At 37.0% G+C, this 72,089-nt stretch overlaps 1 pseudogene; it reads right to left on the reverse strand.

Annotated features, from left to right (window-relative positions):
- Nucleotides 1-578: 578 nt before the first annotated feature.
- LOC118602961 lies at nucleotides 579-32,679 on the reverse strand (annotated as a pseudogene).
- Nucleotides 32,680-72,089: the final 39,410 nt, after the last annotated feature.

Below are 72,089 nucleotides of genomic sequence, written 5' to 3' on the forward strand. Positions count from 1 at the left end.
GTGGCAGCTGCACTGACTCCATCAGTCCAACAGAGCACTTATTACTTAGTAGGCTGCTTTCCTAGCTGTGGTAAAGAAGTCAATCAGGATTCTAGTGTTACAGAATCTCACTTTCAGTTCAGAGAAGATGTACAAAAGATCCTAGATAGTAATATGGATTTAATGTTACCTTATTTTCTTCTTCCCTACCTCATTATTCCCAACATCCTTACCAATTGAGATCTGTGCTTTGACTCATTAATGCATTTTCTTCCAATATATTATAGTAAATAGAGCTCAGAGTATAAGTGGTTTTGAGGCCTTGATAGAGGTAAAAATAGAAGAAAGCAAGGTTGAGATCAGGTATTAATGACCACTCATGAGGCTTGTTAGGTTGTGGGGGATGGGGAGAATGGTAGATGGAAAGGAGTTTTGGATACCTAGGATTAGTGGCAGGTGTTTACAACAGCCACTCCAGCGGCTCACTGGTTCCATTGCAGGAAACAGTATATAGTCTGATGTGGGCTTGAGGAGTTTGAGATTAACCTGAATGTGGCTCTAAGAATTTTTCCTGGTCTTTTCTGTTGCCTTGCTGTGTTTTATTGGGCTACGTGCTTATAGAGCAGTTTTACCCTGGTACTCTCAAAGGTGCCATTGACTAAAAAAGAAGTAATTATTTTATACATTCATTCTGTTATTCCTTAGGTGTCCCTAAAGTGTCTGCTAAGTATCCTCAGTGGGATGGAGGGAAGGAAACACTAGGAAAGAACATGGTGGCCATGGAGGAGGGCACAATGTCCTGCCTGTGTGGTTGGCACTTTATAAATACTTACTGCTCCAGGGTTAACAGTCTGTGATTTAACAGACTGAATTAAATTAAACCAAACTTGGATTCTCAACACGATGGGAGGACACATAAGAACAGTGGATACCCTCATAATTCGGACAAAGAAAAATATCTCATTGTTTTATTTGGGGGAGTAATAAAAATTGTGCTAATCTTTCAGTGAACAAATGGCTACGTGAGTGAGGTCATGTGGGCAGCCAATGGTTTCAAGAACAGATTTGCAGGAATTCACTAATGAAGATATGAAAATGTCAAAACATAATTGAAATATCGAAACATATCCCAAGGCATGGATTTGTAAAAGTGCCTTCTTTAAGAAAATGCCACAGTACATGTATCTCATAGAACTAATCATTACTGGAATATGAAAAATGGTCCCTGGTTACAAATTCAAGGTTGAATGTTTACAATGGCATCGAAGGGCACTGTACATCCTATCAACTAGCTAAGTCTTCCTATAAAAATGGAAAAGATTTTTGGAGTTAATTCTTTATGAAGAATTAACGTAGAAGAAGAGGGATAGATGCCCTCCCTTTCACTCTTGTAAGTAAAAACGTCAGAGTTTGTGTTAATGAAAGTCATTTAGCCAAGCTACCCATTTGAAAAGTGGATTTCTCAAAAGACATTCCAAATGGTAAACTATCCAGTACTCCATCAGTTTATATGATTTCTATAGATGAGTTAGGGTATACTCTTTGGGGAGGTATATAACTTGGTATTTCCATTGAATGGTTCAACATGTCCCTGTACCCTGGAGCCTGGCTTAGTGAGTGAAGGATGGGAATATTAAGCTTCAACTCCCCTCTGCCCATGTGGGCGGACATTCTTGTGCAGTGACCAGTCATCAGAGCAAACAACACACTGGTTTATATATCATTGTGCCAGGCAGAGAATCAGATTCATTGTGGGAGGTGACTGCAGTATCGCGGCCCTGCTAAGATTAGGTGAGACAACGTATGGCTGCAATTACTGTGTCCTGATTCCTTAGAATATTACACTTGATAATTTCTTTCTCTCTACTGGTCACTGAGGGTGTGACAGTGATTTTAATGTTTCTGTCAGTGATTCTCCCTCCCTACTTTAATTATTCTCATCAAAGCTTCAAGGAGGGCAGACAGAAGCTCCTGGGTGCCTCTTTATAAATTCAGAAGAGATTAAACCATTCTTGGCCAACTCATTTCTCTTTTCATGCTTTGGGTATTCTTTTCGATATAATGAAGAGTTTACACAAATAATTTTTAAGGTCCCTTCCAGTTCCAAAGTCTGAGTTAAGCAAAGCCACATTTTCCATGACTACTTTCTTATACGAAAACTCCCAAGTAAAATATAAAACTGCCCAGAGAAACACTGGCACATTTGTTCACAATGTTTTATTTATTGTGAAATATGGCAAAGTTTTTGTTGTTGTTGTCGTCGTTGTACATCTCTTAAAGTAAACTCTAAATTTCTCTAAAAATACAATTTCTATTTTTGCTTGAATTTATAGGAATCCGAACTAAAAGAAAAAGGCATAAATTATTTAATTTTCAGTCAATCCTCAGAATAGCCCACAGTTAACATCGCATGTATAAACATTCCTATAGATTTTCAAGAGGTAATGTTCACACTAGCCAAAAATGAGTGAGTGGCACGCCCTCGGCCTATGAGTCATATGTTAGAAAGTTCTGAAATAATAAGTACTAGTTTTTAAATTACAAGCTTATTCTTTCAATATTGTTGTTTAAGGAAAATAAAGAGCCCTTGCCATATCAAAATTCAGCAAAACATGCATTTGAAAATTTCAGATTAACCGTAGATTGGTCAAGAGAATGAGGACCAATTTTAGAGTGAAGGGCTCACCAAAAGGCAGGATTCTGATAACAGCAATATGAAAAATATATTTTTCTCTCATTCTAGAAAGTTCAATTTAATGTGATCTGGGTAAAGTCCTCAAGGCCTTAAAAATCTTGCCATATGAGCATATTTTCAGAGTAATACACTGTGATGCGGAACTCCAATTTGTGCTTGTCTATACAGAGTTGTGAGGTGATAAAAATATTCTAGATATATTTGATGCTACAACTATTCACACTATTTAAGAAAACTAGTATGTATTTTTCAGAAAAGTAAACCAATCTAGATGAATTAATATCAAATACGATAAATTATTTACTTGAAATTCTATTCCCTAGGCCCAGTTTTGAATAAATGTCTACAGTATGCCTAGCAGGACCTGGAAAATGTCTCTCTAAGCAACCATGTTAAATTAATTATATTCTTTCAGCCATAAAAAATTAAAGAAAAAGAGAAACCAAAGAAAAAAGAATTAGAAGGAGAATACATTCAGCTCAAATACGAACTATTTTTTAGTCTCAAGCAGCTTTTTGAAAAACTGAAAATAAATATATAGCTTAATGTGAAGATAAAAAATTGTAGTTATATGTGCAGATAAACCATATCTTCAAATATTGGGAATCTTTGGTCTTTATAAATTTGGAGTTGAGGATTTAGACTTGTGCCAGAGAAGTTGGCATTGTTTCCCAGAATCGGCTCTGTCTCTTTCTGCATACTCCCTCTACTCTACCGTGAGCTGCTCTTCTCTCTGACCTTCTCTCCCATCTCCAATGTCCCTTTTCTTGCTCTTTGTCCACATAATCCAGCTCACTGTCCTTTGTTCTCTGATGGCTCTTCTCTGTTTCGTTTTATTTTTTTTTTTTTTTTTTTTTTTTTTTTTTTTTTTTTTTTTTGGTATCCAAGCAATCAGGAAAAAAATAAAGAATCTGATTTGGCTTGCAGGTTGTCAGAAATACGTGTTTATCTGATTTTCTGACTTTTAATGTTCTTTGGTTTAAAAAAAATCATTGCCTCAGAGAGGACTTCTTTGGCCACATTGCCTAAAATTGCATCCCATTATTTTATAATTAGAATCCTAATTACCAAAATGTAGAGAGAGTTGAGTGGAATGAGCTCAGATCCACTTCCCCACTGGATAGGAAGGAGTGGGAAAGAAAGCCCATCCCCCACCCCCACACAAACACCCTTTTTTCCTGTTTTTTCCTTCTTTAAAAAAATATTTATTTATTTATTTATTTTTATGGTGACATTGGTTAACGAAATCAATACATTTAGCTGTACATTTAACAGTAAGGCATGTATATATATTCACATGTGTGTTCACCTCCCATAGTTAAATTTCTTTCTGTCACCGCTTTTAACCCCTTGTACCCCATCTACTTTCCCCACCCCACTCCACCCTCCCCTCTGGTAATCACAAGTCTATTGTCCATGTCCCTGAGTCTCTGTTTGTTTGTCCTGTTCGTTTGTTGCTTTTAGGTTTATATCCCACGTATAAGTGATATCATGTGATTTTCAACTGAATGCCCTCTTTTTCTAACCTTCCATCCCCTGCCAGAGACTCTCCTATGTGCCCAACCCAAACAGGCAGATCCATGTGAAAAGTATTCAACTGGACCTGGAAGGAATAGAGAATATCTTCTCATACCCACGATACTCTTTGTCTCTACCTCATTTTATTTTCTTTAGCACCTCTGATATTATATTCGATGTTAACTTTTGCTAATGTTTTATTATTTTTGTGGTAGGCAGGAAACTTATGGAAACAAATTGTAGCTTGGATACTCTCTAGTTTTCTAAAGTGCTACTTTGCACCTATGAAATGCTCATTAAGTATTTGTAAAGGGAAGGAAAAAAGGAAGGAATGAAAAAAGAAAGGTAGAAAAAAAGAGAGAAAATAAAAAGAAAGAAAGAAAAAAGAAATTTTCCATATCATAGGAAGATCTGACTTTCTCCTCTGGTGATATATGAGATGATTTTAGGTGGTATGTGGATAACTGCTTTTATTTATTTTAATGATTATGTATTTATTTTAATGATTATTAGATGACTTTGTTTTTCATGAGGGGTCTTAAACAAGTATTTAAATATAAGAAACTAAGTTACAGATATTAAGTATATATTATTTTAAAAAGTTTGAGAAAACATAAAGTAAAATGTTCCCCATGATTCCATGTTTTTATACACAACAATAACCAGCATGACCATTTGTACCTTTCTAGTGTTTAAAGCTCTTCAAATAAATTTCACACCTACTGTGTGCTGTTAACACTGTTTGCCAGAGAGTTCAAAGACTTTCTCCAGGGTCCTGTATTGAGTTGGTGACAGATTCTGAACAGGGTTCAGATGTTCCAATGTGCCGATAGTTCTCTCATGTCATGCTTAGTATGGAGCTCCCCAAGTAGATGACTAGTGAGTGTGCCGTGCGATGTTTCTGAAGGATAGAGGTGCTAAATGCACAGGCTCTGAAAACAGATTGCCTTGGCTTAGGCCCAGCTCCACCGATTATTAGAGGTGCCCTTGGTAAGTTACTGATTCTCTCTGTGCTTTGGTTTCTTCATCTGTAACATGGCATAATAATAACTCCTTTCATGCTGGTGTGTTGCGAGGACTAAACGAATTAATGTAAGCACCTAGAAAAGTGTCTGGGACATTGTTAGTGTGATGATTTTCTTGTGCAGGAATATTTATAACCAGCTGGAATTATAGCTTGCTTCCTTCTAGTCTATTTTTCTCTGTGCTATGTGTGCAGAGAAAGAGTCAAGCAGCATGCCCTGAACCAAAAATGGATCTGTTCGAGGTACCCAGCGTTAATTTATAGCTACTGGAGTACTGACAAATGCATTTTAATAATTATACTCTTATTGAGTGTACATTTCATGGATGTGGGAGATGACAGGAGAATCTACTGAAATGAAACAAAATGTGCATGCTATGACTATCAGCTCTGGGATAATGCAAAAAATATATATTTTGATGTGAGCCATAAAGTTATTCTATTAATAATAATGAGGTCTACATTTTTACTTTTTTCAGCAAGGGCATGCACTTGAATTCATTTGCAATATAGAATATTCTCCCATGTGTCATGCACCTGGTGTTGACTGAGCTTGCCTAAACCACATGTTGTATTACATACTGTTAAGTCATTTTTATAAATTTGTGTAAATTTACACACTGCTATATGGAATCTCTGAACAATGTTCCTACCTGACAGAAATGGCTTTCTCAGGGCTGCAAGGACGTCACTCAGCTCCTCTCTCTTCCTCTTGGTGTGGATGTGTGTCCCCATCCTTTTTTTTGATGAACTTCAGGGTCCCTTGACCTTAGAGACCTTGAGCAGCTCCATGGCGCGCCGCTCCTAGTGGGCAAAACCGCACACCTCTCCAACAAGGTCCTGCACAGATTTGGTGTGCTCGGGGAGGCGCCCATGGTGGCGCCTATGTCTCTGCAGTGGCTATCCCTTGACTTCCTCACATCTTTGGTCACCTCGTGACCCTCATTGAGGCCCATGGCCAATGGGTAGCCCAGAGCTATCACTGCTGCTCCTCAATAGCTGCCCTGGACTCTCATCCTGTTAATGGGAATAATAATAGTACATGTTTCAGAGGGCTGCTGTGAGAATTAATTGGGATAAATAATTAAAAAGCTCTTAACAATGTGCCTATAACTCAACAATAGCAGCTTTGCTTTTATGTTTACAATAATTAATAATAATACATTGATTAATATTATTATGAGTGAAACAGCACAGAGGAGGAAAACATCTTACCACTATGATGTATTCCAAGAAGTATTTGTAACTTATTTAAGGATCTCACACATATCTAACCTTGAATGTCTCAGGGAGACTTTGGCAAATGGCAAAAGGATTTTTAAAAGTCTTATTTTCTACAATAACACAAGTGAGTTGGGAGTAAAAGAACAGACAGAATAATAGATGAAGAAATTTCAATGAGTCAGAAAAATGCAGCTCTGAAGAGCACCTCCAATTTTATGGTAGGGATGGCCTGCATTTCTTCTCAAATTATTGTTTTTGTCACCTGTAATGCTTTATAAATGGTCTCATTAAAAAAGATGTTACTTGGCATATTCCTCTTAAAAAATGTAAAGTGAGTTAAGCTTCAAATCTGGTCTTTTGTTTTGTTTAGGAAGAGATAGTGACTATTGCTCTAAACTGGGTAACTACAGAATGACTTAAATAAGCATATCATTGTCAAAACATGGATCTCTGAAGCTATTAGTCCCAGGTAGGATAAAACTTTGATAATGATATTTGTAGTGATCTCCATTCAAGAGACTTTCTATTATGTGGAAGTCCCAACCCTCAGTATCTCAGAATGTAACCACATTTGGAAGTAAGGTCTTTAAAGAGTGGATTAAGTTAAAAAGAGGCCTTTAGGGTAAGGCCCTACCTATAATCTCACATAACTAGTGTCCTTATAAGAAGAGGCAGAGACACCAGGGCTGCTCCCAACAGAGAAAAGACCTTGAGAGAACAGAGCAAGAATGTGGCCATGTACAAGGCGGGGAGAGAGGCCTCAAGAGAAACCAACCCTGCTGACACCTTAATCTTAGATTTCCAGCCTCCAGAACTGTGAGAAAATAGATTTCTGTTGTTTACACCCCTCAGTCTGCAGTACTTGTTTATGGTAGCCCTGGAAAACCAATACATATGTCTTTCCTGGAAACTTCAGCCTGACCTTTCACACTATGTGGAGCTCCACCTCTCTTTATTCATGTTTTATAGTAAGAAGCTTGGCAAAGCAGTGGCGTTTTCTATAGGTGACACATGTTAAATATCTGAGGGGTCCTTGTGGTTAGGCCCAGGCTGTGGTCACTGAAATAGATGATGCTACATTGTAACTTAAACACACAGAAATCTGCTGTGGGAAAATGATACAACTGCTTGTAAAAATCCTTGATATTGCTCTCACTGATAAAGATGTGCGCGCGCGCACACGAACACACATGAGTATACATAGATACATAGTATACACAACTTTAAGGGGGAACAAAAACTCACACAGAGAGAACACAATGCAACCTCTCAGAGTCACAGAGAGTTATTATCCAACAGAAATAAGAGGAAGTATGAGAAAACCACAGAGAATATGTGCAATCAATCTCTCTGTCTCTTTCTCTTTTTTCACTGGACTGATGCTGTTATGCCTGAGCATACTACTGACAGATGCTGCTACAGGCCTCGGATTCTTCTCAGAACTGCAATCATATTCTTTTAAAGCCTTAGGAATGATTTGAAGAAGCTTCCTGTGCAGCCTAACATTAAGAAAAAAAGTCAGTGACTCTAAGAATTCCAATAGTTCTTTCTATCTTCCTAGAAAATCCACCCCGTGGCTTGTGAAATCTGCACTATCTCTCTGCCTAGTCACCAGTGTGGTCATGATAGTGGTTGCAGCCCAGGCAGGCAGAGAGCTGCTGGGCATGTGACACTCGCTGTCTCTGGGGTGAGGCACTGAGTAACACCTAAGTCAAGTGGGGCTCTCCAAACACAGAGTCCGGATGGAAGTGCAGCTGGTCTGGAAAAGAGCATGGCACTTCATCATATGTTTCATTGCTATTAATGTGGTGAAAAACATAGTCAGCTCCTCTCTTAAATCACAAAAGTCACAGGCAGCAACAGTTAATAGAGAATCCACATGTCATCTCATCTGGGCTGTGTGCTAAGGGAAGCCAGAAACAGCTCTGCTTTTCAATTAGGTGAGAGTGAGTGTGGTCTGAACGGTGTACAACCACCCCTTTCTTCCACCCTGACACTCGCCTGCCCTGCTTCTCTCATTAACATAAGCTTGCAATTAAGACACGATGCTCTTAAAAAGCAAGTGCTCTTTCATGCCGGGGACGTGTCTGTGCCTTTTCCTCTCGTTGTGGAAATGCTGCTGCCCATTTGAAAACTCCAGAAAATAAAGCTGTCAGTTTAAGCACATTAAATCATGAAATGATGAGACCAAAGCCACTAACCAATCCTGAATCCCAATAACAAACCTCTGGAGGGGAATTTTTCTGTCAGGGAAGCTCTTTCTGAAAGTGTCCACCTTTGAAAATATTTTCCGCTCTTAAAAGATGCATTACATTTTATTAAGTCTAAATGAAGTTTATTTTACTTTTATGTATTTTAATCTATATTTTAATGCAATGTGGGTTGTTATTGATGGACACATCTCAGTCTCGTTTGAGTGTGAGCCAACAATGCAACTTATTGCACAGGCTTCTTAAACATTTTCCATTAAAATGCTGAAGGCATCTGAACAGTAAAACCATCCAGCAGATATTTATGAATGCGAGGCTCTGTAGCCGAGATGTCCATGCACAGCAGATCTATGGAGGGAGAAATTAAATCAAAAGATATATGCATCTGGTGAGGCCGAACTAAATGCATGAATGTGTAAAGAACATAATAAGGTAGAGGGAGAACAGGGAAGCGACAAGTAAGAGATTAGGAATTATAGCAGATATGCAGGCAATCATATTTTGTTTGTAAAGAATCTTGTTTCCAAGGAGTTCAAGCTGAATGTTTGACCAGTCATTTATTTAACAAATATTTATAGTATACCTACCAAGTATGAGACACTCATCCAACACTTGGGATATAATAATATGTGCCCTGTCTTTGAAAATATCACTATCTATTAGGCAATAGGATTCTGACTTCACTCTAAAAACTATAAAGATGTGAAGAAAAGCACTCTGGCTAAAAATGAAGCTTGTCGAAGCTGGGGATTGGTTTCAAGTCCTGGAGGTAGTGGAGAAAGTTTTCCCAAGTGGTATAGTCTGATCTTAAGGAAAGGAGAACATAAAGAAGAGGATGGACTTGTGAAGGGCACAGGGAAGGAGAGCTGTGGGGCAGAAGTGTGGTTCAGGGTAGAGAAAATGGTCTGTGTAAAGGCGCCAGATCAGAAAGGGTCTGACGGCGCTGGGCATGATCGAAAACCCCATAGAACAAGAGAATGCTGCCATATGTGATGCTGATGAAGCAGACGATGCCAAGGAGGTGGCCCTGTCTTATCCTCTGTCTCATAGTCATGGTACACTTACTCCAGTTTTTAAGTAGACACGATCTGCCAAGCAGCACGGAGGATGGGCTGGAGCAGGCGAGTGGCACCAAATGGAAGATTTCACAATTGTCTGAACCAGCTTAACACCCTCCCCTTCTCCGTCTTCACCGAACAACATAAGTGTGCAGCTGTACACACTCTACCCCTCAGGAAATTGTTCCAGGTTCCCACTTCTAGTTTCTATCCTACTGTGTTCTCCGGCTCCTGCTTCTTTGGTTTAACCTGTGTTATTTCACTCTGTCCTGAGGGAAGTGGCTCTGCGGGTGGAAGAAGAGGCAAGATTTGACAGATGCTTTTGAGGAGCAGTCAACAAATGTATTTATTAGCTCAGTTCACTCAGACCACATACTGAACATTGCTTTGGTAATCTACTTTTATTTTTTTCTTTCCTATTTCTCCTCATCCATGCCCAAACCCCTGGAATTTTCATTTAGTCTGATGTTAAGGACATTTCTCTTGTCAGAGAGTGTTCAGATAGCTCAGGTCTAATCAATTCAAGAATTCAAGCTTTTGCTCCTTCCCCAAACAACTCTCTCTCCTAGGGCTTGAGTTATGATCGTGTTAATATGCTGTTCACCTAAAGAGTCCTTTAGAGTGTAAAATGAACAAATCCTATTTCCCAAAGCTACCATGAATATCTACTGGGTACTATTCTAAATGCTTAGCCTGCGTTAACTAATTGAAGCCCAAGGTAAAAGGTACTTCACTTCATATCCTTAAAAAAACATACCTCATGATATAAGTATTAATGTTCTCATTTTATAGATTCAGGTAGTAAGATCCTTTGAAATTTCAAGATGAGAAAGAGCATTTATGATGGGATCCTCCTTTATACTCCTCAGATCACTCTAGCCAGAAAGTCTCTATTAGAATCATATATCTGTAGAATTCTAGATTCTCAGAATGAGAGGAATTTTATAGGTAATTTTTTTCAGCCCCACAGGCAAAGCTTCAAAACGCATCTGGTTCTTGTTTACACTGAGGCCTTCAGTCATTCCTTCATTCCTCATTGTGGATCGACTACCTCTTTTTTGTCTCGTCACCACAGTTAGATGTGCTCTGCCTATATTGTCATCCTTCTAGCCTTGGTTCAACACTTCTAGTGACAGAGAATTCACTGTCTTCCAAAGCAGCCTCTTCTGTTGTGTATTTAGTTTGTGAGATTTCTTATATTAAGACAAAACCTTTTTCCCTCCAACTTCCAGTCGCTGGTCATAATTTTATCTCGTGAGACCATCTAGAACAGATTTAATTTTTCTCCTACATGACGATCCTTCAATTAATTCAGGATTTTTTTTTTTTTTTAGAAATTTCCACTCCCCTCTACAAACCTTTCTCTTTCCTAGCTATAGATTCTTGGTTCTTTATGTGGCCCAGTTTCAAATCTCCTTAGGATCTCAATGACTCTCCTCAGGTTGCTCATATCTAAACACGTCCCACTTCATCTCCATGAACCTTCACATTCAGTGCTCAACACTCGGTGCAACTCTCCAACCCCGCTTTGTTCTGAGAAGGGTAGAAAGGAGTTATTCCTTACTTTCCCCTCACTTTTTATTAACTCATAACATTAGTAACTATATGCTTTTATTGGTGGCTGTATCCCCTACAAGAAAGCAAGAAGGACAAAACGGTTTTGTTTTTATCAGTATCCCCAGTAGACAGCCTGATATAAGTATGCGATATATGTTTGTGTGATGAATGAATGACTAACTGAAAGAATGAGCACACAGCTGCTAAAATACTGAACGAGAGTGTGCTGGTTTTTCTAAATGGCGCAGAATTAGAATTAACTCTGGAGACACTAGCCCCATCAACCCATTTTCAGGGAAAAAACTGAGACCAGAGAAGTCAATTACTTGCTGAAGGTCACACAGCAGAGCTAAGACTGGAATTCAGGCTGACCGATTCCTGCAACAGAGCCAGGAAAGGACAACTCCTGCTCTCAGTGGGGCATGGCGGTGGCGGTGGACATGAGACAGCAATTTTACAATCCCTGAAAGCCAGGCATCTTGGGTCCTTTTGGGGAAACCATAAGGAAGTAGTCTTTGCAGCCTAGCCTCACTTCCAGATCAGGAGCTAACTCAGTGGGACAGGTCTGCATTCACAGCAGCTTTAGGCTCCAGCTGTGTATTCAGGGCTTTTCCAGGGCCCACATAAAGCTCAAATATTGACTCAGCATCTCTCCTTTAAGATCTAAGCTGTGCTGGGAAAGGACTAACAAATAAAAAACAGCCAAGGGTATACCCAGAGAATTAGTCTAGAGAAATGAAATGAAGTGTTGGCAGTGCAATGAAATAAATTCTGTTTTTGTTCTGCTCAAGCTCACTGAGAGGAAGGAAGGAAGCTAAGGCCATTACCATTCTTAGCAAACAAAGCAAAACTGGATGTCAGTTACAGCTTTCTCCTGTATGTGTTGTTCATAGATGTGTCTGGCCTGATCGCAGGAGAATTACGGCTCTCATACCATAAACAGCACTGATCCATATCCTCCCTCTGAGACTATGAGTGGGGTTCTGCAATAGTATTTTGTGGCTTGAAACAATGAATGATATAAGCCTCTAATCGGATAGTAACGGTCAACTCTGTCACCCCTGTGCTATAGAAGTGCCAATAACAACATGAATACTGCTTACCATTGTTAAACTCTGTGGGTATGCATGATTTTATTTATTCTTCATAATAGTCATCATTCCCATTTTCTAGGTGAGGGAACCGAGGTTTAGAAATTGCCAGTTTTAAGATCACCTCTTAAAACACTGGCAATACGAAAGCCAGTGTTGCTAACCCTGTGCTCAGGGCTTGCCTGATGCACTAGAAAAATTCGTATTAAAGTAGGCATGGTTCTCCTTTTGTTTTAGGCAGAAACTTTCTCTTAAGGGCCTTTGGACATTGCTTTCTGCCTTGAATGTTCTTACAACCCATGCCCAACTTTACCCTGTTTCTATTCACCCTTCTGGGTTCCATGCAGGTGTCCCCTCTTCCTAGAAGCCCTTTTTGGCCTCTCCATCTTATCTGAGTTTGCACAGCACCTCCTTCTTATTTCTGCCATTGCAATAATAATTCTGTTTGCTCAAAATCTGTTTTCCCACTGCTATATTATGAGTCACTTGAGGTCAAAAGCCGTTTCTTATTGAGTCTGTGCTCCCTGCGCCTGGTGTAAGTAAAGTGTTCCTTATGGGTTTTATTTATTAAATGAAAGACAGGTTCTGGAACACTTGATAATTAATAGGACCATTAAGATGGTGGGAGGGGGTTTAAAAGATTAAATTCCTCTTTGGACGGAGGATTTGTTTTTGTCAGTACCCCCAGCAGAGAGCCTGGCAAATAAATATGCATTAATGTGAATGTAAAGGACCCAGAAGAATCTTGCCAATAAAATAATAAACTAAACAAAAGAAAATACAAAGCTCAGAAAAAAATGAAGAAGGCTATTCAAGGTGGCAAAGCAAAGCAGGAACAATTAGGGGCATTGGAGTGAGAGACCTGCGTTCAAATACCAGCTCTATCATTGCCTGGCTCCTGATCTAGCAAGCTGAGAATTATATCTAAAACTCAGATTCTTCATCTATGAGAATTACTGATAATACTGTGTATAGGAGTCAGCGCAAAGCTCAGTATAATGTTAGCACCAGTAAAAGGCAGCTAGTTTTATACAGATGCATACTCCTCTCTTTTCTAAAAGACATGTAAAAGCCTTGAAATACACTTTTCTTGAAAAATTATTTGCCATTAAGATATGTCCAAAATGTTGCTAATCCACATAGGTGGAAGTGACTAGGTATCTGTGATTTTACATCAATAGTGTATAAAACATGGAACTCATATTTTCAAGTTGTATTCTAGGCCTATGCAAAGTCCCTTCCACATACCATCCAAAAGAAGAATCAATCACTTAAATATAGTGTATTTTATAATTTATATCTTATGGTAATTTTTTACTATATTTTCTTTCTACAGTGTGAGTTACTTAGGGCAAAAGTTATCTCTACCTTTCCTTGAGCTTTGTGTATAACACAATGCCTGGCATATAGTAAATTTTTTTTTTTTTAGCACTTAATCATATCTGTTCTTGAAAGTTTTAAAAAATATAATTATGTGTAATCCATGTCTCTCCTAAGAGGTTGTGAAAATCCAAGAGAGAGTTAAGACGGGAAAGAAACCTGCCCCACTATTGGTCCTTATTTAATTTTATTATCTTCAGATACTGGACCCTCTACGAAAGCAACATTTTTTGGGCCAGGGGGAACTGTTGGACACTGGAGACAACTCCTGTACATAAGCTCACTCTCTGGGAAGAGCTGTTCTAGGGCATGGGTCACAAATGTGACTGCAGAGAGACCCAGGAGCGGTGCAATCACTCACCATTATCTCCCCCATATCTACCACAGTGTCAGGTACATAGCAAATACTCAGAAATTATTGACCTTGAACACTTTCTATCACCAGAAAGGGTGAAGGAAGAGTTATGGGAAAGAATTCCAAAGAGCTGTTGTTTCCAAGCTGTGGTTAGGGGCGTCACTTGCCTTCTTTATGGGTGGTTCTCAGACTTCAAAACAATAGTTTGCATAAGGATCACCTGGAAAAGTTGTTAAGATATGCTTGGAGGTGGTGGTGAGGATGGAAGCCACAACTATAAATGCTGAGAGAAATCCTATTCTGAAATAAGAGCATGCACTCATTCCAAAGTAATTCAGTTTATATCTCTGTCTCCCTTACTCAATGGTGAGCAGTCTGAGGGCATGGTCCATGTGTGATTACTTTTTATTTTCGTGTCTGTAGTACTTAGCTCACAGCCTGGCACATGGTATCTATCCCTTAAATGTTTACTGAATGGTGGCATGAGTGGATGGATGGGTGGATCTGTGAATGATTTATTTTTCTTCCCTCCTCCTACCCCAAGTTGGAGAGAGGTGTTTAAATCCCTCTGGCAGAAAAAATGGGGCACACTTATGAGCTGGAGCAGGTCTGAATATGCATGTGGGAATTAAGTGGTCCCAGCTGTCAGGAAAGGTGAACCAAAGAGGCTGTGGTTCACCTATCCAGAAGAGGAGAAACTTTGAATTGCTAGTCATTAGTCATTGACAGCTTGCTGTGGCTGAAACTGCCATTCTAATCTTTTCTTCTTAGCAGGATAACTTATCAAAAGGGTGAGAGACGTAGCAAGGAGCGAGAAAAATTTACATTATGTAGTTATTCTATTCATATTTTCATATTTTTAAGTTAAAACCTTAAACAATTATTTTGAAATAGATTTACTATTTCCCCTTTACAATGCAGAAACAATAATTTGCTTAAAGTCCCACAGCAGTCTAGAGCTAGAGGTACTTGCTATTGAGTTCTTACCTTAATTTGGGGCACTAGGGATAAAAAGGAAGAATGTTATAAATGCATTGAATGCCCGGGGAGAGGGAATCTGGACTCATATTTTACTTCAGTAACCTTGACACACATAACAGGACCACCAAGACCTGAAAAGCCTCTCGAGAGAGATTTCATCAATCCTCAATATGTTTTCCACCAATAATTGGTTATTTACGATGTTTTCTGTGTAGTATTATTATATTGATTAATCTACTTATTAGCCAAGGGAAAATGGTATTCATTCAATTAAAAACCAGCATTGTGTGTGTGTGTGTGTGCACGTGTGTGTGTGTGCGCATGTGGGCACACATGTTTTGTAGCACTTGGCGTTAAGGACCTAATAATAATAATAATAATAATAATAATAATAATAATAAATAATTACATTTGTTGAGTGACTAGAATTGTGCTAACATTTCCCATATATTCTCTTAATTCCTCCTTATGTGATCTCTAATAAATAGATATTATTATCACCTCCAACTGGCAGATGAGGAAAAGAAGGCTCTAAAGGTTAACTATCTTAGCTCTACCTTTTTCAACTTCTGACCTTGGATAATTCTGTCTGACTTTAGCATCCATATTCTTTTTATTATAGCATGAATGTATCAGGGGCTAATAATCCATTCAGGAAGGTAGATTGTAAATGTATAGTTAAGTATAATAATTGTTATAAGCTCTTTAATATAATTTACAAATTACTGGGGGACTCATCAGTTCTTTAGCCAGAGAAGGACTAGTATGGAGATAATGTTTAAATTGGGCCTTAAATGAGGAATAGTTTATAAAGAGAATGCTCTTCTGTCTTGTATATTAAACTAATTTGAAATTCTCAACAAACAATCAGGGGAGTGAAGAAGTAGGTTGAATGTGTGCAGCGTCCCTTAGCTCCAGTACCCATCACCTCCTACTCTCCCTTGCTACTTATCTTCTTTCTATTCTGTACTTTTGGCTGCTATGCCTGGGTTCATTTTCATGGTTAAACTGATGGTCCATCTGTTCCCAGTGAAAAGTACAAATATTCTGATGCAAACCTTGAATATAGAACTGTCACATAGTTAAGGCAAAGCTGTCAAACATCTTTTCTTGTGAAGGCTAGAGTACATTTTTAGCGATGTGTTCGTGTGACTGTGTTACTCATTCTGGGCCATGGTATAATCGAGAATATTTTGGAAGATTTCCTGCTGGCACTGGAGGAGTTCATGCATAGACCTAACTAATAAATGGGAAATCATTACACATATGAGAGGAATATTCAGTATCCTTGGGTGGAATTTATAATTGACTCTTCATACAGTACCATCTATACAAGTTTTAATTTCCTCTTCCTTTGCACTCTATCTTTTTTACTGATCTCTCTTCTTTCAAGTTACCAAAACGTGCATCAATGTCTCTTCTTTTCGTTTTCTTTTCTCAGTTTTTTTTTTCTATTTATTGCCCAACGAGATCTTAATTGTCTGTCCTAGGCTGAAACAATGGAAGGTAGTCCATTGTGTTAGTGTTAGCTCAGGGTTTTGGAGCCTAACGGCTGGTTTGAATAATTGCTGCATAGCTAACTGCTGTGAAAACTGTTTAATACTAGTTTCTTTCTCCATAAAATAAAATAATGATAGCACTGACTTTATCGAGTCGGTGTGACATCAAACGAGATAATGTTTATAGAAGGCTGGGTATCATTTCTGGTACATAGGCAGATCTCCATAAAATGTTAGCTCCTATGATGTTTTCTAGCACAGTTCTTGGTACATGGCAAATATCTGAAATGGTTTTTTTATATGTTTGAAGAAGACACAGTTGTGGGGAAAGTAAGCGACTTATTCCAAGGGCCACAGTCAGTGGCAGAGTTAGACTAGCGAGTTAATCTATCTTTCTTCTTTTCTTTTTTAAAAAATTGCCATTTCCCCACATTTTAATTTTTGAAGAGAGTTTTGTGTTATTTCTATTTGCTTCTATTTCTTTTTATTTATGTTCCTAAACACCTTTTACTTAAAAAAGAATTGTTTCACTAAAAAACCATTAAATATTGACCATCACTTAACAGGTATTGAAAAACAATATATGTCATCGAAAAACAGTGAGAGAGGATAGGGAATTATATACAAAGCGATAAACTGAGTGCAGAAATAGTGCTTGAGCTCAATCCTTGGCTCTGTCCTCCCTAGGAGTTAGGCACATGCACACATTGCCCAGAGGTGATCCAAGTTGCTGTTGCTGCTGCTTCTATTTTTTCCTCCTCCTCCTCCTCCTCCTCCTCCTCCTCCTCCTCCTCCTCTTCCTCTTCCTCTTCCTTCTTTTTCTTTTTTGGCATTGTCTCTTACTGATGCCATCCTGATAGGTATGGTCAGATTCTCCAGCTTTGAGTCCTTAGAGTTCAATACGGAGCTCCTCCCAGAATTCTAGTAACATCTCCCTCACTGATATTTCCATATTCCCTCTTGAGATGTTTAATACATCTAAAGGATTAAACTCAACGACTGGGCAATTATCGGATGGTCCCTCAGCTGCTGAGACCTTGGTTAGCAGAGAGGATTGTAGATCAGCATGCTTAGTTTTCACCAAAGGAGCTTACTAGTGGAAATGCCACTAGACTACAGCATGATCATAAGCCTATGTTCCTTCCAACTACTCAAGTGAAAGGTCAGGTGGGAGAGTAGCCTGAGTCTGATGCTCAAGCTGGACACATCCTTTACACAGACTGCAGATGGCCTGTGGTTTAGCCTGTCAGATCAATCACTGCTTGCAGTTTACAAATGATAGTCCAACCAAGGACATTTTTATTATCATATTTTATAACTACACTTTACCCTCCAGGCTCCAACACGATCGTAGATAATTAGAAGCTAGCACGGCAGTATGGCAGATCCTGTGATTCGGTTATGTGTCCTGCTGACTGCAAAGTGGACCTCCCTTACTCTAAGCCAATGCCTAGGGTGTTAATTAGTATTGGCCAAGAGGAAAAGAAGTCTCCAGCCACTGTGAAAAAGAGCATGCATTTTCCATTTCACATGACATGAAGAGAAAATGTTATATTGGTGAATTATCTCCTGCTCTGGAGGACGTGTGGAGAAATTATTTGGAATCCAAAGATTGCAGCATAATGTCAGAAAGCTATTCTATTTGACTGCATCTTCACAGGACCACCCTTTCAAATATTGTGGGAAAATATATTTGCTTCTGAATTCTTCTGAAACAGAATTATTTTCAAAAGCTAAAAAAAATCAATCACCTATACATCTGTCTATTCAGCGATCCATCCATACAGTGAAGACTGGCTTCAGCCTACCACATGCTGAAGTGTTTGGTAGTCATCAGATGACTATGGTACCTAAAGTCAAAGAACTTAAAGCAAAGAAATATATACCCTTTAATTAGGAAGGAAACTTAAATTTCTTTAGTCTAGCTTTCCATATAAAAAGTTTGGTGGAAAAGCTTTCCTTTGCATAAAAATGACTACCTTTAAAGGCTAAGGAATAAGAAGGTATTTCAAGATGTGAAGGTAAAGTGCTATGAATTCTCAGGTTGTGGAAAGACTTCAAGCTGGAGACTATCAGAGAAAGCTTCATGCTGAAAGTGGTGTTTATTTGGTTCAAGAGATGGTCTGGTTGGCTGAATGGTAGCCCCACAAGATGTGTCCATTTGCTATTGACTATTTGCTATGACTATTGCCTTATATGTTAAAAGAGTAAACATTACCTAAAATAGCAAAAGATATAATATAACCAGGTGAAGAATTTTGAGTGAATGAGATAATCCTAGATTATCTAGATGGGTCTTACTCAATCTAATGCCAAGTATACTTGTAAGGATGAGGCAAAGAGAGATTTGACAGACAACAGAAGAGAAGGCAATATGACCACAGAGGCAGAGATTGGAGTGGTGCGGCCACAAATCCAGGAATGTGGACGGCCACCAGAAGCTGGAACAGGTCCCTCTGTAGCCTTCACAGGGTGCAGCCCTGCTGACACTTTAATTTTAAACTTCTGGCCTTCGGACCTATAATAGAATACATTTCTGTTATTTTAAACCAACTAGTTTACAGTAATTTATTACAGCAGCAGGAGGAAACCAATAGATATAGGTAGGATTTTAATACACAGTTGGAGAAAAAGGGCAGCTAAGGTGGAGGGAACAATGTGAATAAATGCATGAAGACAGAATTTTGGGGATCTAGGTAGTGGTTTGGCGTGATTGGACAAATAATAAATGTGTCCGGAGCACAAATAAACATACCAAACTAGCCAACATTTGTTGAGCACTGTCTACGTGTTATGCCTGTGCCAAGCACTTTCCACGTAGATTCTCATTTAATCCTCACAGCTACCCCATGAGACAGGCATTTTCTCATTTCCATTTACAGATAAAGAAACTGAGGCACAGAGAGGTTGAATAATATGCCCAAGTTCCCAAAGCTAGGAAGCAGTGGAGCTGGAATTCTGACCCCATCTGTCTGCTCACGCTCTAGACCTCTATGCCATCTGCTCCTGCTGCACCCCGTCTGTACTCATCCACCAGAGCGCTTTTCACAACACATTGTAATTTGGTCTCATTTGCTTGTTTCCCCTACTAAACCATAAACTCTGTGAGAGGAGAGAGCATATCTTCCCTGATTGCTGGTGATTCCCCAGGCCTGACACATAGTGAATTATAAGTAAGTTTTTGCGGAACCAATGGCATTTGTAAAGCTCTGTAATAGGGATGTAGTTCATGGACTAGGAAGCTTCACTATGTATAATTTGAAAGTGGTTAGATAATATTAAGTCCCTTTTCTACTCCATCTCCATACCACAAGAGGGTTTCCCCCTCTTTGATGGAAATACTTGATATGAGTAGGGGCAAGGCAAAAGTGCAATCTGGTAGTCCCGTATGACAGAGGTACCCTATAACAGGTCCCGTGTGTCCAATGAGCACTATTGGCAAAGAGTCTAAATTCCTTCTGCTGCTCTGTAGTTCCCATTAAAGAGGAATCTACTGTAATCCTGCTTAAAGATTCTTTGAGCTTCCTCTACTGTGAAATGCAGCTTTTGCTCTAGATGAGAGATTGAAGCCTGCACTGGGAAGTGCCGGTCGGTGGAGAGGGCTGAGGTCAGAAGCAGCGGCGAACATGCCCTGAAGAGTGAATGACAGCCTACACTCCATAGCAGAGTTACGTCCATCACGAGGCAGCCAGATCAGGAAGAAAGTTGCAAACCACACAATATGACAAAAAGTATGGAAGAGTTTGAAGTGAAGTATTTGTGAGAAAAAAAAAAAAGGCAAAGACAAGAAAGTTCAAAGTAAATAGAAACTTATCATAAAGATTTTCGAGGAGGGCAAACAATCTCTAAAAGGAAAGTCAATGTTATAAACCTGATAACCTTCGGCAACATGCACACACACACACACATGGACACTAGCGGAGTAGAACATAGAGGACAGAAGAGAGATGAAAAGCACAAAAGAGAAAAAAGAAGAAATTAACCAATTAAGGTGATGGGTCTAATTCTGAGTTATCTACCCGGATTTGCATCCAGAAATCTCCAACGTGTCTCCCCTTTAAGAGAATCTGAAAATCTTCATTTCTCCAAAAGTTTTGTATTCCAACACTTATCCACATTTTATGTTATTCTTTACTCCATCAGCGCATACCCGTGCATGCAGCTTATGCTTCACTGAGCAGAACTCTTCTCTATTCTTCATTTTCCTGCCTTGGTATTTTCATTCACAGAGTCGCCTCAGCATTGATAGTTCTATTTTTTCGTATCAGATCTTCCCTCCCATCTTTATTCTTGAAGGTCTAACGTAAGCTAACATCATCAATTCATGTGTTCTTTCATTTATTTGATCAATATGTGGTGAGAACTGTTATTTATAGCACAGAGAACATTTACTGTCTTTTCCAGCGATTTTTCTATGTGTCACAGTTGCTCTACCTGACTGACTGGCAGTTTCAACTTTGTAAGTCTACAGTGCTTCATACATGGCAGTTGGCATAGATTTTTTGAATAAGTGATTCCCTGGCTTGAGCCTATTTGTGCGAGAATGCTTTGCCAGTTAAAATGAAACTCACAATGTATGTTTTTAATTAATTGAAATGTTTAAGTGTTTGGTGAAATTTGCTAAGATTTATGCATAATGAGGGATGGATATTCCCCAGAAATTCCTTTTTATTCCGTGATCCCATTGCCACCTCTCTAATTGAATCCGTTCTTCATTCTACAGTCATAGTGATCTTTTCAAAATACAGATCTGTCTGCCACCACATATTTGACCCTTTTACCCCGTCTACCTCTCCCTTTCCCTCTCACCACTACAGAAAGAAATCTAACGATGGGAGGGGAACACACAATGTAAATATACGTATATACGCCTTACTGCTAAAAAAAATGTACAGCCGAAACATATCAGAATTTTTTTAACCAATGTTACCATAAAACAAACAAACACACAAACGAATAAATGAACAAATAAATAAAATACAGATCTGATTGTCCCCCTGCCGAAAGCTCTCTAGTGGTTTCCCTTTGTTCTTAGGTTACATTTCAAACACCTGAGTCAAAACACCCTGCAGGATCTCCTCACAGGACTCTTCAGGCTCTTCTATTCATCGTTTTCTTCCTACTCAGCCCACCTTTGTTGCTCCATCCTGGAATAATGTTCCTTCTACCCCAACACTTTGCATCACTCCTGCTTAACTCTCCTGCTTAACTCTTATTTATCCTTTGTTTGACTACTCACTACTCCTTGCCTAGATCTGAGATTTTGTTCATATAGTATTCTCTATATTCTCTATGGTAGAATGTTTCGCAGCATTTTTAAATTGCCTGCTCGTGTTTATCTAAACCCTGTGAAAAAGGATTCATAAGGGCAAGAATTTTGTCTGTCTTGTTCACCAATTAAAACAAAGGTCTGAGACAAGATAGCACTCAATGGATGGTTGTTGCATTGAGTTAAGTAAGTCTAATTAAGGAAGCTAACAGGATACTTACACTATATAAAAAAAAATCCTGAATAAGAATGGCACTTTCACATTTAGCATCACTAAACTTATTACCTAGAGGAAGCAGAATGACCCTTCTGTAGCCTGTTCTATCTTCACCTAATTGAAGAGAAAGAGGGATGCCCTGCCAAAAGAAATGCTCCACCCGATTCCTGGGATGGCTACCAGGCCGGAACTGCCCTGTAAAAGCTGGGACAGTGAGGTTACAACCTTAATGAAACACCAATAATCTGTACTTGTTGAATGCCTTTGATGTGACAGCCAAATTTAATAGACATTGTTTTAAGACTCAGAACTACTCTGTAAGGCTGTGGCATCATTGTTTCTTTTTGTGAGGAAGCTGAGCTCAGAGGTAAATAACTTGCCCAAGGCTTCCAGAGTTAGTGAGTTACAGAGCCAGAATTCACTCAGGGCTGCTTTCCATTCCAGAGCCTTTGCTCTTTGGATTTCACCACATCGTCTCTCTAGAGCTTTTCCATATATGCGGGCTGGGAATAGAGTCTACTGGACTGGAAAAATTGGGCTAAGATGACTCAGGGAATAAATAATAGTAAGGTTCTCCTAATAACAGAATGTTGGAACAATGTCTAGCCATCTCTGTCATACTTGTTTAAAAATAAATCATCACTTTCATTTGTGAGCCCACTGTTTTTGTGAAGACAAGTAATAGATGATGCTTTGAAAAGTTTTAAGGCAAAAGTTTGAAGTCTTCAAAATCTGTATTCACCAACGCCCTCTTAGCAACAGTTCTGAAACCTGAAGAAGGGCCCATGAGGACTGCAAGCAGCTGTTCGTTTTGAGCCACATCTCCAAAGCATCATCACGCATCCATGATATCAAAATAAATGCTTGCCTCTGACCCATGATATATGCAGTCATCCAAGAGACAACTCCTTAGGTATATCTCAACAAGCTACATGAAAAATGAGAGCTTTAAAATCGAGCTGTTACCAAATGAAACACTTCCCGTTATCTCAAGGTATTTTATGCTAAATGACCAATCATTTTTTATTGATTCTCAGTGCTATTAGTCAGGAAGTCCTGAGTACATAATCCTTGCTGATCTTGTGGTCCTTGGAAATGACAGCTAAAGCCAGCAACTGGCTTAGTGGAAGAGTGAGAGGAGAGAGCAATGCCTCTTCTGTTGCATTATTCTATAAGCAAGTCCATTCACTAATGGCCAGTGCTGGACTCCTATTAACTCTTAGTGCTTTGGAACAAAAGTTGAGGATCAAAGTCTTAGCAAAAATATAAGTATGGAGTTATGTGAAGGGTCAATAATTCTTAGGCATTTTATTCCCATAGCTTAAGGCTTTAAATTCTGAGTTTGAGAAAGGCTGATTAATATTAGTGACAATTTAATTTCCTGTGGTCTATTAGGCTATGTACCACATCTCTCCTCAAAACCATCTGTGGTTTAGTAATGAGTGAGGAAATTTGGACATGACACACACAGAAGGAAGACCATACGAAGACAAGGGGAGAAGGTGGCCATTTATAAACCAAGGAGAGAGGCCCTCAAAAGAAACCAACCCTGTTGACACCTTGATTTCAGACTTCTAGCCTCAAGAATCATGAGGAAATAAATTCGTGTATTTGAGCCACCCAGTCTGTGGTAGTTTGTTATGGAAGCCTTAAAAAAACTAAGACAATCTTCTGTAAACTTCTTCAGTCATCATTACCTTTCCAAGTCCAATGCTACCACCCTGATCCAAAGCAATGTCGTCTTTTTCTTGAATTGCAACTATTGTCTCTTACATAATTGGCTGTATCTGCTTTTATAGCCCTCCGAACAATTATTCAAGTAACCTTAAAATGTAAGAAAAAAATCATTGTAGCACTTCTCTTCGATGGTTACATATGGCAAAACCTGAGATCAGAAGTCCAAACAAAAGAGCATTGCATTAGTCTGAGCAAAAATTAAAAAAAAAATGTTAGGAACTTGAAATAAGGCCATGGAGTGAGGACAAGGAAAAAGGAATAGGAATCATATGGGCTTCGAAGGCAGAATCCAAAGTAATGTATAACTCATTAAATGGTGGGAGGGGGGATAATAAGGAATGGATCATGAATATCTTTTAAGCAGTGACATATCTAGAGTTCTTGACACCCAAGGAGATAATTTTTGAAGACTTCCTCCTCTATATGACAAGATGATATTCTGTAATAATCATGTAACAGTTGATAACAGTCATTATTTTTTTGATTTGCACTTTCAGAACAACACATAGAATGCATTTAAATTTTAAAGTCTTTATTCAAATTCAGTAAATTATATTATGTATTTTACTAAAGGTTTCTTGTTTGTGTTTTCCAAACAAAAATATTACACCTCATAGTTCACATTTTTTTTCAATATTTTTAACTTTTAACAGAAATGAAAACTCCTAGTGATCACCAAGAATGAAAGAACTGAAGCACGCAAGTTCTCTTTCTTGGCCTTAACAATCACTATGCTAATGTTGTTTATGTCTAACCTACTATTTTAATGCAGAAATATATATCATCACAGGAACTGAAGATACACACCGAAGTGAGCTTGGAGGCTTCTGAACTATTTCAAAGTTACTTTTGAAAGAAACATGTGTAGCTAAATCCACATGTTTTGAGGGTCAACTGCAAAACTGGAGATTCTCTGGATGAACTTCTATGAAGAATATAATATTTATTATAATATGTCACACACTGGGCTAATTTGAAATTTTCATATATATTATTAAATTCCAAGAGTAACCACAGCAATTAATTAGAATTTACATTAATTTTGCAGAGATGGGTATTCGATCACTGACATTGTTTAGACTTGCCAGCACGTGATGAAAATAATAGTAATTAAAAAAACCCACATCAACTTTTAGTTAGAAATTGTGCTTAATTTCTCTATTGATAGTGTGCTCCATAACTGACTGTACCAGGGAGGGATTGTCCCTACTATACTACCCTGTCGTTGGTCCACCACTCTTCATAGGTATTTGTCTCAGGAAAAAAAAAATGATTCTATTTATGTTGTCTGTTATGGGCTAATTGCCTTCCCTCTAAATTCCTATACTGAAGTCTTAAACGTGAGTACCCTAGGACATAACTATATTTGGAATCTTTAAAGAGGTAGTTAAATTTAAAGAAGGAGGTCATGGAGGTAGACTGTAACCCAATATCACTTGTGTCCTCATAACAAAGAGGAGACAAACACACACAGAGGGAGGACACCAGAAGATGGCCATCTACAAGCCAGGGAGAGAAGCTCAGGAGAAACCAAACTTGCTGACACCTTCTAGCCTTCAGAATTGTGAAGAAATAGATTTCTACTGTTTAAGTCACCAAGTCTGTGGTACTTCGTTATGGCAGTGCTGGAAAATTAGTACATTGCATGACCCATAGAGAGAGGTTTAATTGGAAAGATGATAGATTCAGCTTTGAATTGATTTAGTCTTGTATCCTCTGGGACAGCCCAGAAATTTCAGAACTGAATTTGGGAGATAGCAAAGAGCTGGATAAATGTATTTGCGAGGCATCAGTATTTGGATGGTAGTTGTAGCTGTGAAAATAGATGATATTGCCCAGAGAGAGGCATAGAGTAAGAGAAAGAAGGCTAAGGATGAGTGCCTGGCGACACCCCAGAGATCTGAATAAATGTGTATGCTTGCTCACAGATATACACGGACATGCCAAATAGGGTTATTCACCAGAGAGAGGTCATTCAGGAAGAACTAAATTTTGGAGAGAAAACCATCTGCAAATTGTTCTCATGATAATTCTCAAAATGAACAATTTTCCCATCTGAGGCGATCTATCCCTGGGATCCACCTGAAAAATACTTAGCTTATAAAACTGTATAGGAATAAAGTCTGAGCAGTTTCTTTAAAAGGAATAACTTTCGGAACTGGCAAAATAGACCTCTTGTTGGTTAAAAAGATGAACTGAAAATGTAGGTTCCTGAAACCTAAGGTCTTTATGTTCTGGAAGTACCACTCTTTGAATACCTCGGAATGCTGTAATTTTCATCGGTAAGCTAAGAAATAGGGATGTCTATAAAAAAACTAGTTTGAAAAGAATAGACAACTTCAACTACAAGGCTTTAGTAAAAAAAAGAATAAAATGTCACTGACACTTGAAATAAAAAATATCACAGGGCTTTACCAACTTCAAAGTCAGCTCTCACTTTGTGTGCGTGTGTGTTCATGTGTGTATGTGCGTGCACAGATTTAATGTCAGATTTCAGTATATCTTCCTAGTAGAAAATAATAGTAAAGATTACTATCTATTTTATTGAATTTATACTGCTGGATATATATATATATATATATATATATATATATATATATATATATATATATACATCTTTAAAAATTATATTTAAATTAAATCCATTTAACATAATATATATATATTAACAAAAAGCGAAAGCAAGTATGTTGGAAAGTCCACGGGTAAGACTGGCCTCATTTAGGCTTTATGTAAGGGCTCCCATGGTGGAAACAGGATTCGGTTAATGCCTTGCTCCATCTCTCCAGCCTTCTTCTCTGGGTTAGCTCATGTCACAGGTAAGCTTTCTTTCTCGGAAGCAAGATGACTACAGGTGGTTCTAGTCTTTCATTCAAGTTCAAATGTCCAAGCATATATCTCATCGATTTGATTGGATTATGTATCTGTTAATGAGATAGTCAGAGATTATATGCTGTGCTGATTTTCCTAAGCCTTGTTCATGTGTTCCACTTTGATTTAGTTTGGGCTCCATAATATCTATAAATTCAGGAAGGATTTGTCTGCAAAGAACTGATGCCAGATGAAGAGTGTGTGAATGTTGAGTGGTATGTAAAAATATACATACTTTCACATACATGAATAAAATAAGTGTTTATATATACATATATAAAATTATAAGAAGATATAATACAGACGAAGAAAAGAAAATGTTAAGGTGTTCCTAATGCCATTATTTCTTGTTCGAGAGAAAGAAGTAGAAGAGGAAAAAGACAAATAGTTGAACACGTTGATGTTTTAATATTGCAATTAAACGGCTCCAAGAAGACAGTTTTCTACAGGATGCTATGGATATAAAAAACTACTCAGAGTTATTTTGTGGGATGTTATTTTTAAATGCTGTTCTAGAACCTCTTATATAGAAGTATTAAATCCTATTTATATTTGTATAGAAAATTTAATTAACTAGAAGTTTTAACAATTCAATTTAACTAATTCAGTCTAATATTATTAGATGAGGATAGTCAATTGGAGCTAGTAATAGTATATTTTCCAAAAACATGTGTATGTGCCTCTGTGTGTGTGTGTGTGTGTGTGTGTGTGTGTGTGTGTGTGTGACTTAACCTATGACCACTGGGTGATACCATATATAACATCTACAGAATTGTATTGTGTTTTATTAGAGCAAGTAGTATGAGGGAAGCTTCTTGTATACTGTTTGAGAAAATACCCTCCATGTCCCCATGTGGCATAGTTCCTTCTACAAATGCCCTGGGATATAAGAAGATAGGGGGGAATTGCACTCAATTTTCATTATTTTTCTTCTAGGTCTTTCTATATTCCATATTTCCCTATTTTGCATAGTACTTTGCCTCTTCTTCCTATTCTCTCCACCCTGAACTAATCCTTCTTCCTCTGACTCTGGATTCTCCAATTCTTCACTAAGTTTAATTTTCCAGTGTGTGCCACAATATCTGACAGCTGGAAGGGGTGATAGAGGTATGTTAAGCCAACCTTTTCATTTTATATTTGCTGAGTTGAGCAAGAGGCAGAGAGCCTACGACCTGCCAAAGGCCATATCGTATAACCAGCCAGCATGTGACCTGGAGCAAGAGTCCAGGGCTCTTTTCTCTAAGCCCCTCTTGTGCAAATGCTCTCTTGTACCACCCACATCACCTGACCCACAGCCCACATACAAGTATCTTTTCTGAGCATCACCTTTCTCTGAGTTTTCCATAATTTCCAGCAGTGAACTTGTTGTTGCCAGCTCTATCTAATTTTACTCTCTTCAAACCTCTCAACTTGGCCTTGACGTAGTAGTAGTCATCGAATGATCCAACAACGTATGAGTGCTCACAATGTGCCATTCATTAAACATATTGTATCTATAACCTCATTTGATTTTCAAACAACTCTATGAAGTAAATATTATCGTCTTCCTTAGTTTGTAAATGAGGTTTAGGGAACTTAAGTAATTAATGTTAGTAATTAATGAAAATATATTTTACCCAGCCCATGTGATTCCAAAGATGGAGTTCTTATCTACAATTTTATATTGCCTTACATAGAGATGATCCTACCTTCTGAACAATAGCACAGTTGGCTGGCAGTCTGCCCAGTCTCATAGCTGAGAAAATTTAAATGGCAATGAATGTTTGTCTTGAAATGGGGACTCCACTGAGCTATTCTCTGCTTTTGGCTCATTGTTACACTTCAAGCCCTTTTTGGACTACTCGGCTCCAACCTCAATGTTGAAATTGAGGAAGAAAGGAAAGAAAGTATACATAGAAGACTGTGGTGAAGAAAAAGGAGACTAGGGAATGAGAATCACAGAGATGGGGGAATCTGGGGCCAGGTAAGAAGTGGAATGGTTGTAACAAGAAACAAAACTCTGAACCTGATTTTTTTGCTTTTCTGACCCAGCTAATTACCTTTGTGCCATGTCGCCCTCTGCTCGTGCTCTTTTGTTTTCTTACTACTGTAGGATCTTAATAACACAATAAAATAAAATACACTTATTCAATGTAAAACATGGCTTGGGTGGAAAAATAATCTGAGTTATCATAAAACCTCACCAAATCCCTGTAACAGATATTACAGGCAGCTGGCAGTCAATACGGAAGGACCCTGAAATGCAACTAAGTTTAGGTCAATAGGAAGTATTTGTAGCTTGAACTTAGGATTTACAATAAAGAGGAAATATGCTGGCTGTAAGCAGCAGAAGTATGTAATAACCCAGTCCCAATGTATTTCAAAGTTGTTTTTATTGAACTCCAGCCATCTATCTAATTTGCTCTCCAGGGCATTCTCAGAGAATAATTTTATGATATGTATGTATGTATGTATGTGTATATACACACACACACACACACACACACACACACACACACATAAAGTTGACTGTTTTCAATAGTTTAGATTTAATTTTTTTCCTCAGTCTATTAGGTGTCATTAAGTTGTGGAATTTTTTTAAGCTACAGTAGACAGTCTTAAGTAGGCAACTTCAAAATAGAAGGTTTAATAACTGAAAACAGTGTGACTGAAAGTAGGAATGAAATAGTTTTGAATTAATTAGAGGAGTTAAAAGACAAAAGATACTTCAAGAGAGTTAGAACTCATGAAGACTATACAAATGAAAAAGAAAAGGTGATAGAGTTTCAGTAAAACTTTCTAAATTATTGTTACCCCACACAAGGCTTTGCATGTGTGTGTGTGTGTGTGTACGGAGTTGGAAAGATATCAGCTCAGTAAGAAGAGAATCTGAGCAAAGAAATAAATGTCTGAGACTCACACTCCATCTACTTTGCTCCTGAGCAGAAACCATTTGCTCAGGAAGCACTGATGGAGCAATTCTGTATAGCCGGGTAGAGCAGCATGCTCTGCTTCAAGGTTAGAGACTTCATCACTTCACAGGTTCTGGAAGAAGCAGTGTAGCATTGTGGTGATAAGAAGTCTCTCTGTTTATTAGTTATGTGATCTTGACCAATTATCCAGCCCACTTGATCCTATAGTTACCTCATTTGTAGAATAAAGATAATCCCAATACTCACCACCAGATCCATACCTAGAAAGAGCAATTCAATATTTACCCTGGGGCACAAAAATATGAATAATGTTATAAAAAGACGATCAATTTAATATTAGATTTGCATGTTCACAGCACATTCTCTCTTTCTGCAGCACAGAAGGTCAACTGAGTCTATCACCTAATCGGCCAGAACCGCTCTAAGAATAAAGTGCTACTGGAGAGTACACAGTATTATTAATACATGTCAGTGAGCCCCATCATTGATTACAAAATTGATTTCATAGCACATTTTCTGTGTGTTGTTTGCTTAGAACACCCATTTAGCTGGTTTTAGGTTTGCCTACTTTTGGAAGTTTAAATGAAATGAGGATATTTTTCTCAGAGCAACTGAATCTAATTCCAAAAACTTAAGTAACATTTAACAAAATGCTGGCTTCAGTCCACTAAATTGATTTTAAGTCCCACACATGGGTCATGACCCAATGTTGAAAAGTCCTGATACTGATATCCAGTTACTCGAGGAAAACGCAGCCTCTGTGCACACAGCAGGTTCTGCAGTTACTTTCCTGGTATAAAATGCCTTTGATGATTTCTGGGCAGAACACGGTGCCAAAAGCATAGAATTTAGACCATGTGGCTTTCTTCATGTGCTTTCTGCTCATAAAAGAAATACTGGCCTTTTGAGTATTCTGGTTTCAGAGACCTTCTGTGCGACTGACTTCTCAGGAATGAGAATGGCTAGCTGCCTTTAACAGGAAAATGGAAGTTGTTTGGTCCACTGCTTGCTTCCTCCCTTGTCTGGCCAAAATTTTGGCCTGGAAGAAGAGCTTGGCTGAGGAAGTGGGTGTATGTGTGAAGAGAAATCAGAGAGAATGGCTAGAGTGATTGGAAGGTGAATTAATAGAGCTCTAAGGCCCAGTTATTTCAATTATTTGTAGTTAAAGCATCATTATGAACAATTAATGAGCAGCCATATGGCATATCTCTAAGTCTAACCAATAACTAGATATTATTCAGTAAGACCGCTTATTTCACATCCAGGTAGTGTAAGCAATATAATCCCATTTGGGTGGCTTTAAAAAGTGAAATAACAAAACAAAAAGCAACAACTTTCCCTAACACACACATGTGTACACACACACACACACACACACACACACACACACACACACACCCCTCCTTTCAACAATGTCCTGGATTATTTAATTTATTGGATGGAGTTATGAAACTGATAATTTGAGATAAAACTAACATTTCTATTAGGATTCCTTGCCGTAAGCTACAGATACCAATTCTGGCTTATTTAAGCAGCAAAATTGTCAATAAATGGATATAAAAGTAGTTGACAAATAAAGAAAAGGCTAAAAACTAATATGTGTCAGAAAGGGCAGGGTTTAGAGCCACATCAAGTCATCAAGGAGTCATTCATGTTGAAAAAGCTCTAACTCTTTGTGAGTGTGTGTGTGCGTGTGTGTGTGCGCACATGTGTGCACAAAAACTTATGCATTTGTATCCAGACTGAAAAAGAATGATAAAAACTGCAATTGAATTCAACATATTTAATTGAGTGCAAACTTCATGCCAGGGATTGTTTGAGGAACTTGTGACACTTTGGTAAGTAAAAAAGGCAACGGCAACGTTCTCTGCCTTTGTGGGGCTTATATTCAGTGTTTTTATAAATCCATCCTAAAGTGTTTTATAAATCCGTCCTTAAGCAATGTTGATTATGGGGTGATAAACTTTTCTTGATAACTTATTTTAGTTGCAAAATATTGTCTTAAATTTAAGGTTATCTATCTTTTGGTTAAAAATATATATAATATTTGTATATATATTTACATATAAATATGTCACTTTTAGGAGGAAACAGGCCACCAAACTATCCTAATTATTGAAAAATGCATAAAAAACATATCACTGTCCTTGTATTTGACTAGATGTCACACAAAAATAACTAAATAAACTTATCCTAACTATAACTGAGTTAAAATCTAGCAATGAGATGTTGCATAGTAAGTTCATTTTGCTTAAAACTTCTCCCTATACCTAAAATAACACTTTTTGGAAACATTATTAAATGAACTGAAGGAACTCCCCAAAATACTTTGAGAATTATACACTTAATGTAACAGTGACCAAGTATACCTCAAAGTTTGCAAATCTGAGTAAACCGAACACAGAATCTCTGTAAGTGCTTTGGGAAACTCAAAAATAAAAGTATTACCAGCTTCAAAACATATTAAGAGGGAAAAATCACAACTTAAAGGGTAATTTTCATGTAAAAAAAATCATCTTTATTAAAATCAAAACAAATGCTATAATAATTAATTAGCAAAAGTTAACAAGGCAATTTGTAAATTCACAGTAAGTAGTTCTAGTGATAAAAATGATATTACAAATATTGGATTTAATTTACATAAAAGAAGAGTTCTTTTTTCAATGAACGATCCAAGACTTCTTTTAAAAACAGGTTACACAATAGAACATACATATGTCAAATTATAATGTACAGCTGAAAATTACATAATTGTATTAACCAATGTTATCCCAATAAACTTAATTTTTAAAAAGTTTTTTAAAAAACAGGTTTATTTGCAGGGCAATTATTATATTTGGGAAATTTAATTTTGTGTCTTTCTCTCCCTATTTGCCCTTGTAAAGAGTTGAATATAGAAAAATGAAAGGGCATCCTACGTTTGGAAGCTTCTTTGATTTCCTTTCTGGCTTTAGCAGGAAAAGGCTTCCCTTTTATTTCTTTACCGTGCATCCTCACACAGCTGTGTGCGCGTGATGGCGGCGTTCCGTCGCTGCTGCTAATGCCACAGTGCACACTCCTGCTGTTGAGCTGCGGGAAGAGCTCTTTGAACAAACCTGACATAGCTAGAGTTCATGCTGTCTTTAGCTAGTTCAGAAGCATTGTTTAATATAACCTTGGGATTTAGTTGCCTCCAGAAATATGAGAGGAGTTCTCTCAGTCAAAGGCAAATGGCAATGACTGTCCTAATTAAACATCGAAGAGTATCACCGTCGACTTTTCAATAAACAACCTAGTTTTTGTGTTATAATTACATAGACTAGAGAGGGCATATACCTCTTCAGAAATAAAAACACAGTTCCCGTCCACCTTGATTTTCGTGAGTCTGTTATTTTTACTGTCTAATAAGGATCTTTGGGGAAGTGGAGTATGGAGTATGGGAATCATTCCAAAGCCTGAGCGGCCATAATGACCACCAGCGGCACCATCCACTCATTTACCTGGGAAGTCAATCAGTGAGTTCAAAGAATCTGTTTGTCTCCACAAATGGAAAAGGTAGAATATGTTTGATATTCTGTTAGAATTTTTTATTACTTTCAAACCAGAGCCTCAGACTATAAATTTCCTCTAAGAGTGACATTCCTTCTTACATATTTGCAGCAAAAGGAACAGGCCAAAAATAATAAGCACTACTCCCTCCCACTCATATGTAAATGATACTTTGCTGTTAACTGCTCATGAAAGAGGATTTGGGATCAGGTATAGAAAGGTGTGTGCTTCTGGAGTAAGAACGCAGCTTCAAAGTATGAGTCAGGCTTTTTAGCTAGAGAACCCCTGATGCACCCATTGTCATTGACAGAGTCACTTCCCACTTCTGTTTATTTTAGGAGGTTCTCACCCTTAAACCCTAGAAATCGCTTTGCTTGGCACTTTACAGGTGTACGGTGGCGATTCATTTGTGTGGGGATTTTAGGTTAAGAATTTTAAACCATAATGTGCTTCCTTGAACTAGGAAGGTAAAAATGACAGGGCAGAATTGAACCAATAGTCAAAAACAAACAAACAAACAAACAAAAAAACAAAAAAACAGTTTGACTATGGACTTACTTGTTGAGTAATAACCTTGGAAATTCTTTCTCTGTGATTAATTTTCAAATAAATGATCATAGTAAAAAAAAATTTCAGCACTTGGAGTTTTGGGAAGCAGTAGTGCATTGTGATTAAGAGCACAGTGCTTATGTTGGAATCACATTCTTTGCAAATAATTACCTGTGTGCTGGGTTACCTAACCTCTCTCAACCTCGGTTTCTTTTTAGGTTAAATAATACTCATGTTTTGGATTTTTTGAAGTAATGAGTGAGATAATCGAGATAAAATTTTAGGATATTGTTCCAAATGTAGTTATTTCTTTTGTTGTTATTAATATTATTGTTGTAATAATTATTACCTGAAAATCAAAGGAAATAATGGCTAAAGTGTGTCCTGTGAACCTTCTAGGACCAAGATGGAGATGCTTCTGCCCAGAGTGTCATGTTAGCAAACTGAAACTTAGGTAACTCTCATGCCCCTATAAATGTTCTGCTTGACTAGAAAGATAATATATCCAGTCGGCCAAACCCAAACCCTAAGCCAGCTCTGGGCCTTAGTTAATAAGATTAACTGTGTGGTCTTAGTTAATCAGATATTCTATATTTTTCTCTTCCTTTATTCTTTATTCTATAAAAGCTTCCTGCCTTCAGCCCCATTTTGTGGTTCTCTGAATGGAGACTGCCTACTTCGTGAAGTGTTAAATAAAGTCTATTACCTAAATTATTCTCTTTAACCATTATTTTAACAACTCTAAAGTTCTATTGAATTATTCCATAGCAATTTGATGTTAATACAATAATTTAAGCCTGTAGAAACCTGCTAAAAAGGTAAAATTTCAATTTTCAATGAATGGAACTCCATTCTGTATTGCTAGGAGTATGTTCTCCTTATCATTTTTATGGAGCTTATTTTTTATAAATGTACCTTCTCCAGGTATTTGGTTTATGCTTAGGGAAATCTTATTATTTTCGAGATAATGACCAAATAGAATTTTGCACAGGTAAAACACTCAATCATTATTTTATTTAATAAGCAAATAACTTAAAATTTATATCATAAACTTATGTCCTTGAAGTTATAAGATTTAATCACTTAACTCAAATGCAAAGACACTTCATTACATGGCAATTTAGAGTAATAAAGGTGAAGTTTCTAAGTAACTAAAGTTGTATCATTTAACCAAATATTTTTTCAGCTGCTTTTGGAAGAAATGTTTCTATACTATTTAACTTACTTCTTTGTTAAAAGTATAGATTATAATGTGACAGTTTCTCAATGATTCAAAACAAACATTATGGCAATTAGTAACTGCATTAAGTTTTAATTCGTTTTCCTCCTTTTTATTGTCTAGCTGTCAACTATCACTCCTAGGGTCGCTGTGCTTGCTTCCATAGTTGTCTGTCTTCTAATTTGCTATTTCTAATCTGCTGAGCTATGAGAATTCAGGTGACAAAGACACTTAGTCTTGTACTTAAATGAAGAGAACATTCTCCTGTTCCACAAAAGACTAGACTTTTAGTATAAGGGAGTTAAACAGTTATTTCAGGATTTAGGGGTTTCTTTATTTTCTGGATCTCAACTGCTCTAATAATGATTGACATTTCCAGGAAAAAAAAATATTTTCTTGGTACATAAGGAACTGAATTACAAAAGATTGAGAGGACAGATACTCTCCATTATTAAAGGCAATTATTTATTTCCTAATTTTCTATAATTGGTATAATTTTTTGAATTCCTAATATAATAATAATAATAATAATTAACAGTAAATGGTTACTATGTGCTTCTATAAACTTTATGTACTTATTTGTTTATTTTTAACTAATAAAGCTTATTTATAGGCCAGATACTCTATAAAGCTATATATAAACATTAACTTATTAAATGTCATGAATATTTATGTGCATATATTCATTCGCATCTCAAACTTATTAATCTAAATTTATAGTTGGGGAAATTAAGCCTCCGAAGTGTTTCATATTTTGTCCAAGGTCTCTCAGTGGTACAGATAGTAAGTAGCTGAAGGTAGGACTGTATGCCTTGAAGTATATGATCTTAGATCATAAGCACTCCAGAAGCTAGCCATAAATAACAGAAGAAGCCATTTATTTTGATAATCTGAATCCAATATTGTTCAATCTAGTGGGACAAATATGGATGAGCCTCATAGTGGAAAAATAAAAAATGAACTTTGAGAAATCTTGTCATTTAAATGAAAGAGGAAGGAGGTTTGGAAGTTATTGTTATGAGTGGGAAGCATCCACTTTCACCCTCTGATTTGCCTTCAACCAGCTTCTACTCCGGACTACAGGACATGGTATACCGGTTTGTCAGTGTTTTGATACTTAATGTGGATCAGGAGCAGAGGCTCTGGAATTAGGTTACTTGATTCAAATCTAGGTTCTATTGTCTGAGTTTGGAGAACATAAATTACCTCAGAGGTTTCTTTGTTTGTGAATTGTTACAAGAACAGTACATAGGATTAGCATATAGTAATAATATAATACCTCACAGGATTATTTCGATAGTCAAATGAAATAATAGTTCTCAGTAGAGAGCATGGCATTTATTAATTAATCAAAATGCTTGTCATTATCACCATTTTGAAAACATATTTCACGAAAAGTTGCACTACAATCAGCTGAGGAAAAACAAAGCTATCTCTTTCAAATAAATTGGGGAAATAATATTATTTTTACTTCCCTCAAAGAGAATCACCATGTATATTGTTGCGGGAAAAGTGGTTTAAAATTCTGTATTAGAAAACATGTTTAACTTTATTTAGCCCAATATTTCCCAAAGTTGTTTGTCCATAAAATCTATGTAAGAGTGGTGTGTGTGTGTGTGTGTGTGTGTGTGTGTGTGTGTGTGTGTGTGTAAAACATATAGCTTAGAGAACTAATTTTGTATGGAACATATTACAGGGAAATTCTGCTCTTCACTAAAATATTTGAAATGGGAGTGATAAAGGATGTGTGGCATGGAACCTAATGTAGAAATTTCAGATCTGAATCTTATCAGTGAGGATCAAATATTAGCATGACTACTGATGGGGCAAAGGAACTTGAAACTTAGATTCCCTGAAGGTGAATTCATGTGTTTCTAGGAGAAACTCTTTGGTTTGACTTCTCTGAACTATAATCATTATTACCATCATCACCGTAATCATGTCTTCGTCATCATTATCATCATCATCATTACATCATCACTACCACTATGTATTCAGTGGTTTAATTTATGTCAAACATGGTGCTAAGTTCTTTATTTGCATTAGTTATTTTGTTCTTACACCTATGCTGTGAAGTAGGCATCACAACTCTAATTTTTATATAATAGAACACAGACTTAGAGTAGTTAAGTTATGAGCCCAAGATGGAGGGCTAAATATGGAATATATTCTTGTAGGACAATAGTCCTGGAAAGTAGATCGATTCATTACTAGTGAGAATAATCGCCAGTGAGAGAGTTACAGCAGTAGCTCACCAGAAGGGAGAGCCAGGATCCATGTTACCAGGTGCCCTCTTAGGAGGTGAGTTTCCTCCATAGCTGTACCTTCTGGGTATGTGCAGCAGACAAATGCCCCTTCAGAGGCCCAGACTGCACGGAACCTGAAAGCGGCAGGAGGGATCATGGCTCACTTAATAATGGAGATCTCTTGGCTTCTTTGGAGAATTGTCTCTTTCTTCCTAATTTCTGTATAGTAAAGCTGAACTTCAACATGCTGCTAATATTGGGTGCTGTTATAGGTTTTCATGGGAAATTAAAGAGCCAGACTAAAACCTGGGGACCATCATTTAATATTCTATATGACAGGGACATATGTCATATAGCATATGTAGGAAAGGGTCTACACACTATACCTAATATAGAGCAAATCTGGCCAGTCACTTATTATTGCACGTCCCATGAGCTAAGAATAGTTTTAGCTTTTTTGAATGCTTACATAACTAACTATAAAACACTTATTATCTGCCCTTAAACAAATAAACAAAATTGCTGATCCCTGATATAAGATATTAATTTCATAGACACTGCCCAATGTCATCAATGAAAAAAAAAATTAAGCACCAACTTAGTTTTACCATTATTGTTGAAGGAGACGTGCCATTGTCTGAAAAATAAATTTAGCTATGTAAGGAACCTCAGAGAATGGTCATTCAGTGCTTTATTGCAGGTTTAAGCTATATATTCCAAATGCAATGGTAATATTTCTTTCTGCCCTCCTTTCCCCATAGTCGATAGAAACTTGTGTGGACATGTGAGAAGTGATGTAATCATGTTCTTCCTTATAGATTAAGGTTTTGCATTTAATTAGCATCTGAGTGTGGCTAGATTTTAGACATAGTTAATACCCTTAGTCCATGGATCAGCCATTTTATGCATGCACGGAGAGATAAGAAAAAAGTTAGCCCAAAGGGAGAAAAATACAAGCAGAGGGTGGAAGAGAGTCAAACAGAGAGACTACTACTTGGTTACCAACAGACCTCTAGTCTCAGTTTCAGGAGTTGCTGAAATTGCTCTACAATGTGCTAGCAGCTCACAACTCGTAGTTATTGAGCCCTTAAATGTGACTAGTACACACTGAGTTGTTCTGTACGTGTAAGATATATACCAGATTTCAAAAACTTTGCACAAAAATAGTGTGAACTATCTTATTAATATTTTATACTTATTCAATGTTAAAATACTATTTTAGATGTATTGGGTTAAAATTAATTTCACCTGTTTTCTTTTATTTACTAGAAAATTTTAAATTTGAAATTATGCTCCTATTGGACAGAGCTTTAGAGATCCAGCTACTTTGAGTCTAAGAGATAGTGCCACCTATAAATTCCGCTCCCCTACTCCATCTCTTTTTTCTTTTTCCGAAGCTAGACCAAGTTAATTTTAGTTAATGCAAACAGTAGATCTTCAATAAAGCAACGAGCCCTTTCACCATTTCCAATTTAAATTACATATCTTATGCACTGAAAAGATTTTGTCCAATGAGGTAATTTACCAGAGCTAAAGGACTCCATATCATTCTTTAATAAAAAATAAAATTATATTAAAGCTACCATTTATTAGGCTATTACATTGGGTCATATGCTCTGTTTGGTGCTATTTCATTTAAATTCAATATTGCCCCATTTACAGAAGAGAAAATGGAGGCATCAATAATGTTACATGATCTGCCCAAGGTGATACAGATAATAAGTGATGGAGTTGGTTTCATGATAAATCCTCTGGTCATGACCTTTGGACTATCAATCATGTGTTGGTGCTTGTGCCAGTGATAGGGTTGTGATGTAACCATGTTGACTTAGTAATCAAGCATAAGGCTTATATTGGGCAGAGAAGGTCCTGAGACCTACCTAGGAGAAGAGAAGTGAAAGGCTGGCTGAAGAAGGAAAGAAACTTTCCTTCCCCTTCCCTACTGTGTGCTCAGATAATGTATCAGATCACGGAGGATATCAAGTCCCAGCTCTTTGTGCTGTGCCATTCCTGAAAAACAGAACCTTCCAAGTTCTCTGCAGTAAATATTGGAGTAATCTAGACCATGGGGAGACCTGGAGAGATTGCAGTACCTTGGGAATGTGCTGTGGAAGGAGCTTGTGTGAATTGCAGGAGGCTGGAACTCCCTTTGGTTAAGGGTTGACTTCACAGTTTCCTGTTTTCCTGGCTGCTGACTGAGCTGCTGCACTCACATTAGGCTGGACTCCCTAGGGATATTCTCCCACTGCTCAGAGTGGGACCCTATTCTTTAAAAAAAGTTAATTCACATCATGTGAGGAAACAAATTACTCCTAGATAGTAGCTTATTTTCTTTGGCTCTTCACAGGATGAGACCTCATGATAAAAATCTTAATAATAATGATAACGATGCTATAGAAATGCAAGGCTTCATGTTATTCTTGCAGAAAACCATTTAATAATCCTAATTTATTTCATCTTTCTATTGGCCAGGCAATTCTTTGGTTTTCTTTCATCATATTCTTTTGTCATTTGTGTACTGAGTTTCCAAATACTTATTGTACTCTGCACCTAATTATCTACTGAAATAATTACCTTAACTACGCTATCACTTGAAAAATAAAGAAAACATTATAAAAAGTAAAAGAAGTGTGATTAGACTATATCGAGTGGCATTTTCAAACTTTTTGGAAATACGTGTTGAAATTTTTTAGAGGATAAACCGAAACCCTCACAAAGACTGAAGTAAATGAAGTAAATTTAACTCTCTTGGTGCTGTATTAATTATTCCCATAAAAATCACATATTGCTTATGTTAACCTTCTTAAATCAACCCACTATGACATCAAAATGGGGGAAAAACCCTCCTTGAAACCAAAGCAACTTTCTTAAGAAATACCTCTAGAGCCTCTCCACACATCTGTTATTTCTGCCTTGAGGACATATTAGTGGAATTCAATCCAAGAAAATCCTCAACTACCCTAAGGAATGCCCTTTGACGCCCCTTTTGCAAAGCTGTCATTCCAGAAACCATCTACCACTTTGGGTTGTTCTTAGTTCACTCCCGCCGGAAAAAAACATGAGACATGGTTCTGCTTTATAACTGCTCAGACACTTCTCCTCCAATTCTGCTGCAAGATCCCATATACGTTTAATTTGCTAAGTGTGATCAGCCCTCTGAATCCCAAATGAATGTTTCATGATGTCCAAAGTACAGTTTTGTGAGTTTCCAAATTTTGTCTTCCACATATCTATGTTCCTTTTAAGGAAGGTGTATGTAGGTGAGTTGAATCGCTTTGCAGTGCTTAAAGGGATTAAAGGTTTACAGGCTCTTCTTGCAGGCTGGAGTTTCAGTCTCCTCTTTCCTTCTCCCTCCTCTGCTTCCCCTACATCCCTCACCCCCATGCCTACTCAAAGGCCTTTGGGGCAACTCTATCCCTTTCTGATTTGACTTTCTCCTGGTAAATGAGTTAAAGCGTGAGTGGAGCCTGGCTTCATATTTTCTCTCTTAAAAATAAAATCAAACTGAAAAATCAGTCTACAGGAAAAAGTAACTTCAAAAGCCAGGGCTCAAGTTCTACAAATTTCTTGAGCTCTCATCTGCTGTTTAGACAATACACCCTTAGGGCCCTTGAAGTGAAACTTTCCAAAAGGCCCCAGTGACAGGGGCCTCCTGAGTTGTTTTCCTTTTAGAAATGTAAACGAATCCAAGAGGCATTGTTGCAAAAAAGGAGAGACTTTATTCAGGTGAATAGTTGGCCAACCTGGAAAAGTAGCCTTTAGCAAAAACCTTAAGTGTGCTCCTCTCAAAGTAGAGGCCATTTTTTATACAGAAAGTTGCTGCCCAGATTCCTAATTAGGTCCATTGTATGTAAATAAGATATCTGAACTCCTATGGTTCTGGTTGGTCTGAATCCTGCAGTTCTGCTTGGTTGTTATGGAGCAGCACTGATTGGATGGTGGCTCTCAGTCCATCCGTCCAAGGACAGAACCAGAAACTCCTTTATAACTGGCTTAAAGGAGCAGGGGACACAGTGGGAAGCCAAGAGTTCAGTCAGAGAGTCTTCTCAGTGATCAGTATTCCTGAGAAGCCCCTGACAGCAGATGACTCCCATTATTTATAAAATTAACCCTTGGTTGACCGTGGGGAGTGCATCTCAGCAAGTAAATTCTTTCTCAGGGGTCATATCAAACGAAATTGTTCTCGGGGTCTGCAGAAACAAGGAGTTCTGGTCACTTGTCATGGCTATACAGCCATTTGCAGGGTCCATTTGGAAGTCTTTGGTCTCTACGCCTAAGAGTAGGTCTTGCAAACATATAAGTGGCTGAACAAATAATTGATGACTTGGCAAGAGGGAAAATCAGAGAGTTTAACTGTGTTCATCTTTCTCTTCTTTAAAAAAGAGAAGTGGATTTTTCATTTTTAAGGTTTATCCCATATCGATGAAGTTAGGAATTACAGCTAATTTAAAGAAAACACTTTGTTATTTTGTTGTTTTTGTTTCCATCAGTGTATACTGGGCATGGTTAGTTTCTTCGAGATATGTATTCTCTCCCCTCCATGTTGCTTTGCTGTTGCAGACTGGGTTGCTACATTGTTCATGTTGTCCTTCAGACTTCCACTTTTGCTTGAACATATGACCTACTTTGGGCCATAAGCTTTTGCTAATGAATCCCAGGATGCTTTGATATCTACAAATTGTTCAATGCAATTAAAAGAAAATCTTCAAACCTTGCTCTTTGAGTTTTTGGCCCTGTGATAATAGTGTGTTTCATACTATGGACAGTGAACCCTACTGTCCATCGGGGTACACGGGAGCTACCATTTCCCCTGGACTGACTAGAGACCTACTTCAGCCCCACCTTACCCTTATGGCAATCTTGGCTTTGAAACTCCTTCTTACCATTATTGAAAGCAATACCTAAACAAGTGCCTTTTTACACAGATCTTTCTCAATAAGTATTTATTGTCTTGGCTGGTAACAAAATTTGTTTCATAGAAACTTACTCCTCACAGATAACATATCTACACTTTACTGGATTTTTCTACACCTGGGTTTCTTAGAATGATTCATACTGAGACATTTATGGCCTATAAGTGGCCACTAGGACAATACCTTTGAGGCTTGAAGAGGCCTTTTCATAGTCTGCAAAATTTAGCAGAAAGGAACTTTACAATTCTTTTTCTGCAGAAGTATATTGTCCTATTTCGTGAAATTCACTATAAACTTTATCATCAGAGTTAAATGTTTATGACATGACTGTTCGCACAGTTTGACTTTAATGAACTAAATACAAGATGGAATATTATTCATACAGTTTTATATCAAACAGGGCACTTTCACTGGCTATACCCATTACCATCGCTTATCGTAATATGGCTAACTCTCCAGTGACAAGGTGATGAAACTTAAACATTCTAAAGCCCAGTCTCAAATCATATTTCTTATACAGTTGGCAGAATTGATTGATAAATGTACCGCCGTTGGGAGAGTCCTAAATTACTAAAGAATTCCCTATGAGCTATAGCAATATTGGATAAAAGTAACACTGCATAGATGTTATAAATTAGTAAAAATAAACAAACAAAAAACAACAAAGCAACACATGTTTATGTCTTTGTGTGTATGTGTGCAGTAGCAAGTACTGTATATTGTGATTCTAAGATGATTTGGTTTTCAAATTTTAAATCTCAGACATTGAGATATGTCATATGGTCACTGTGCCATGAAAGCACTATGTCAAAATAATTAGCAGCATTTTTCCTCTCTTCGAGGCACGTAAAATAATGGATGAGTCTTTCAATGGAGCATAGTAGAAAATCCTGAAAGAGAGTAGTAGTGCTAACAGAGATAGTGGCACACCTGGGACAAAGAGAGAAGGCCAGTAATGGAACAGTTCTTGTCACCTGAGGATCATAGTGCTTTGCTACTCTGTTGCCAAATGTGATTTACCCTTACACTCTAGCAGACGTGGTTACTATCTACATGCACACAAAAATTTCTTTCAGTAATATTGGGCTGTAGTAGGGAAGTGACAACCTAGGAGGAGACCATACCTCTCAGTGCCACCTCCAGCCCCTCCTTGCCTTCAGAAGAGCCTGTGTGATTTCCTTTCCCCTGAAACTGTGAGCAAAAGTGATGATTATCTTATCTAGGAAAGAGTTTTTAAGAAGTAGCTATATTTTCTTCATACCCTCTTTTTCTTTTTATCTGTCGAATGAAAACAGTGACATAAAATCCTAGGTGATCAGAGAGCCAAATGATGTAAAGATCCTGGGTGTCCATTATACCAAGTCAAGAAAAGCTATCTACCAGCCAGGAACTCCTGCCTTTAACTGTTACAGGAGTGAGAAACAAACTTCTGTATTTTAGACATTGTATCATTTTAAAACTATTTGTTACAGCAATTGGTATTACTCTAACTAATATATTCACATATGTTAATACAAGATACCAAATACAAGATATGAAATTAAAAGTTAGATGAAGATGGGAGTTGAGGAGGGGGCTTCATTTTCTACAATATTTAGCCAAAAGAAGGAAGAGGAACATTTTGGATGCTCCAAAAACATTTGAAAAGCAGTCTTAAAGCAGAAGGGATGGAAATTTATGAGTCCAGAGGGCTTCCTTATGAACAATGAGTGGAAGTTAAGAAGGCTGGTTTCAGCTTAATGTAATGAATACAGTCTAATCATTTGCTGTATTCCAAATAACCTTGCCAAATAGCGACTCCTTGGCACTAATCTTCTTTAGGCAGAGTTGGATGATCATCCAAAGGCATTCATGCTTTAGGCAGGGTGCAGAATAAATTATCTCTAAGGCAGCACTCTTCTCTGAGTGTCCACATGAGGATATTATGTTATGTATAAGTGGCATTTAGCTATGGTGGAAGGAAATGTTAGAACCGCGGCGATGTTGATAACAAAGGCCCAAATTTCTGTATGGAAACATGCTGATAGACGAGCAAAGGAAATGAATAGCTTTTTGATTAAATGGGTTTATTTCTAAGTTAGAAAAGTGCAATGCAAAATTATTAGTAGTAGAAAATCATTCAGTTCACACACATTTACTAAATACTTGGTAAGTGTCTGACACTACCGTAGGCAAGTACCAGGCAAGGCTCCTATACTCAAGGATGTTATAATCTGTTAGGGGAGACAGGGTGCATTAACTTTTGAATATTCTTTATTGTCTACTGTAAGATCACCAGAGCAAGTGGAATAAGCCAGAAAGCATACTAGATGGAAATAAGCCCAATATTTTGAGTCAGAAGAATAAAATTCAAGGTCTATTTCTGCCTCTTCTTTGCTATGAGGTTTTGGTAATTCATTAATCTTTCTGATACTAAATGTAGGGCCAGTGCTCCCAGAAAAGGCCCCGAGGCAGGTCCCCTAGCTCCCGCCTGTTAGCCACCTGAGGCCCATGGACCAATCCGTGGGTGCCAGGACTACACTCGTGCGGCCACAAACGCTGCACCAACGAAAGAGCCCCACGCTATGCTTTTGTCTTTTTTGAATCTTCCCCTTCCTGGACGTGACTTCGGGACCAGAGAACCTCGCCCAGGACTGCTTGCCTTTCAATAAAGGACACCTGTTAATCATGTCAGACTCTGTTGAGCGGCCGAACCTTACACTAAGTTAAATAATTTTATCATAAACTTAATACATACTTAGAGTTTAAAATTTGTGGATAAAAATCCACAACTTTATATCATTTAGTGAACATTAACCATTACTTCTGAACTCAGAGAACAACTGTTGAAAATTTTAGGTACTCTTTTCCAAAAAATATTGAGCATCTATAAAACATACTATTTTAATATCTATAGATTTGGAATTATAATGATCCCTACCCCCAAAGATGAGGATTATAGAGCAGACCATGTTAGGGTAAGGGTGATTATAGCTAGAGAGCAGAAAGAAGGTGTCTGAACAGGTTATCCTGGGCTGCAAACAATTCCAAGAGGAAGGAGCCTTGTAGCGACAGGGGAAGAAGCGGTGCCTAGACTCTGTATATATACGTATATGAAAAGGTGAAAAAATGAGTACATTCTTCAAAGTATCTTAAGAATTCAGAAGGTGAGAGAAAACAAAACCCACCATTTTAGTCTCCCCCCTCCCCCGCCATCACACCATCTAATCCTTACAATAATCCTTTAGTGCTGGTACTGTATTATTGACTCATTTACAAATCAGAATACCGAGAAACAGGTCATACAACTCGTATGTCCTGGAAGTTGGATTTGAAACTATTTTGTGTAAATCTCAATCTCTTATTCTTTCCTTTGCACCAACTTGACTCAGAAATATTCTTTAATAGAGGGAAGTATCTTCTACTATCTGCCAGAATACGTTAATCATAAGAAAAGAATAAGGAAATTTATTAGCAGTGTCTCTCTATTACAAGTGTTTGCTTTGCAATTTGGACAAGTTGGCATTGAAACTTAACCACCTTCCCATTTCCCCACTGCTACCTAAGTAAGATTTAAGAGGAAGACAGAGAAAAGTTTAGTCAGGTGAAGGAAGTAACCGGCACCTTCTTATTGATTCAGTACAGGCAGGGCAAATTTCTCCAAGTGAAGGGGAGACCAAGCCCTGTACCGAGAGAGGAAGAGGGTCCTTTGGTGAAGTGTATAGAAAGAATTCAACGCACACACCAAAGTTGGAGCCAAAAGGAAAGTTTATTAGAAAAGGGGTAACACTCCACAGACAGACTGTGGTCTCCTCTCAGAGACACAGAGGAGAGGGACAGTGAGAGAGACAGTGAGAGAGAGACAGAGTAAAGGCACTGAGAGGGACCCCGAGTGTTCAGGGAATTCAGTTTGTCATTCTTTAGTTTTCATGCCCTTTGATATGCACATATAGTGAGGAAGGGGAAGAGTATGTAGCATGAAAAGGTAAGAATACTAGAGTGAAAGGCCTGCTGGCAGTTCTCAGCCTTTAATCTATAGGTTTCCCATTGTTTCCCCTTCGCAGGTGTGGGGAATGGGTTGTTAGCAATCCCCGCGGAAGTCTTCCTTTGTTCTGAAGGTGTCCTTCTGGCCTGACTGCAGGGCCGATCAGCTTATTGCAGTCTCTGATTGTGGCTTGATTAACATTTTAATATACTTGCCTCCTCCCTACATTATTACCATCAAAGGAACTACTTTCTGGGTATGGAAGTAGGACTTAGTAGAGGAGGTGGTCAGTGGGGCCAATGACTAGGACCTCATGGTCTGGAGGAACTCACCTTCCATTTTCTCTTTAGTGGCAAATTTATGTAGGGAGACAGATAAAGCTTTCCTGTAAGCTGATTGTAACCAGTGTTGTCAAATTTAGTAAATAAAAATACAGGGGGTCCAGTTAAATTTGAATTGCAGATTAAAACATGATGTTTTTCTATATCCCAAAGTTTTAATATAAATATGTCCCAAAGTTTTGTATGTGAAATTTATATTTGACTGGATATTCTGTTTTTCACCTGGGTTCCTTAATTGTAACAGATAGCCACCCACCTTGGCTATAGAAATCTAAAGGTCAGAGGAAAAAGCTAAGGGTCAGGGAGCTCAAAATCTAAATGGTACCCAAGCCTCATGGCTAACTTTTGCAGAGAGCATGAACTTGGAGTACAGCCTAGAAATCCAGCCATAGGCTCATCTCAGATTTTTACTAGTTGATCTTTTGGGCTCTTCAGTCCAAGCATCCTAATTTAAAATATTCTCTGTGGTTGTAGTTAAAGGGAGGAAATAATTGTGCTTATCGTTCAGTGTAAATAATAAAATCAATCCCTTAATTGTGCTCTCTGAAAGACTTTTTCAGTTTCCATCTCTATGTGTTGTATGTTTATTCATGATTTATAAGATACCATATTGATGTAAGAATTAGCAGTTTAGAGACAGAATAATTGTTCTTATCTGTGAGACAATGGAAACAAAAACATCTTGTTAATCAATCATCCTGCTAGCCATTTAGCCAGATTCTCCCCTAAGAGAATCTCTCCAGAGCCCTGTCATTACTAAAAGATAAAAACAAACCAAAAAAGAGCTAGTTACATATTGGCTCCTATTTGCCGTTCTCCCAAGGTCACAGCTGTGTGCTAAGTGAATGAGGTTTTAGCACTTGGTTCTTTAACCGGTTTCTGCTGCTTGTCAAATTACTGAATTACTGAGAATGAGTAAACATGTATTCAGCAGATAGTTGCAGAGTCAGTTTCATTCCTTACTCAATTACCCGTCATCTTAGAGAGGATGGAATTTGCAACGCTTTGGGTAGATTTGGGATGCTATCTGGGAAAAGAAGTAGTTTGGAGGCCACAGAACTAGTGCGGGCTCCCAACACTCAATACCTGGGCTGATGAAATATTTCAGAAATTCTTTTACTATCTTAATTTCTAAGTAGTCCACACCATTTATATTACTGATATCCCCCCCCCCCAAGCAATCTACCACACTTAGTGGCGGGTTCAGAACTGAGTTTTCTATGGAGTTTAAATAAAATAAAGAATACTAATACTAGCTCAGCGTTAGCTCTTTATAGCTTATAAACACTTTCACACTGAGATTTTATATTTAATAGTAAAAAAAAAATTGTAATACTACAAGTAATAGTAAAAACAGCACAACTAACACTCGAACAGTTACTATAGGCTCAGACTTACACTAAGGACTGGAATGGGCATGATTATTTATAGAAGTAGAAGCAAGCTCAGGGAGGAGAATAAATGTACTTAAATCTCAGAGCTGGAAAAGAGTGGACCCTTCATTTAAACCTAGGCACTCCCAAAGCTTCAGGTTCTGCTACAAACGGTATTATTACAATAAAAGCATTTGTTGGAGGGAGGAGTTCCAAGATGGCAGCAGCGGGAGAGGACACTGAACTCTTGCTCTCCCGAGAGCAAACTCCAATACATAGGTGTATAGAAGGCAGTTACTCCTGTGAGACAATTGAGGGCTGAATGAATAGCTTCTGAACAACAAACAAGAGAAAGCGACCAAATAGAGAAGGCGGGGAGGCCACGGAGGTCATCTGGGACCTGCAGGAACTCTCTAGGCTGGAGGAGCTGGTGAGTGCCATTGTTTAAGTTCCCATCCACTCAGGGCGGGTGGGAGCTCTATTTCGGTTCCAGGTACATTGCTAGGAGCCTTTTGACTTAGAACTTAAGGAGAAAGTAGTATCAACAGGATGTCACCAAGTGCCCCAGTCACCATGAGCTCCTGCTGGGCTCCAGCATGCTTCCCTAGACTACCCTGCACCTAAAGCCTACACAGAGGTCTCTTCAGTACTGAACCACTTTTGTTACAATAAACCAGAAAGACTGTATAGAGAAGGCTGGGGAGCTGTGGGAATTCTCCAGGGTCAGAGGGGCCCAGGAGAGCCACTGTTTATGTCCCCTTTGCTTCCATGGGCTGGGTGGGCATTCCATCCAGGCACTCTGGCTGACCTGCAAGGTCCCTGTAGTGTGTTCTGGGACACATCACCTGAGCCCATTTCGGCCCCAAAGGGAGTGAACGGGATCATCAGGGCATTATTACACACACCTGGCCTCCCCACCTGAAGCCAATTGGGCTCAGTAGGCCAGGTGCGCAGCCTTAAGCACCCACTCTCCTCTTTCTGGCCTACCAAAACCACCTGGCACATATAGCCTGAATAGAGGCCACTTCTACATAAGGACACTTTTTCAAGACTGGAAGCAATAGCTTTTTTTTTTTTTTTTTTTTTTTTTTTTTTTTTTTTTTTTTTTTTTTTTAATTCATATAAACAGACATAGAAAGTCAAACAAAATAAAAAGACAGAATATCTCTCAAGCGAAGGAACAAGAAAAATCCCTGGGTGGCGGGCAACCCTAGGGAAAATGAGATCAGTAATATGCTTGATAAAAAAGGAGGGAAACATCTTTCTAAGACACAAAGGCATTTGCTGAGCAAAACAGTTTCTAGAAACATTGCTCTATTTCCTCATCTTCATTTAACAGATGTTTGTCTAGGGCCTCCTCTCTGAGATTCTGGGGACACAGAGATGGGTGAAATCACTAGGAGGAAGCACTCTGGAGCTGGGGAGTAGACATTGAAGATCATTTCAAGCGCAACCCAGGGACGATGCTGCAGTGAGATATGAGGGTTCAGTGAGGACACCCAGAGGACAGAGTTGACTCGGAGAACTAGGGTGGGAGGAAGTTTGGGAAAGGTTGATAGAGGAGGTGACATGAGTTGAGTCTGGAATTAGGAAGCAAACAGGCAAATGAGGACAAGGGGGTCTCAAGCAAAGGAAACTGCAAGTGTTAAAGGCACCAACTATCACACAGCAGGATACAGTTATGATATCCCAAGTAGTTAGGTGACCTACTAACTAGGTCTGGGGCTGTGATGTGAATGGGAGGACAGTCACTGGGGAAGCAAGGGCTTGTGAGACATGCATTAGCTTTTACGTTTTCGATAATAAGGAGACATTGCAAGATTTTTAAGTAGGCAAATGACATGATTATATTTACATTTTGGAAAGAGTATCACAGAGAATAAATTTGGGGCAAGGGCAGATGAAACTAAAGAAAGAAACGATTTTTGTGGTTGTGCTGTCAATCGTTAATTTTAGATATCGTTCCTCCTTAATTAAGACTGATAGGAATGTCATCAAAAGGTCTGACTCAAGGATTTTTGTTTAAGGGCAGTTGCCTGGTTTTTCTGAAGTCTATCTTAATTTCTTATTGAATTTTGTTTTTTAACCTCTATTGAGCACTTATGCGTCAGGTACTGTGTTGGTGAACCTTATGGTATTGGTATTTTACAAAAAAAAGATATTGAGATTTCAGGAGGTTAAGTAACTTGCTCAAAGTCACACAGTTAATTAATGCTAAAGCTGAGTTTTAAATGGTGGGGCTGTATGTAGAGCATTTGCTCTTCATACTGTTTTTTAAACTACATTATCCTGATACTGCCTGTGCATAAGAGCTTGATTTGCACTTCAATTATACTCTGGAGGCAGGAAGAACACCTCTCCCCTAAATAACTTGCCTTTAGTTCCTACCTGACCATACTCTGTATGTGAAACTGAAGCCATCTTCTGTGTTTTAGGGACCATTTCAACAATATTGAGACTTTTCCTTCCAGGTGCTAGCACTGACTCATGTCAACAAAAAGGTTGGAAACTGCAGAATAAAATGCAGATTTTATAGGTGCGGATTTTCTTGGAAACAGTTACTCCAGTGTTTCCTACTGAGAATTGTAAGACGCAACATCCCTGTGGGATCCTAATACATGTTAATGATAATAGGCTTCCGTGTCCAAATAATGAGGGAAACATTGAATTAAACATAGTTGGACAGCTCTTTCCAGTCTTTGAGATTTCTTAGAGCATTTAGTGCACAAGAGGGGTTGTCAGTCTTTAAGATTCGAGACAATAGTCTTTCAATGAATTTGATCCCCAAATGTTTTTCTTTTAACACTGGCCTATTTGAGAAATGCTGCCCTACCTTTGCCCAGCAAGGAAACTGCAACTAAGAGAAAGTGAGTGATTTAGACAACTCCACACTTCCAGTCTTCCCAGAATTCTAAGTAATCCTATTTAAGCTCATGAGATGACTCCTTCAGCCCAGTGCATTGAAAACATCGCCCCTCCTCTTCAGGGCAGTGCAAGAAGTGCTGCTGCATTGTGACTTTCTTGAAGTAGCCAATTTCCCACATAGACACAAAGCAGAAGGTGTGATACCCCAGGAAGAGAGAGAAATCATGATCAGCTTTTATAACCCAAACAAGTAATCAGTGAATGTACTGTATCTAGAACCTAACTCCTGCTTCAGCCTCTGCGCGGATGCTGCTTTGGTCAATTCCATTTATTCATTTAATTAAAAAAAAAAAAAATTATTCTCAGAAAATCTAATTCTCATCCCTGAAATTCTCTATATTTTTTTGTTATGATGAGAATGAACAGCTGGGCCATTTTGTTGACTCTGTTGACAGTGCTCAGTTGTTTTTCTCAGCTCCAACTCTACGCCCTCTCCCCCAGCTTTTTTTTTTCCCCCCCCAGACGGTGCCTAGCTCACTTTGTCTGGCTACTGTCTGACATGTCAGCTTACACTACCTCAGCTCCCAGCTGTTCTCTTTCATGCTATGGATTGTTCTTTGCATTAGACTCAAACATGGTTTTGCACTTCCAGAGGGCTAATCTGTTTCCATAGCAACCCACAAAATGGGGTAATTTGATGCAAGACCTGCCTAAAACTTTTTTTGCTAAAAGTTTTGCATGTGTGTGTGTATATGCATGTGTGCTTCCAAGCTAAGCACTGCTTTTATAGAGTAACTTCACAAAAACCCTGACCACATTTCCAATTAACAGCAGAGTTTCGTCAGCTTTCTGGCTTTTTCAAACAATGTTTCATTAGGAAATTAAATAAGAAAAGCTTTATTATGAACAATATTTAGACTAAAAATTATAAACAGGAAATAAGGAAACATAGTGCCTTTCATGTCAATTTTAGTATGGCCATAATTAGTAGATACTCCTCAAAAGCTTTAACAAGATAGTAAGCAATTGAAAATAGGGAATACACAAAAGTTGCACTAATGGGACTATTTAATCAAATTTGATGCTGCCTACTTATCTTTAATGTTGATAGCTTTTCAGCAACATTTTATTTTTTCAAGTAACAAGCAAAAATTTTAGAGAAGTTAGTAAAATTATACTTTCTAAAAGGCATTAGCTATAGCGAATTCTGTTTTTGTTTGACATTTTACATAGCTCCAGATACAATAGTGCCAGACTGATAAGATTCTAAAAATCAGATAACAGTTTATGATATTTTGTGCTACTTAGAGCAGAATCTAAATCTTTCATATTTATATTTATAGCTACTAGCACAAAGTCTGGAATATAGCTAATGCTCAATAGCTGCTTATTTTGTTGTTGTTTTTAATAGAAAAGGGAACCAGATTTAAAATATATCTTTATGGTAGTAGATGATAAAATTATTCACAGTTAGTCATTCTCTCTTTCACTGTAGGTAGGTATGCTTCCTGCCCCACTTTAGCTTTTGACCGTGGAATGTGAGGAGCTTTTAGAGACATTGTAATTGTATTCTTTTGTTTCTGCCTTTTTTTGTGATTCTGCAGGTCCCTCAGCCTGGGATCTAGATGAGAAGACACATGAAGTAGGTCTATATCCATCAGCAGTCTAGAGCAGAGCTGCAACACACTTCTTGCAGCCTTCATGTAAGGTGAGCAATAAATAAATGTTTATTTATGTAAGTTACTGAGATTTTAGAATTGTTGTTGTAACAAAAGCTGACTAATAGACTTAACACACTGCTATGGTATCATATATTGCATACACACACACACACACACACACACACACACACTATATTACTTATGTTTCATGTTGTCTTAATCATAACCCCATAGGTGAATATTACCTTCTATTTCATAGCAGAGAAAACTGAGAATTAGAAAGTTAAGTATTTTATACAGAGTCATTCAATTAGAAAGTTAAGTATTTTATAGAGTCATTCAATTCTTATAAAAGAAGTGGGATTCGAGCATATATCCATCTGACATTCCAGCTTCTGTTTCAATATCAGTCTCACAAAATACGTTTAAAATAGAGATTCAGTTAAAGCCTCCTTTATACTTACATTCAAATTTATTTTCACATAAATTAAAATGTATTTTTCTTTCCACTTATATAATGTATTTTAATTTGACTTCACAAATATTTATTGAATATTTTCTAGTGTGTGCTAGTCAGTATGTGAATTCTTGGAGGAATGGAGATATATCAAGAGTTCTTGCCACCAGAGGACTCATTGTGTAGGACAATCTCAGATCGACAAGAACCTTAGAATCTAGTTTATATATACTAAACTATGCGACTGAATTGCTAACAGTAAAGTCTAAAGGATTTTATATTTTTTAACATTATACTAGGATGATGGTGGATTCAGTTGATCAGTTCATGTTCTTCTCTCTAGTCAAAGGCACAAAGAGTCAGCCTGTCGCCAAAGGCAGTTTAGCTAAATAGCTATTACAAACACCAAATCTTAGACCTAGTTCACTAATAATGCTTTAGAAATAACTGAGCTAAGTGTCATGCTTAGCAGAATTTCCTCATAGATTAGAGTCACTCAGGATCAATAGAATTTAGAATTTTGCCTGTGTCAGTCACATCCAACACAAATAGCTATTTCTTGAATACTTGTATGTATATCTGGTCTAAGCTAATTGTTGGGTTTATATCTTCAAGAAACATATATATTGGAAGAGGTATGCAAGAGAGGGGGGGGGGAGGTCACTTTAGTGCTTAGGAAAATGGTTTAGGAGTCAGGTAGGACGAGGATGAAATCTAGGCTATGATTCTGGACACACTACTCTCCTTTGCTTAGTTTCTTCATGTATAAAATAAATGTAATCCCTGTTACACAAGATAGCTATGAGATTGCATAAGATTTGTCATCTGCAAAGTAGGTAGCATAGTGCCTGACACATACTCAGTGTTCAAAAATAAAAACTGTTATTGTAAGTGAAATACTGAATTGAAGGCACTTAAGGGCCAATATGAATATGAGGGGATTAACCTTAAGATGTGTAAACATGTTCAGATGTGGCTACTTCATTTGCCATAACAGACCAGAGTTTTATAGGGTAAGAGAAGTATGGGTAGTCCATTGGAGCTCTGTGAATTTTCCTAATGTGGTCTCTGCCCAGCTGTATCTCCTACCACCAAGTTTCCAGCTCCTTGGCTGCTGCATCATCATCAGCCAAGAATCACATTCTTGTTTTTGTTCTACCTCTATGAGATTGCTCTGAAAATCAGTGGTTAATACAGGGCAGATGGGAAAGGGATTCTGGCTCCAATTAATTAAGCCAAAAGAAGACAGAGACCAAATGTGGAAAACCTCAGCCCAGGAGAAAAATGTCATTAAGTGATTAGCATCAAAAAAAGAAAGTTTAAAATCAAAAACATCTTGCTTCTTAAACATGTTCTAACTTCTAAAATAGAAAAGCAAATACAGAAGTGATTTTTTGGAGTCTGGTAATCATTGTTCAAAGAAGCTGCCTCTCTTTCCATGGATAAGGACCCACTGAGTCAGCAGACATGTAGGTAACTCTCCTTTTTTCCCTCCTAAATGTCACTGAGCAGAATGGCTCTGTGTAGATTGATTGTGCTGGATGGACAGAGAATGACCTTGTTAGTGTGATTTGAAGGTCTGAGTAGAAATAATGTCTTTCTTAATTAAAATAAAACTCAAACTCTCCAAAGTTGGCACTCTCTCCTGGCAAAGTGAAGATGGGGACAGCAGGGCATGGAACTGTTCTACTTTAATTTTAACTCAGCTCAAACACAAACCAAAAACTTCTTTTCATACATTCTCCACAGTGAAACAGTGAAGCTGGGGAAAGACAGAATTTTTTTTATAACAAAAAAGCGTATTAGTTAGGATGCCTTTAGTAGCAAATAATAGAAAGCTTTTATAGAAGTTGACAAATCTATGGGACTATAGGATTAAGTCCAGAGGCGGGCAGATCCCAAGTATTATAAGATCAGAGATTCAATGATGCCATCAAAGTTCAATCTCTTTCTTCCATCATCCTCTTAAGGCTGGTGCCACTTAGAGTCACAGATGACTGCTGCAATTTTAGGAGTCATTTTCAGGCGTGATGATGTTCAGAGGAAGAAGACGACTACCTTTCTATGTGTTCCTTTTAAAGATAAAGGGAGTCTTTTCTAAGAGCCCTCTCAAACTTCCCCTCGTGTCTCATTGGCCAATACCACATCACATGCTTATACATGCATCAATTACTGATAACAAATATGGAGCTGCATAATTATGTGGACCAATCAGGACTCCCCAAAACCCCTGAGGCACAAGGCAGTGTGATAATAAATTGATTTATGGAACACAATCAGGGTTTTGTTTGCAAGGCAAAAGGGTGACAGAAAATGGATATTGCATAGGCAGAGTTAAAATGCAACATTAAAAAAATCTAAGAGATAACCAAAAGCCAATAAATACAAAGTGTCAGAAATCTGAGAGACATGACATTGCATGTTATAATTTTTTTTTTCTTGAGCTTAAAGTCTCTGTACCTATGTGGAACCCTAGAAAGAAAAGAAATCTATTTCTCTCTCTCTATTCCCAACTAGGCTTCACCTAACAAATATCATCTTACAATAAACCATTTAGAATACATTTTCTAATCATTTAGACCAGGAATGTCTTGATTGCTTTCTTAAATGCCAAGTCTAAATAAATTAGATGATAGTTGTCTGAGTCATTGTGGAAAATGAGATTTTTTAATCCATCTCTGAACATAGTGGGAAAGAATGCATGATAGATTAATTTTGTCTTCCAAAGGCTGCAAAGATTTAAATGAGAGACATGTGCTAGGTATTTGATATTTTTGATAAATTCTTGGTCTATATCCAGACCAAGAGAAGTGGAAAATTTACCTCATGGTTTCTATTTCCTACCAATGACCAATCTCTTACAAGATGATTGACACCAGGAGTCTCTTTCCAAAAGTCCTTGCAAGTCTCCACAGTACAGTAGCCACCATAGGATAACTATTCATATAACAAGATACAAATTACAAATGAGTTGTATTATTAGAGGCACCTGATATTGGTATTTTCTCAAAACTTTGGTATTTTCTTCCAAACCTTAAGTACTAACTCCTAAGGTTGAATATCCAAGTATTTTCCTGGTATTTTCTGAGAGGCCACATTCTATACTTTTTGTTTATCATTAACAAATGAGCTCAGATGAATTATTCAGATCAGCTTCCTTAAATAACCTGGGAAGAATGTTCAAAAGTGAAGAGTTCTGTCCAAATCTTTGTCTACTTCAAAGTCATCAAGATTTTTCCTATGTTCTTGTAGAAACTTTATTCTTCCATGTTTTAAGAGTAGCTTAATATCTACTCTAAATCACTTCTTGGTTATAGACTGTGATTACACCTGTTTCTATCTTTTTTCTCTCCTTAAGTACATCTAATTTTTCTCGCACTATTTGTTCAAAATCCTTTTTCTTTCCCCATTTAATTAGCTGAAAATCTTAATGAAATTAATTAACCATTTTTGTGGATCTAAATATGGACTCTATCAAGTCTCATAATCTATTTTCCATTCTCATACAAATATCATACTGGATTGATTACTGTGAATTTATAGCAAGTCTTAAAATAGTATAGCTATTCAATATTGATCTAACACTTTTAGGTATATAACATTTTCTTATAACATTTTAGAATTAGCATGTAAATTTCTTCAATACGCCTGTTGTATTTTACACTCATTACATTGAATCTATAGAACAATATAGTGAATTAACATTTTGACAATATTCAATCTTCCAATTCATAAAGATGGTATATCTCCCAAAGTATTTAGGTCTTCACAAAAAGTGCTAACTCTAAAGAAAAAAGTTATAAATTAGGTAACATCAAAATTATAAATATTCGCTCCTCAAAATACACCATTAAAGACATACATAGACAAATTAGTCCAGGGAAACTATTGCAATACATATACCTGGCAAAGGACTTACCCTGAAACTGCAAAGAACTTCTATAAGTCAAATATCAAAGAGCAAACAACTCAATCAAAATGGGCAAGACTGGGCACTTCACAACAGATAACATATGGCTGAGTCAAAGTGTATGAAAAGTTCTCAAGATCATAAGTCAACAGAGAAATATGAATTGAAATCAATGAAATACCCTTTCACACTCATTACGATGGCTAAAATAAGAAAAACTGACACCACCAATTGTTGATGAGGATATGGAGCAAATGAAACTCATATTTCTCATGAGAATGGAAATGGTACAACCACTTAGGAAAAATCTTTAGCAATATCTTATAAGATTAAACAAACACTTATGACACAGTCCAGAAATGCCACTTTTTGGTTTATACTGAAGAAAAAAAAATATTCGTCTACAAAAGCACTGGTATGCAAATATTTATAACATCCTTATTTTTAATAATCCCAAACTGGAAATAGCTCCCCATCAAAAGGAGAGTAGATAAATAAATTGTGGTGTATTCATAAAATAGAACATGCTTAGCAAATGAAAAAAAAAAAAAAACAACTACTGATAAATGCAAATGCAACAAAGAGCAAATCTCAAAAATGTTATGTGGATTAAAAATACTAAGACTCAGAAAAATATGTATCACATAATTCCATTTATACAAAAATCATGAACAGGCAAAAGAAATCTGTAGATAGAAATCAAGATAATGTTTGCCTCTGAGGGCAGATGGAGAACAGTTGGCAGGACAGTGGCGTGAGGGAACTTCCTGTTGTGGTGGAAGCAATCTGTGTCTTTTTTTGGATGGTGGATTGCTGTAATGTTTACAATAATCAAATATAAAACAGAACACTTGAGAAATGTGCATATACATTATTGGATATACATTATAACTCAATAAAACAATAATTTAAAAAGTCCAGACTTGATAAACAATGATCAGTATGGCTAACCAAATTTCCCCTTTTAATTTCTTCTTTAAATTGCTATTTAATATTATCTATGTACTATTTAGAAACTTATTACTATATAAAACTTTATACCATTTAAAAACTTGTTTAAAAACACTTGTGAAGTTGTGTGGAGCTATTAGACAATCAAGTGCAGATATTGAGTAAGAAGTTGAATGTAGGAATGTGGATTTTGGAGAAAAATTTGGCTTGGGATATAAATTCAGGAGTTGTTAGCATATATGTGACATTTAAGTTCTGGATCTGGACGAGGTCATTAATCGAACAAATGTAGACAGTGAAGAGAAAATATCCAATGACATTTCCAGGGGCTGAAACATTAGAAGCCAAAGAAAAGAAGCGAAACCACCAGCTGAGATTGAGAGGAAGCAAGAGTTGAGTAGGAGGAAAACCACAAAAATGTACTGTTTGGGAAGCTTAGTGAAAGTGTATGAAGGAAGAGGGGCTGATTACCAGTCACATACTTCTCTTAAAGTTAGCCAAAGGGTTTAGCTTTGGAAGTCATTTGGATCCTCCACGAAAGTAGTTTTTGGTTGAGTAGTTGTAGCAAAAGTGTGTTTAAGAGAGGATGGAAGGAGAGGAATCGAAGACAGTGATTATATACAACTTTTTCATCAGTTTATGACTTAGAAAATAAAATATAGAGATAACTTGCTCTCTCTCTATATATATATAAAAAGTGAGCATGAATGTTCAAGGCTTGAGGGGAAGGTCTTGGGATGAAAAAGGCAAGGGTCATTGTGCTTGGCTCTGAGAATGGGAATGATGAAGAAGAGCTCTCAGGGACAGCATATCTACAAGAAAAACTTAATAGAAGTGATGTGTGGAGTAGGGACTTAGAAAATGTGTTATGGAGTATGTCATGAAAATCTTATATTCCATGAAGCCTTCAAAAATCTATATCAATTACTAACATATTTGTTATAAATAGACTATTTCTTGGGAGGGTAAAGAGGTACTGAGTCTATATATTAGTGCTCCTCAGCCAAGACAGAGTCAGTTGATGTGGATTATGGGTTATACTTTTATTGGAAGTCTCTTATACATCACTATCTTCTGGAGCATATTCTGGAAGAGAAAAGTGTGTGGACAGGAGAAGCCAAAGATGAGCAAGCTGTACTGCCCGTCCTGATGATGCTTATAGTCATGTAGAAGAGATACACATGTACATGAATAACTGTACCATATGAGAGTTCTTTGTGTCAAAAACTATAGAGTATAAATAAAGTGCCATAAGTACTCAGGAGAGAGGGCTTGCTTAAAGTTAGGGAAACAGAGAGGAGGTAGCATCTGAACTGGACCTTGAAGAATAAGCAGGTGTACATATGCAGAGATAAGGGACCTTTGAAAGGAAGGAGCACAGAGAGCAGAAGCAGGCCCACTTGAAAGTAGGGAGCCTATCTGGAGAAGATTGAAATTAGGTAACGGAGCTAAGGAGAATGATGATTGATTGCAAAATAGCCAGTAACATAACTTGAAGGTAGTGTATCAGGGACAGAAAGAGAAAAGGAGAGGCATAGAAAGGGGAGAGAAAGGCAAAAAGATGAGGAATGTTTCAACATATTTTCTAGGACTCATTTTTTAGGGCTCCCTGCTCACATATAGCTTTCAATGGGTGTGCCAGGCATCAGGCCAGCAACTAGACATGACTGGCTTTCTTCCCATTGAACCAGGGCCACATGTTGCTGCTCTAAGGACAACAAAAGGCAGTTTCTCAGCTGGAGAGAAGTGCTGTAATTGAGCTATTAACATGGCACAATGAGGGAACAAAGGAACTATTGATCATCTGAGTCTTTTTGGCATATAAATATGCTTAGAAAAAGACTGGAAGCAAAAACTTAAGATTTGTTATTTTTTTTTTCCTTACCACATCTTTGTACCCTGAGAGGAACCACACATGCACAGGGAAAAGGAAGTAAAATTGGCCTAAAGCAAAGATGTTAGTATATGCTTAGTGTTTCCAACAGTGTTGGAATAGTTTTTCCATAGAATATTAAGCTCTATGCATTTCCATAGAATACGAATCTGTGAGATGCTCAAGGGAACAAAATGTTCTGTGGTCAAATAAGTTTGGCAAATATTGCATATCATGTCTCTCCTTGGAGATTTACCATTTACATTGGTGTTTTTAAGTCTTTGAGAAGTCCTGTAGTAAATAAAACTGTCTAACTTTCTTTAACCAAATGCTTTCTAAACTAATTTGACCACAGAAGCTATTTTTACATAACACATTAACATTTCATGAAATAAGCAATCTACAGAACACACTTTGCATCATGGTGATTGTACTGTTAGTAGAAACCCTTGATATAAGAAAGACTGCAGAAGTGCCAGAAGCCAGAATACTGTGAAAAAGGTCTTTTGTTTGAGAACGTATGGTTGTAGATCATATTATCTCATGAAGGGAGTCAGCCAGTAAACAGTTCTCCACATAAGGTATATTACACACCTAACAATGTGTTAGCCTCAGACAACAAGTTATTCTGAGTTTTTTTTTTTTTTTAAGGTAAAACATTAACAACGAGAAGAGCTCTAGTAACAGTACAACAATCACTGATAAAACCAATTTATAGCCACATAGTTGATTTGATCCTGGTTAAGAAGCTGAATTTTAATCATTCTTTATTGCTCAAGATCTTCTTTATTTTATCATTCACTGGTTGGAAGTAAGAATCAGTTTCATCTTTTCAACTTTACAAATCCTGGAATTTCTGGATTTTCTATATTCTCTTTAAATGCTGCTTAAACACCAACTATTTTGTGTATGTGTGTGTGTGTAAGCTCATCACTTTCCTCTCGAATGATTTGTACCACCTGCCCTCAGATAGTCAGAAGAGATGACACATAGGACTAATTCGTTTTTATTGACATTGTTTTTAAGTTCTTTTTTAATATCAATAAAATACTTTTTAGAATGTTATCTCAATTTTAAAATGTTATCTCCAAGTTTGCACAACATGGATCACCGTCATTTTAGCCTCCAGCAGCAATTTCCCTGGCTAGTTCTGAAGTCAGTACAACATATTTGTAGATTTATGTATTATGGCATCACATCTTTTCTAAATGTCAATTTACGTATTAATCATCTTGAGCTAAGTTATGTTGTAGTAACAAAAAGCGCCTCAAATTGTAGAGGTTTATAAAAGTAAAGGTTCCTTTCTGGCTTACATTATTGCCCATCATATACCTACAGCTCTGCTTCACATCTTTTTTCTGGAACTTAGGCTAAAAGAGAGGCTCCTATCTTGGACATGCTGATCTCATGGAAGAGGGTACTAGATAAGGCAGAACCAAATTCTTAAAGCTTCTGATCATTTTACTTCCCATCACATTTCATTGACTGAAGTAAATCATATGTCCTGGCTAAACTTTCATGCAACATTAAATATAATCTTACAGGGAAGCACCATTTGGGATGGGGTCATGGAGAGAAGCAACAAATACATAATCTACTATGGTTGAGATAATGGATACACAAAATAGGACAATTAGATTTTTAAAACTGGGAGGATTTTATGTCATTTAATCCAACCCTTATATTTTATAGATGGGAAAAATGAAATTCAGAAATGGTAAGAACATATCCAAATTCAAATAAAATACTGGCTTCAAAATTAGAGCTGTTTCTTAGACTTTGAGATTCATTTCCCTATAGCTTTTTTTGAAGTATAATTAATGTACAATAAACTGCTTAAATTTAAATTTTGTGAGTTGTGATGAATGTATAAACTGTTAAATCATTACATCTGAGAGAATGAAATATTCGTCAACCCCAAATTCCTTATGTCTCTATGTAATCCATCTCTTTCTTTCCTCCACCCCTATCCACAGCAACAACTGATCTGCTTTCTGTTATTATAGATTAGTTTGTGTTTTTAAAGAATTTTATATAAGTGAGATCATACATTATATATTCTATCTTTTTGATCTGTTTTCTTATACTCAGCATAATTATTTGAGACTCATCCATGCTGATGTATGTATCAAAAGTCCATTCCTTTATTCCAGAGTCATATTTCATTAAATGGATATACCGTATTTTGTTTATACCTTCTGAGTACACTACCTATATATTACAAAGTTTTTCTACCCCAGCTGGTGAGACCATAAACTACTCCAAAACCTTTGTGAACCCAGGGATTATCCCACCTGCTCCTTTGTGGTGGTCCTTTACCTGGCCTCTGGTACACACGGTGATTAATACTTAGCTGAAAATATGAGAACAACTCTGCAGATCTTTTAAACTCCGTCCTCTTGCTCTCACTCTTTAGATCTCTTCTATTCATATACTTCTCTCTGATATTCTGCCCTCTGTAAGTTCTAGCCAATGTGGCCTTTCAATGTTCCCAACTCTATTTCTTTAAATCATGGAGGCACCAGGCTCTGTTTTGGTTTTCCCTCCTTGCATGATACCCTGGAAACGCTCTCTAGTCAGAAAGCAGAAAATAGTGAGTTCACTTTGTATGTTTCCTTTAGCAAAAGAAGCATGGTCCTGAGCTGCCTGTTGTTTTAAGTCTGAAAATTATTCTTTCATATATTTTGTATGATTTTTTAGTTATTTCAGGTGAGAGGGTAAATCCAGTCCTTGATATTCCCTTATGGATAAAAAAGAAATTGGGATTTTTAGATTGCCTAATTCAATACTTTCTTGGCTTCATTAAGATATATATTAATTTACCCAAACTATGGAGTTTTTAGCAGACTTCGTTATTTTCAGGAAGTTAAGCATACCTGATTTGCAAATCGAATGAGGTCATCATGAGCTTTTAAATATTCACTATTGGGAGTTGACTGAAACTGGTTAGTGTAGATCAATAATGAGAACAACACTTATAATAGTAGGATCACAATTAAATTAAATGGGTACTAGTTCATATTTCTATATTTTTTTCAGTAAAAAAACCTTATGAATTTTACTAGCAATTTAGTTGTAAATGATGGTGTCAGAGAGGGAAAATCCAGTAATGTTAAATGAGATAGCGAAGCAAAAACTCATTACCCTAATTTTAAGAACAAGAATCCTAGAATAATAGTCTGCTGAACAGAATAAAAAATAATATCATAATTCTTGCCAGCTCTATTAATTTACGAAGCCTTAACATAGAAATGTTTCTTCAAATTTAAAAGTAAAAAACAAGCATGTGGTTAATATTTTGGGTCAAATTGTTGGTCACTGCAATGGATTGATTGTCAGTATAGCTCCAATTTGTTCACACATTGTTTTCCATGCTTCTTAGAAATGATCTCTCACACTAACTTGTGGCTTGATTTGGTCAATGGACATTTGCAAATAAGATCTAAATAGAGACTTGAAAAGCACTTGCCTATTGGGTCTTGCTTTCTTCTTTCTTCCTTTTCAACCATACTGCCACTCTGTGTACACATGAGCTAGCCTACTAGGCTTTGATAGACCCCATTATAAGAAGAACATTAAGGGCAATTTGGCAGCTGCCCCTAGTGAGTCCTGGCTGAAATCAGCTCTCTAAGCCCAAATCAGCTTAGCTTAGCCCAAACTACTGCATAGTGACAAGATTGCAAACTAAATATTTGGTTGTTATTTAAATCATTATTTATTTATTCTTTTTTTGTAATGCAGCAAAGCTAATTGATTATATTCTTCTATCTAGTGTGACATCAGGGGAAATAAGAAAGATACCCCAGCTTCCTGTGTTTAGCACAAATAGTACTGAAATTTGTCTTAATCTGTTAAGGCTGCTATAACAAAAATACCATAGATTGGGTTGGGTAAATTAAACAACAACTTATTTCACATAATTCTGGAGGCTGGGAAATCCGAGATCAAGGCAGGCAGATTTGGTGTCTGATGAGGACCTTCTTCCTGGTTCATAGATAAATGTCTTCTTACATGGCAGAAGGGGAAAGGGAACCCTCTGGGGTCTCTTTTATATTGGCACTAATCCCATTTATAAGGGCTCCACCCTCGTGACCTAATCACTTCTCAAAGGCTCCATCTCCAAAAATCATTACATTGGAAATTAGTTTTCAACATATGAATTTTGGCAGTTGGATACCTCTCGTTGAGTTTTAGCTTTTATACAAATAAAAGGCTACTAAGACTTGTAATAACTTATGTTTTGGTGCTTTCTCTAAAATAAAGAGAAATGAAGTTAGGCATTATGTTTTCAATTTATTATAATTCAGTGTTCTTTTCAATATGCTCTTGGGAGGTGGTAGGCCATTAAGCCTACCTCAGTAGTGATTAGCCAATTCCTCAATTCCCCAAATTCTGTCTAAGTAAAAGTTTCTTCCTTACAGAATGTAAAACATAACAGGATTTGACAGTCCTAAAATTCTGCTCCTTATTCTGTATATTTTATCTTAATCCATGGCAGAAACATCTGTATTTATAGAAGCTACATAATTCAGAGCCATCTTCTTTCTTAAACTGTTATCATTCCTATCCAGTCATCAAATCCTATTGTTTTGCTTAAAAACTTCCCTTTATATCTAACTATTCTACACTGATCCAGTTGCAAACCTTAATCTGGCTATGCCATTTGTCAACTGAAGTCCTCTTTGTAGAGTCCCATGTAAAACCTAATCAGTCATTGATGTGGACATTTGTTTCTTGTCACCATAACATCCATTCTTACTAACAAGAATACTACCCTTTTGAATAGTACCATGAATTTTCAAATCATGAGGTTTGGGAGGTAACGATCTTATGCTTGGCTCTGAGAATGAGTTTTGGTTGGCTTAAGCAAATTAGCATAGCCACAAATCCCTGCCATATTGATTGACTCAGGAAAGGACCTGTGTGCCAAGTCGAGACCTGGCCAAAAGGACTTAATTCTATGACTTTAGTTGAGCTGTTAGGGAAGCAGATTTTCTCGACTAGGCGTTAGGCAATCAGTACATAATCATGAAGCAAGGTCATTTAAAGGAGCCAGCCTATGGAAACAGCTCAGAAAAGAGCGAATTTGGATGTGGTCATATCATTTGAACTCCAGATGCAGTCTCATCTTAATCATATTTACCATGGAGTATTCTCTTAGGTGAACCAGTTTCTCTCTCCTTTTCTCCCTTCCTTCCCTCTTTATTTCTTTTTCATTTTCTTTTCTTTTTCACTAGGTGTTTTGAACCAAAGCTCCCTAAATTTTTTTTCTCATGATTTTAATAAGGCTATTTTCCCATGTTTTATTACCTCTTTTAAAAAATTTCTCCCAATCTAAAGTCAGCAAATAATATCATAAATAGTTATTTAAATATATTCATGCAACTAGAATATGCACTATGAAGGAAAAGTGCAGAATTTCAATAAAATCTACCATGAGGGAACCTAAAATCTGAGTGTCAGAAGAGGCTTCTCTGAGGAGAAACTACTTTAGTTGATACCTAAAGTCCTGGGGACACTTCCACTCTTTGTCAGCTTTGTTGGGGGCAGGGCTTGCCTTCCATCTCCCAGACCTAGAAATCAAGAGAAGTAGTTCAGACAATGTGGATACCAAGTGGGCAGGCAGGGACAGAGTCTGTCAGGGAATACTCTTAGAAAGTGACTTGATACTCAGACATTTGGAAATTCTATTCTGAGTGACAAGATTTTCTCTGCTTATTCTTTTGAAACACTTCTAGGAGAAATCTCTTCTATTTCCATTTTCTTTTTAAATTTCAGCTGTTATTTGAGATTGCAGGAGCAAATATAGTCCGTCTTCAAGTAGTAGAAGACCTTATGATCTCTCCTTTTTCCAGTAGTATCTTTTTACCATTACAGTTTCTCTCTCATTAGGAGAAATTTTTCACCAGTACTTCTAAATGTTGGGAAAGCTCAGGTCTCAACAGACCATCTTAAAACACACTAACGAGCAGTCTGTCTCTATCATGAAGAAAGCATCTGTTAGCTACTTCCAGAAGATGGGGGTTGCCCTTTGGCAGAGAACTGAGAACACAATGGCACAGACTAACTACTCTAACAAAAAGTATTGGGTTTATAATAAAAATTTTAGCAAACTGCACCACTTTTAGCAAATAGCAGTTAGCAATATCCAGTACTGAATACAAATATGACTTCACTCAATGAGGACTTGTGAATGTTTCAGATTTGGAGGGCTTCTGTGTAAACTATACTCTAAATTTAAAAAATCTGGGAACATAGATTGAATTGTTCTAGGGAGTTTGCCTTAGAGATAGCCAAATCTGAGTGGATGGCTTCTATTCTGCCAAATGGGGTGAAGAGCTTTTTCATCCAAATCCATTTGGGAAATGCCTTTTTATTTCAGAATCTTTTGGCCTTTCAAAGTAGTCTTGTAATTTCTTTCTAGCCATTGAAGGAAATAACTCTAGAAGACAGGAAAATGCACTGGCTCTTCTTATTCCTGTCAGTATGGAAGAAAGCAATGCTGAACTTTCTGAGTTTTATGATAAGTGTCTTTCTAGTTCTATTTTGATTCCATGGAAATTTGGACACAGTTTGCCTCAATATTTATATCCATTTTTTCAAGATATGCATGTTCTACTTAGTAATGTATAAAGCGACCCATAGGAGTTATTTATTTATATAGTGCCAGGTATGTAGGAATTGGTGGTAGATGTGAAGTCTTTGTTAGAATCACTAAGAAATTAGAAGGTGTCTCTCTCTCTCTCTCTCTCTCTCTCTCTCTCTCTCTCTGGCATTTATATGTAGGAAGAGATTTATTGATCTAATGCTTTAGCCACCATAATTTGGATGCTTAATGATAGTGGATTAGACAAATAAGGACTCTTTGTTCTTATTTCTATTCCCAGGTTGGATATTACTAAGTAGAATAAGTAACAAATACTTTTTTCTCATATTACCCTTTGAGTAGACAATATAAAGCCACTTTGCTCTTATGATTATAATAAATTAGATAAGGGGTTTGGAAGAATAAGATGGCCCAATGGGGTTCCAAATTCCCAGAGTAATTTATATTATCCAAACATATCTTTTAAATTATTTCTCAGGTTCATTGGAGGGTTTCCTTCTCTTACTGGTAAGACATGTTTTAAGTCTCCTACTGGACTAATGTGGTCTAAGCCGTCCAGTCGTACTGAGTTTCACAGAAACAATAGGGGCCTACCAAGGTTTGGGTAGAGTGGTAAGGCTATCTGTGAAATAAGATTCAATACAGGCTACCTATGAGCCTAGAAAATTTAAATTTTATTTTGAAAGTCTCATTGTCTTAAGATAAAAAGTCATATGTTATGGCAGAACAGGACTTTGTTAGAATCAGTAAATCAGGTAAATTTGAAGCCATTGGTACTGGTAAGATTTGTTAAGTGAAGTGATGAGGACCTTAGTGGCTTCCTATTTATTGATAGAGTCATGCCTGTTTGGACTCATTATGACAGGAGTTTAGTACACCTTAGATAAACAAATAATTTGATGAATTAAAGAGCGAATTACAAAAAATGTAAATTAAATTAGTGAAAAATGTGTTATAGAAGATTTTGGTGTAGTTTCATTATAGAAGCGTGAAAAGCATTAATGAAATTTTCTTTTTATATGTGTCTTAATAAATTAGAAAGCTTTATATTTAGTATGCATGTCCCACTTAAAGTTTGATATTTTATGCAGTACTATTAAAATACTTGAAAACAGGTTTTCCCCCCCTCTTTCTCTTCAGTAAGCTAAAATTCTGCACACAGTTTATTTATTTAATAAACATTTCATCTCCATAAATAGTATAAAACCTTGCCTTGTTGGAATGGTCATAAATCACTTGAGTAATTTTAAATTTTTTACAAAGATTCTCTTGTTTGAAAGGATTGTCAAATGGATTGGACAGAAGTAATTATTCTTTTTATCCAGGTTAGAATACACAAGAGAATGCAAAGACATTCCCAAAAGCCCCTGATTCATCTATACTGGAGCTGAGGCTGGGATCCAGGATCTCTGAGTTTAAACATCATGGGCACTCACTATTATTTCCATGTTAATACAAGTGTCTGTATTTTTTCTGTTAACAGAACCTTTCTTTTTTGGGGAACCGTTCCTCCTCAAATTCTTCCATGTGGTCCCATAATGGCTTCCAAACCCTTCCCATCCTCTTAAAATCTGTAAGTGGACCATTTGTAGCATTTCACCAGCACAGTGACAGGTCCAAGGGTAGGTATTCATCAGAGCCCTTCCCAAGAATGTTCCAATCTTGGGTGTTGGTCATAGTGGGGGTATGTCCTTTCCACTCTATTAGTGAAAGTGGGAGACTGGGAGCCTGCTTTCCCTGCCACATGGAGAATACTAGCCTGCAAAAGGAGAGGATGCAGGAAGATTAGTGTAAGAGAATTGTTGGTTTTCTGTCCTCTTCCTTTGATTTGTAAACACCCCTAGTTTTCTTCTGATAAAATTTCTTTTTTTTATTGGTAGTATCATGTTTAAAAGCTTGAAAAGCATTAATGAAATTTTCTTTTTATATGCATCTTAATAAATTAGAAAGTGTCAAATTGTCTTAATTCCAATCTCAAACTGTCACTTAGTAGCTTTCTCCACACTCGCACTGTGGGTGTGGACAAGGTATTTGGGTACTCTGAGCTTCATTTCCTCATCTGTCAAAAAAAAAAAAAAAAAAAAAAAAAAGGATAACAACTGCACTTACTTCATGAACTTCTCTGAGGATTAAAAGTTAATATATGAGAAAATCTTTTCTAAATGCCTGGAATATAATAAGCTCTCAATAAATTATATTTGTTATTGCTCTTATTATTGTTTAAAATAGCTCCTTTTAAATTTTCACCACTTTCAGTCAAAGATCCTGTTTAATCATTTAATTTAGTCAAATATTTGATATCATCATTGCCTTCTATGTAAATGCTAGAATCATAAGATCTCAATTAATGGGATGTTTTTGTACTTCACTTAATGTTGTGTAAATTAACTTCCAATATTTCTCAAATGGGAATTTCCTCCAAAAACAATGAATGGCTATTTTATGATTTCAAATCAAATCATAACATTAAAAAAAAATCTTTAAGTTACTCATCTTTTATCTAACTGGGGCATAAGAATCTAAGAAAAAGTAAACCTTATACATATTTTATCTAGTAGGCAGAATAGGCACTTAACATCTAGCAATGTCTTTTGGAAAGTCTTTAGATAATACACTGCAATGGAATTGTATCACAATCAATAGATGCTGTCTTCACTCAGGATGAACTGTAAGGTTTTCAATGCAGACATTGTGTTTATGTGAGTTTTCCCTTTAGGTCCACAGACAATCACCAAAAGAGGTGGGAACAGAAATGATGGAAACATAAAACATTGAGCAGAGCTGCAAAGAGAATGAGATTTTCTATTGACGCACATTGTACAACATTTTCAAAGTCTTGGGAATGTTTTCAGTATATTTAACTAGCAAAAGATTTTTGTGTCTATAGCTCTTTTCTTTTTCCTTTATCAGTGAAAATACATGTCTAGGCTGACAGTAATCTGCACACTTATAGCTTTAATTACATGTCTGGCATGTCTCCATCAGTCTGCTTGCACCATTCCTATTTTTATGATGACTTAAAAAATATCTTCAAAAATAATATTAAAAAGTGCATTTTAAATTCTATTATGGTTCCTGGAGTTGGTGATTTTATATACTGAAATCTTTCAAGGCAAAACACCTTTTTGCTTGACATCAATATCAACCTCTTTCTTTTTTCCCTAACTGTACATTTGGGATCTAGATTGAAAAGAGCTCAAAGGACCAAGTTGTCAAGGAAGAATTTTGAGATGGTTTAGCTAACTTTGGAACAGATATTCTCATTTTTCTCTTAAAAGTTAATGTTCACTGGTATATAGAAAGCCAGAATAAAGCAATGCGTTAACAATACAGAAAAGACAGAGGGCTAAATTAATTTAATGTTTTTATAATGTACTATTGGCTCTACCTGAGGAAATAGGAAGATGCAAGAGGGTGTGTGTGTATGTATACACATGTGTATCTGTGAAACCATGTTCGTTGGGATAAGAAACAAGACCTATCTTGCCTTGTTTTCATGTAGTTTTATTTGTTTGAGTAGTTTTATTTTTCTTAAAGAAAAAGTAACCTTTTTTTTTTTCCTGGCTCCTTTATGCTCTGTTAGAAAGCTTTTTATGTAATCTACCTGGGAAAGATAATTTACTAGGTTATATATGCAGGAGAGTTATTTGCCTCTAGAAATCATTAGTATCTAAATTTGCAAATGTCTGATATGTTTAAAGCAAGTATAAAGTTCTTCGGTAAAATTCCAAACTGTTATTATTACTTTCCTTTTTTCGCTTAGGAAATAGAGAGCAAAATAGTCTACAGAATGCCCTCTTATTAGTGTAAACCATTTTATTACACAGGTTCCTGTGGGGATTTAAAATTTTACCACAAACTAGTTTGTGACTTTGTGGAAACTACTTATTCTCTTATTCTCAGTTCTCTTATCTATAAAATAGAGTAATTATATCAGTCAACCATGTAATTTTAAAAATAAAGATTAAATAGGATATTGCCCTTAAGTGATTTGCCCTTGGTTTTGCCCAGAAAAAGTGCTCAGTATAAGAAACTGGAGGTTTTTAGAAAGCTTGAATTATATAAGCTTTAGAAAATGAATTTTTCTTGTTTTGCCTTAGCATGACCTCTTCTGAAGGAGCTCTCTTTCTGGAAACATCAAGCACTGGCCCAGGATGTCAGAATCTGCAGCATTTGTTTAGAACATTTAGGGAAATAATCTGTCCAGCCTTTTCTTTCTTTTTCTTTTTTCTTTTTCTTTTTTTCTGTGCTGCTCCCTGAGGAGGGCTACTTAATGGTCTTCTTTCCTTTATTCTTGCTTCCGTTTGACTACTCGTGTCCAGGGTTAGCTGGAATCTGCTTTCCTTTCTGAGCACCCAATAACCAGTATGATTCCAGACATGCTTAACATGGTAAAGCCTTTAAAAGGTCCCAGTGGCTTACAGCTCACCAACTGTGCATTTTTAACAGATGGTTTCTGTATTTCAGTTTTGGGGTCTGTGTATCAGCCATTGTTATCAGCATTCTAAAGCTTTTTGTTGTATTTCTATTCCTTTGGCTTCTCGTTTTAGTCTCTCTCCAGGTTTCTGCTGGTAGTTGCAAAAGGCTTGGTAAACAACTGTATCCAAACTTTTAATTGTACAGTCCTGGTTAGAATTTAGAACTTAGTTTATTGTAAAAACGATGTTAGAAGCAGTCGGTTCTTAGAAGCTTAGAGTCCTTTGAAAGCCTTAGCACTAGACTGAATTCTGGATTCTAAGAACCTTTGATCATTTGTGCAAAAGGAAGACAGATGTAGAAGAGGGAGGGAATGGCTGATTCTTTTCTGATATAATTTCAGTCGTGGCCAAGATTTTAATTACCAGGTTAAATGTTTCTTAACACCATTCTGCATCTCACTCTGCCTTTCTTTATCTGGGGCCCTTCCTCCCCAGCAACATACGCTATGCCTTCTTTCACTTTGGAACAGATACCTCTTCACTGTACATTACTCAAGGTTTTCTTTCTGCTCTTTTTTCTCTTCTCTTTTTTCTATTACAATTCTCATTGCCTCAGTTAATTTGCTATTAGATGATAGGAGAAGAGTAATCTAATAAAACTAATTCACTTTACCATCATTAATAACACTTCATATATACCAGGCATTGTTCTAAGCGGTGTTGACAGATTAAGTCACTTAAAGCCTCACAGATATCATGTGACATGTCTTATTATTATTGTTTTAAAGGTGAGCAAATGAACACAGAGTGATACGAATTTTGTGTGTATGTTACAGAGTTTGCAAGAATAGAACTGAGATTCCAACCTAGACTGTTTAACTCTAGACTCAACGCATTTATTGCATTATCTTGTATTAAAATGAGTGTCATGTCCTTGTACATTTGTTCAAACCCACAGAATGTATAACACCAGAGTGAATCCTAATGTAACTAGATGTTGGGCAATTATGACGTATCAGTATTGGTTCATCAATTGTAACAAATGTACTACTCTAGTGAAGGATGTTGATATTGGGCGAGGTTGTGTATGTTTACGGACAAGGGGTATATGAGAAATCCCTGTACCATCCCCTCAATTTTGCGATGAACCTAAAACTGCTCTAGAAATTTAAATTAAAAAAACTGCTATTAAGTAAATATCTCAAATCAAGTTTTTTGAAATAAACAAGGTATACTATATAACAATGCTGTTCAGAAACTGGCTTCTTGGTGTGAAAAATAGAAGTCTCGTTAAATTCCAACATTATTAAAATACACAGTCAGAATCCAATTTATTATGTGTCACTAATTAGTTTTAATCCAAATGCAAAACTATTCGCTCTTTAAATTTTTTTTAATTTAAATTTGATTATAAAACAATAGTCTTACCAATTGTCTGACAATGGGCAGGTAAACAAACACAGCTAATAATTATAAGTCAGGACAAATGCTAAGAAGAAACACAAGCTTGACGTAATTGAGAATAATAAATGGAGTATGGTTACTGAGAAAGCGTTGTTTATGAGATTTTTGTTATGAAAGTGACATTTAGTTGCAATCTATCTTCAAGGAACACATAGCCTGGTGTGGGACACAGA

This window comes from Rousettus aegyptiacus, unplaced genomic scaffold, assembly GCF_014176215.1.
Source record: "Rousettus aegyptiacus isolate mRouAeg1 unplaced genomic scaffold, mRouAeg1.p scaffold_m13_p_5, whole genome shotgun sequence".
NCBI lineage: Eukaryota > Metazoa > Chordata > Mammalia > Chiroptera > Pteropodidae > Rousettus > Rousettus aegyptiacus.